The following is a 72,089-nucleotide window of genomic DNA, read 5'->3' as shown; positions in this document are numbered from 1 at the left end:
TGAAGAACTAATGCTAAGGCACATACATTTAGAGTAGTTACTAAAGAACTAATGAAGACCTAATGACAAAGGTATATACAATTAGAGTAATTCCTGAGGAACTAATGAAGAACTAATGACTAAGGCACATACATTTAGAGTAGTTACTGAGGAACTAATGAAGAACCAGTGCAGAACTAATGACTAAATCATATACATTATGAGAAGTTACCGGGGAACTCATGAAGAACCAATGAGGAACTAAAGGCTAAGGCACACACATTTAGAGTAGTTACTAAGGAACTAATGAAGACCCAATGACCAAGGTACATACATTTAGAGTAGTTACTGGGGAACTAATGAAGAACCAATGAGGAACTAATGACTAAGGCACATACATTTAGAGTAGTTACTGTGGAAGCAATGAAGAACTAATGCTAAGGCACATACATTTAGAGTAGTTACTAAAGAACTAATGAAGACCTAATGACAAAGGTACATACAATTAGAGTAGTTCCTGAGGAACTAATGAAGAACTAATGAGGAACTAATGACTAAGGCACATACATTTAGAGTAGTTACTGAGGAACTAATGAAGAACCAGTGCAGAACTAATGACTAAATCATATACATTATGAGAAGTTACCGGGGAACTCATGAAGAACCAATGAGGAACTAAAGGCTAAGGCACATACATTTAGAGTAGTTACTAAGGAACTAATAAAGACCTAATGACCAAGGTACATACATTCAGAGTAGTTACTGGGGAACTAATGAAGAACCAATGCGGAACTAATGGCTAAGGCACATACATTTAGAGTAGTTACTGTGGAAGTAATGAAGAACTAATGGCTAAGGCACATACATTTAGAGTAGTTACTGTGGAAGTAATGAAGAACTAATGGCTAAGGCACATACATTTAGAGTAGTTACTAAAGAACTAATGAAGACCTAATGACAAAGGTACATACAATTAGAGTAGTTCCTGAGGAACTAATGAAAAACTAATGAGGAACTAATGACTAAGGCACATACATTTAGAGTAGTTATTGAGGAACCAATGAAGACCTAATGACTAAGGCCCATATGTGTGGATTGGCGAAGGCTAAAACTGAACGCATCGTCTTTAGCCCACAGAAGCAAAGACTCTTTCCCTAAAAGCTAATCATCAGGTCAGAAAATGAAGGGTTAATCATGGACTCAGACGTGACCTTTGACCTTCAAGGGAATGGTGCCTCCATGTCTTTGTCTCCATGGCTAGACTACTGTAACGGCTCTTTAACCTCGGGCTCACGCTGAATTTGTTGCGGCTCCGGTCCTGATCCAGTCCGGCTTGTCGTAAAAAAAACGCTCACACTGACTAAGGTCCGCTCTGGCTGTGGAAACCATGTTCATGAGAGCAGTGTAGAGTACAGCATTTTAGTTTAGTTTGGAGCATTTAGAGTAGTTACCAAGGAACTAATGAAGAATGAATGAGGAACTAAGAACTAAGGCACATACATTTACAGTAGTTACTGAGGAACTAATGAAGAACCAGTGCAGAACTAATGACTAAGGCACATACATTTAGAGTAGTTACTGAGGAACTAATGAAGAACCAGTGCAGAACTAATGACTAAGGCACATACATTTAGAGTAGTTACTGAGGAACTAATGAAGAACCAGTGCAGAACTAATGACTAAGGCACATACATTTAGAGTAGTTACTGAGGAACTAATGAAGAACCAGTGCAGAACTAATGACTAAGGCACATATATTTAGAGTAGTTACTGAGGAACTAATGAAGAACCAGTGCAGAACTAATGACTAAGGCATATACATTTAGAGTAGTTACTGAGGAACTAATGAAGAACTAATGGCTAAGGCACATACATTTAGAGTAGTTATTAAGGAACCAATGAAGAGCTAATGACTAAGGCGCATACATTTAGAGTAGTTACTGGGGAACTAATGAAGAACTAATGGCTTAGGCACATGCATTTAGAGTAGTTACTAAGGAACCGATGATGACCTAATGACTAAGGCACATCCAATTAGAGTAGTTCCTGAGGAACTAATGAAGAACTAATGAGGAACTAATGGCTAAGGCACATACATTTAGAGTAGTTACTGGGGAACTAATGAAGAACTAATGGCTTAGGCACATGCATTTAGAATAGTTACTAAGGAACCAATGATGACCTAATGACTAAGGCACATCCAATTAGAGTAGTTCCTGAGGAACTAATGAAGAACTAATGAGGAACTAATGGCTAAGGCACATACATTTAGAGTAGTTACTGAGGAACTAATGAAGACCTAATGACTAAGGCACATACATTATGAGTAGTTACTGGGGAACTAATGAAGACCTAATGACTAAGGCACATACATTTAGAGTAGTTACAAAGCAACCAATGAGGAACTAATGACTAAGGCACATACATTTAGAGTAGTTACTGAGGAACCAATGAAGACCTAATGACTAAGGCACATACATTATGAGTAGTTTCCGGGGAACTAATGAAGAACCAACAAAGAACTAATGACTAAGGCACATACATTTAGAGTAGTTACTAAGGAACTAATGAAGAACTAATGGCTGAGGTGTATACATTTAGAGTAGTTACTGAGTAACTAATGGCTAAGGCACATACAATTAGAGTAGTTACTGGGGAACTAATGAAGAACTAATGGCTGAGGCGTATACATTTAGAGTAGTTACTGAGAACTACTGACTGAGGCACATACATTTAGAGTAGTTACTGGGGAACTAAAATTAGAGGAGTCATTGACGAACTAGTAGTGTAACATACTCTACTCAATGTAGAGTAGTTACTGAGGAACTAAATAGTAGCGGTTTGTTCCTAATGAACTCCTGTCATTTTGAGTATGTTATTATAAAGCGTTACCCTTTTTTGTTTTTGTTTTTTTCAGTTTTCTTGTTACTATGTTGTTACTTGTTACACGTGCCGCGGTCCACAAGTGGCCTCCGGACCACACTTTGGAGGACCCTCATAAAGCTCAATTGACAGCAAAATTGGTTAAGACATGGAGTCTTTTTCTGGAACACATCCATCTGTGTCTACCTGCTGCTATCTCACAGAGCTGCAAATGTGGACGCTGGTGCAACAGAGGGTACATACGCGGTCAACCAGGGTTCCGAGGCATGAGAGGCGTACCTGCACGGCGAGGAGCGAACGGGGGGGGGGGCGACGGAAAAGTCTTTCTGACCGCAAGAGAAGTTTTTCCAGCAAAGGGGTTACACGGCCTGTGATTAATACACGGCCCCTTGATTTCTTAGCTCGAAAATAAACCGCACAACCCCGTGAACATTATTAGAGCAAACTCCCAGAAGAATATTGTACACAATGCACCTTTCAGACGCTCTTTTTAAGCTCCCCCCCCCACACTTTTTAATGTTCCACTGCAGTGAAAAAGTGGGGGCAAAGCCAGCTTTGCCATACAATCCCCCTCGCTGTATACATTTGCAACTTTACACACACGGAAAAGTCAACGATGCAGGGATCACTGAAGTGTCCTGCTCCTTTTTCCTTGCATTCATGAGAAAATAAGAGAGGCTAATCACCTCCAAGCGGCATATTTGATGTTTTTTTTTTTTTTTTTTTTTTTTTCCCCTCTCCCGGGATTTGAGGCGTTGTGCCAAAAACACATTCTGACACATGCAGATGCTCTCGCTCCCTTCAAAGAAATCTGGTCTCAATTTCTGGAATAAACCTTCAGGGCGACTGTCACTGATTGCTGCATTCAAGCCGCATGACAGCAACACTTTGTAGCAACAAATACATAAATTTTTCATACACCAGCTTGAAAGTGGCGCACACGTTTTACGAAAATGACAGCTTCGTTTGTTTTTTTTGTTTTCATAATATGATGCATTTTTTTCTCAAATATTTCACCTTAATGCGACTGAAATGACCTTATTTTCCTCCTGATGCCAGAATTTTACTACCTTTTTTGTGACGGTTTATTTATTTTTATTGTGTTTTTTTCAATTATTTCAACTTCATTCTTAAATAATATTGATGAATTATTTTACAATATGATTAATATGATTTAATTGTGCAATATTTTGACTTTATTCCCATATTATACCTTTTCCTCTACCAAATTTTCCAAACTTTATTTGTTTCTCATATTCAATTTTTAAATGTATTTTTCTTCAATATTTAAACTCTATACTGCTAAAATGACATCATTTTTCCACATACATTTTTTCTTAATAATTCAACTTTATTGATGGAAAATGTTTTTGACATTTGACATAATTTGCCTTTAATGACCTTATTTTCCTCCTTATGCCAGAATTTTATTCCTGTAAAATACTCCCTTTTTTTGTGATGGTTTATTTATTTTTATCGTGTTTTTTCCAATTATTTCAACTTCCTTCTTAAATAATATTGATAAATTATTTTGCAATATGATGACTTTATTGGTGCAATATTTTGACTTTATTCCCATAATATTTTACCTTTTCCTTTACCAAATTTTCCAAACTTTATTTGTTTCTCATATTAAATTTTTTTATATATTTTTCTTCAATATTTAAACTTTATACTCCTAAAATGACATAATTTTTCCTTATAAATTTTTTTCTTAATAATTCAACTTTATTGATGGAAAATGTTTTTGACATTTGACATAATTTGCCTTTAATGACCTTATTTTCCTCCTTATGCCAGAATTTTATTCTTGTAAAATACTACTTTTTTTTGTGATGGTTTATTTATTTTTATCATGTTTTTTTTCCAATTATTTCAACTTCCTTCTTAAATAATATTGATAAATTATTTTGCAATATGATGACTTTATTGGTGCAATATTTTGACTTTATTCCCATAATATTTTACCTTTTCCCATACCAAATTTTCCAAACTTTATTTGTTTCTCATATTCAATTTTTAAATATATTTTTCTTCAATATTCAAACTTTATACTGCTAAAATGACATCATTTTTCCTCATAATTTTTTTTCTTAATAATTCAACTTTATTGATGGAAAATGTTTTTGACATTTGACATAATTTGCCTTTAATGACCTTATTTTCCTCCTTATGCCAGAATTTTATTCCTGTAAAATACTACTTTTTTTGTGATGGTTTATTTATTTTTATCGTATGTTTTCCAATTATTACAACTGCCTTCTTAAATAATATTGATAAATTATTTTGCAATATGATGACTTTATTCGTGCAATATTTTGACTTTATTCCTATCATATTATACATTTTCTTCTACCTAATTTTCCAAATTTTATTTGTTTCTCATATGACATTTTTTCAATGTATTTTTCTTCAATATTTAAACTCTATACTCCTAAAATGACATAATTTTTCCTCATAATATAATAGTAATAATTTTTTTTCTTAATAATTCAACTTTATTGATGGAAAATGTTTTTGACATTTGACATAATTTGCCTTTAATTACCTTATTTTCCTCCTTATGCCAGAATTTTAATCCTGTAAAATACTACTTTTTTTCTGTGACGGTTTCTTCATTTTTATCGTGTTGTTTTTCCAATTATTTCAACTTCCTTCTTAAATAATCGTGATGAATTATTTTGCAATATGATAACTTTAATTGTGCAATATTTTGACTTTATTCCCATAATATTATACATTTTCCCATACCAAATTTTCCAGACTTTATTTGTTTCTCATATTAAATTTTTAAATGTATTTTTCTTCAATATTTAAACTTTATACTCCTAAAATGACATAATGTTTCCTCATAATATAATAGTATTTTACATTTCTAATACATTTTTTTCTTAATGTTTCAACTTTATTGATGGAAAATGTTTTTGACCTTTGACATAATTTGCCTTTAACTTTCTTCTTGTAAATGTAATTATGACATTATTGTCATAATATTTGTAGTTTTTTCTAGTAAAATTACAGCATTTTTTTCTTTTTCCGCAATCAAATTTTCAAAAAATTACCACTTTATTTGTCGTTTTGGATGCTTTAAAATAAAAATAAAGAATTATTTTTTTCTTTAATACTTTAACTTTATGCTACTATAATGAATTCTTTTTAATAATAATCCAAGTTTATGCTTGGAAAAAAATTTCTTTTTTATTATTAAAATACAACTTTTTCTTTGTTGTGTTTCTTCATATTTTGCGAGCAATGTCTGTCATTTACTTCACAATAGGAGGCAAACTCAGCTTTAGCATTAGCAGCGTAGCTAAACACAAATCATTGGTGACAGAGTTTTGGATGTTAGTTAAAAAAAGATGTTAATCCTACTTTATTTCAGTGCAAAGGTGAATTTGTGTTTTTTGCCGACTTCTCGCATGACGCCAGGCTCTACATGATGGCGCTACATCAGGACTACGAGTGAAACTGGAAACGAGCCAAAGGCTAAACTTTTTTTTCCTCCACCGTACACACACCTGCGCCTCCTCGGGCCTCTTTTTTGGCCGCCGCGCTCGCCGAGGCCGCTGTTTGATCTGACAGAATCAGAGCTTTTCTCCACATTCACACCTGCACTAATGGTTAATGCCCTCATGCACTCACGTCCACCAGTACGTTCACGCGTCCGCGTGGTGGGCTTCCTGCCAGAGCAGATGGCATCTCCAGTCTTTCCACTGTAAATTTCACTTTAAAAGCCAGCATTTTGACACCTTCGGATGGAAAATCACTCAAAATGGAAAAAAAAAATATTGTACGCCATGACTTTCTACAGCCAGTGTAATGTCTTTAAGGCAAGCGTGGCGTCATTATTATTGCTAATCGGACAATAAAATACACAGAAATGTCACATGGGAGGAACCCGCAGTATTTGCTTCATCCTGTGGGTGATGGCGTGCTTATCACTGCCGTCCTTCCATAGAAAAAAAGAGACTATTAAGCAAAATATTTATAAAATTTTATCAAATCATAAGAAAAAAACAGCTGCAATTTTATGAGAATAAAGTAATAATAATATTATGAGGGAAAAAAAAAATATATATAATAATATATACGTGTATTATTTAATATATATTAAATATATCATTATTATATAATAATATATATATTATTTAATATATATTCAATATATTATTATTATATAATATATATAATATATATATTAAATATATCATTTAATTAATATATATGTTATATAATAAATATATTAAGCAAAATATTTATTAAATTTGATCAAATCATTAGAGAAAAACAGCTGCAATTTTATGAGAATAAAGTAATAATAATATTATGAGGAAAAAATATATATAGCTATATATATAATATTATATATATTAAATATATTATTATTATATTATATATACATAACATATATAATATATATTAAATACAATAATATTATTTAATTAATATTATATATAATATATTAATTAAATAATATATTTAATATAATATATAGAATGTAAATATATTATATATATATGAAATATATTAATTAAATAATATATTTATAATATATTATAAAAATAATATATTTTTATATATATATAATAGAATATATATATATATAATAGAATATATATATAATAAAAAATAATATTTTTCTTTTCTTTTTTTACATATTATTATATTATATATACATAACATATATAATCTATATTAAATCTATTATTTAATTAATATATTTAATATATATATAAAATATATTTATACTATACTGTAAAAAAACAAAAAGAAAAATATTATTTTTTATTATATATATATATTCCATTATATATATATATATATATATACACCATTATATATATATATATATATATATATATATATATATATACGTATATAATAGAAAAATAATATTTTTCTTTTCTTTTCCTTTTTTTACAGTATAGTTTTTCTGTATAGTTTTTTCCCCCCAACTGAATGACATTTTTCTGTGTTACATCCTCCCAGACCTCAGGAAAAGTAATCTTCAGACAACAGAAGCCCAGCCATGATCCAACTTTTCCAAAACATGCACAAGAAGCAACGGGCTGAGCCAGAACTGTTGTGTAATACGTGCCACTGCTATCATCATTCATACACCACACGTTGTTCGAACACAGAGGAGGTATGCGTACACCTGCACCCACGGCAAGGCTCTGCACGCTCATTTCATCACTCATTCAAAGCACCCTGCTGGCATGAAGTCCAGGTAAACTTTGGGCGCTAAGCAGACCAAAAGATGTGTGAAACCTCCACTCCTTCCCCTCCATTCCTGCGTTTATCACACACTCACTTTCCCGCTTCCCACCAGTCGGCTCAGATGGGCCGGGTTGAAATTACAGCGGCGCAGGCTCCAAATCTCTCCCCAATTCTCCACACATGCCAGACAGCGAGGAGGAAAGAATAACAGGCCTTTACTTTACAGCCTTTGGCTCGGCCTTAGGCTCGACGGCACCGATAGATAATCCTTACAGCACATTCAGCCGTGGAGGAGCAAATACAAGAACCGATATGCCAATGAGGCTGAAGGCTTGCAAAGAGAAGGAAATGTGGGCACAAAGAGATGATGACTACTTCCTGGCTCACAGACGACAACGTAAGACGACAGAGAGGACAAAATCAGAAAGTGAAAACAATCACCATATTTGTTTTTTTGGTAGTTAGCTACTTTTTGGATTACGGAGGATGATGTCAGATGTAAGGGCTGTACCATTTTCAATTGAAAGACTGGGGAGCTCCATGGAAAATGGTCTTTCACCGGTACAACGCTTTTCCACCTTCAAGGAAGTAGGAGAAACTGGGGGTTCAGTAGGATACCTTTGCATGTTCGCAGGGAATTGAACCTGCAACCTTCAGGAGGCGACCTCTCTACCGCCTGAACCATGCCGCCTCCTCCATCATAACTAAAGCAACAAATTCAGAAAGTGAAAACAATAATGTTTGTGTGTTTATTGGTCAGTTAGCAGGCTACTTCCTGGATTACGGAAGATGATATAAGACGACCGGGTCGTACCATTTTCTTCATTGCAAAACAGTGGAGGCTTGATCATGGCTAAAACAACAAATTCAGAAAGTGAAAACAATAATGTTTGTGTGTTTGTTGGTCAGTTAGCAGGCTACTTCCTGGATTACGGAGGATGATATAAGACGACCGGGTCGTACCACTTTTTTTATTTTTCTTTAGGGGATGCTCCATCATGACTAAAACAACAAAAACAGAAAGTGAAAACAACGTAGACAGCCATATTTTTGTTGGTGTGTTTGTTGGTCAGTTAGCAGGCTACTTCGTGGATTACAGAGGATGATATAAGACGACCGGGTCGAACCATTTTCTTCATTGCAAACAGCAATGGCTAAAACAACAAAAACAGAAAGTGAAAACAACGTAGACAGCCATATTTTTGTTTGTGTGTTTGTTGGTCCGTTAGCAGGCTACTTCCTGGATTACAAAGGATGATATAAGACGACCAGGTCGTACCATTTTCTTCATGACTAAAACAACAAAAACAGAAAGTGAAAACAACATAGACAGACATTGTTTGTGTGTTTGTTGGTCCGTTTGCAGGCTGCTTCCTGGATTACAAAGGATGATATAAGACGACCGGATCGTACCACTTTCTTTATTTTTCTTTCGGGGATGCTCCATCATGACTAAAACAACAAAAACAGAAAGTGAAAACAATGTAGACAGCCATATTTTTGTTTGTGTGTTTGTTGGTCAGTTAGCAGGCTACTTCCTGGATTACGAAGGATGATATAAGACGAGTGGGTCGTACCATTTTTTTATTGCAAACAGCAATGACTAAAACAACAAAAACAGAAAGTGAAAACAACGTAGACAGCCATATTTTTGTTTGTGTTTGTTGGTCAGTTAGAATGCTACTTCCTGGATTACAAAGGATGATATAAGACGACCGGGTCGAACCATTTTCTTCATTGCAAACAGCAATGACTAAAACAACAAAAACAGAAAGTGAAAACAACGTAGACAGCCATATTTTTGTTTGTGTGTTTGTTGGTCCGTTAGCAGGCTACTTCCTGGATTACAGAGGATGATATAAGACAACCGGGTCGTACCATTTTCTTCATTGCAAAACAGTGGAGGCTTCATCATGACTAAAACAACAAAAACAGAAAGTAAAAACAATGTAGACAACCATAATTTTGTTTATGAGTTTGTTGGTCAGTTAGCAGGCTACTTCCTGGATTACAAAGGATGATATAAGACGACCGGGTCATACCATTTTCTTCATTGCAAACAGCAATGACTAAAACAACAAAAACAGAAAATGAAAACAACATATTTGTGTTTGTTTGTTTGTTCCGTTCCGTTACTTCTGGATTATGGAAAAAATATAAGACGATACCATAGCTAGCATTTTATTCTCGAGTGGGGAGAAAAGTGGAATCGTGGCTAAAATGTCAAAAAGTGCAAAACTCCTGGCAACAGCAGGCTACTTCCTGGTTCATGGAGCGCAATGTTTTGGGGTGGAGGGCCGGACTGCGACTCAAGCGAACTGTATTTGTGTTTGTTCGTCTGGCTACTTCCTTCTTTACGGATGTAAGACGTACCATTTTTGTTTCCATTATGGACATGGAATAAACCATTCAGGAATGAAGGGAACATTTGGATTATTAGTACTGTTTCTAATAATAATAAGAGACAATAAAAACTTGTGTTGGGCTGTTAGTTAACAGGCTACTTCCTTGTTTTAGAGAGAATGATGTAAGTCGACAATGAATACCGTTTTTTTAACTCTGGGATGGGAAGTTCTGTAACTCAAAGGACAAAAAGAGTACGAAAAGTTGAAAGTTTGAACCCGACCAATAAACGCCAGTCAAATCTCGAACCTTCTCGCTTGGCGGAGGTGAAAAGAAGACCAAAATGACAACATAAGATGGTTCTGGGTCGTATCCCAAGCCGAATGGAAAGCACGCACACTGATCCAACGCACCCCGTCGTCTCTCGCTTTCATCTCCGAGCTGCAGCCGTCCCACGCACATGAAAATAATTCAGGTAATAAATGTGCGGAGGGGTGCTTCCCCTGAGTGGTCCTGAGCGTGCAGACAACGTGCGGACAGATGAAGACCTGATTGTTCTCATGTCATACCTGGATCCAAAGCTAATGCCGACAAGATGAAAGAGACGGGAAAATGTCTTTGAGGAATAACTCCAAGACCGAGAGACCACGTGTTTACATCACGTGACATCATCAACAGAGTGGAGATGTGGTTGGTAATGGTAATGGTTTGATTTCAATTGAACATGCATCAGATTACAATTGAATGCATAACATAATCAGTTCACAGTTCCATACGTCTAAAAGGAGTAGGAAGAAGCAAAGCTTATTAAATCCTACCCCTCCATCTGGTACTTTTACAATCAGTAACTGTTACATTTGTTCACTTCCTGCCTTTCTAATATCATTAAATTTTTTTATTTTAATTAATTTTATTAATTTTAATTTATACTCCATCTTGTACTTTTGCAATCAGTAACTGTTACATTTTATTTTATTTTATTTTATTTTATTTTATTTTATTTTATTTTATTTTATTTTATACTGCTTTTCCTCACAAGGGTCGTGGGGGCCCTGAAGACATCCCAGCTGTCTTCGGGCCTAGAGGCGGGGTACACCCTGGACTGGTTGTCAGCCAATCACAGGGCACATATAGACAAACAACCATTCACACTCACATTCATACCTATGGACAATTTAAAGTCGCCAATTAACCTAGCATGTTTTTGGAATGTGGGAGGAAACCGGAATACCCGGGGAGAACATGCAAACTCCACACAGAGATGGCCGAGGGTGGAATTGAACCCTGGTCTCCTAGCTGTGAGGTCTGCGTGCTAACCACTCGACCGCCTTTTTTATTTTATTTTATTTTATTTTATTTTATTTTATTTTATTTTATTTTATTTTATTTTATTTTATTTTATTTTATTTTATTTTATTTTAGTTTAGTTTAGTTTAGTTTAGTTTATTTTAGTTTATTTGTCACATACAGAAGTACGAGGTGATATGACCATCCAATGACATAATGGGTACCATAATAAGTGTCAATATAGTGATATATATAGCACATCATGTGCATTGTTTGAGTTCCTTACTCAATCCATTCCATAGTTTGATTCCACATACTGAAATGCTATGGCTTTTTAACGTAGTCCTAGCATATAAGTGTTTCAAATGTAGTTCTTCCCTGAGATCATATTTCTCCTCTCTTGTAGAGAAGTATTGGATGACATTTTTAGCTAATTGGTTATTTTTAGCCTTATGCATTATTTTAGCTGTTTGAAGATGAACTCTATCAGCAAGTTGAAGTATTTGTGATTTTAGAAATAAGGAGGTGCTTCAAGGATGTGGCGTGAGTCGGCACTCGTGTTTTGCTGATGTTATCGCCTGAGTGTTGTAAACAATTCTTACCTGAGAGCGCCGTGTGACATGATGGCTGTCAACAAACAAACACAAAAGATTCACTTGTCGTCTTTCGGGTCGCCTACAAATATTTGTTTTTGTTGCTGATAGTTTTCAACCCGAGTCATTCCATCCTTGTACATCCTCTGATGGGTCCAACCTCAGTTTATTATTTGCCGTTCGAGGCCGTTTTCTACTGTGATCCGATGCTATCACTCCGATCACATTCCCTTTTCTTCTTCTTCTTGTCTTTGTCCCGTTTAGCTTGTCTTTCTGTGGCGGTCACAGCTGACTGACGCTCCATCACACGCACTGCAGGACGACATGAATGACCCGGTTGGTACTGGGGTTGTTTCTCAATCTGGTGTCCTTAAGAATTTCGTTCTCATCGTTGGTCAATGGGTAATGAGCTGCCTAGTCCAGATGCCTTCCAGACGCCTCCCTAGTGAGGTGTTCCAGCCATGCCCAGCCGGGAAAAGGCCCCCGGGGCAGACCTAGGACACGCTGGAGGGACTATGTCTCACAGCTGGCCTGGGAACACCTTGGTGTCCTCCCGGTGGAGCTGGAGGAGGTGGCCGGGGACCGGGAAGTCTGGGCTTCCCTACATAGACTGCTGCCCCCGCAAGCCGGATAAGCGGAGTAAATTGGATGGATGGACTTTTTTTAGCTTGAAGACTTTGGTTTGATCCTGGGTGGAACACGGGGTTGGCTGGACCAGCCGGTTCCAGTACCTGATGCTGATAGTGAGGTTCAGGTTGGTGAGTATAAGGAGTACCAGCAGGTGCAACTCATTCCCTGACACTTTAAGAGTTGTACTAGACATGGAGTTGACCGTCTCAGGTTTTAGCTCGATGGTTAGGACTCTCAACTCCAATTCCAGACTGGCTGGTTGTCTTAGACATGGATACAGAGACTCCAATTGAAATCAAACCATGGACCTTCTTGCTGAAGGTTTGTTGATTTGTCCCATGGGTCCTGGGAGTTAAATACCAAACCCTGAACCTTAAAACCTGAATGAGAGACTCTGAGTTCCAATGTGAATAAACTGGACGTACCCAATGGGGAACAATAACGGATCACACATACTGAAAGACTGGTGATCCGTCCTACCACAAATATTTTTGGTTTTTGGGTTCCAGCCAACCCAAGAACCAACCGGTTCCAGTACCTGATGATGATAGTGAGGTTCAGGTTGGTGAGTATAAGAAGTACCAGCAGGTGCAACTCACTCCCTGACACTTTAAGAGTTGACCGTCTCAGGTTTTAGCTTGATGGTTAGGACTCTCAACTCCAATTCCAGACTGAGTGGTTGTCTTAGACGTGGATACTCAAATTCAAATCAAACCAGGGACCTTCTTGCTGAAGGTTTGTTGATTTGTCCCATGGGTCCTGGGAGTTAAATACCAAACCCTGAACCCTGAAAACTGAAAGAGTCTCTGAGTTCCAATGTGAATAAACTGGACGTACCCAATGGGGGACAATAACGGATCACACATACTGAAAGACCGATGATCCGTCCTACCACAAATATTTTTGGTTCTTTCGTGAAAAAGACTTTTTTAGGGCATGTGAATGAGGCAGCTGTGAATGGAAAATCAGACGAATGGGCCAAGAAATAGCGGTTTCTTCTTCTTCTTCTTCATAAGACACCATGATTCCATGAAAGGCTTGCAAAGTAACATAAAGGCAGCATGATGCAGTGAACTCTGCATTCTTCAGGATCTGGTCTGAGTAGTCCCGATGTGATTTGGACGTGATTTTGTTTTCTTTTTCCGCCTGAATAGAAATGGAAGTGAAAACGGTCAAAGGCTTCTCATCTTCGTCTGCAGCACATCCTCTGCAACCAGGAGGGGAATGCAACGACGGAGTCTCAGCCAAAACCATACCGCAAAGTTTGGTGGTGTGAGTGTGTGTGTGTTTTGGATAGCATCTGTTTCTAAAAAGCCACGTGTTTAATGTAATATGAGTGGAATCGTCACCAGTGTTTAATTTGTATTTATCACCAACGTTTTTTGTTTTTTTTTAAAAAGGGTTTGGTTCTGTCTTCTTTTCGAATGGTCTCAAAAGGGACGACACCTTTCTTCTATTAGCTCAGCCCTGGGCAATGTTTATGTCTGTCAGCAGAAGGCTCAAGCAACAACACGTCTGCGCTAGTCTGCCATCTGAAATCAATCAGCCATTCAGACACAATTAATATCTGCAGCCGATTTATCAAAAGCTCATCTGTACTGTATCTGTGCACTTGCAAGTGACTAATATCTTGGAGCAGGTTCCATGCTAACTTATGACATTCCTCCGCGTGTCTGCTCTCCGCCTGTGTCTTACACAGAAGGTCAGCAGGGTGCTTGTCAGAATCCCTTCAGCCCTTCCCTTCCCTTCTTTTCAAAGCGAAGGGAAAAGAATTTATCCTTGCAATGCTGTGGGACAGCTATCCTAATATCCGGGCTATTGAGTGCACTTCAATATAAATTTAATGTGAAAGAAAGTTTGTACATGCATTATTCAATGCCCAACAATGCGTGTAATACGACTAGTTAAAGAAAAGTGATGGAATTGAACAGGCTCATAATTTCTTCATAACACACCTTGTCAGCCTCTCTTTCTTTGTCATTGTTAAATTTGTCATTTTCATCTCGAAAATGACTAGTTAAAGAAAAGTAATTAATCACTTCATGTCTTCTTCATTAATGGAATTGAACAGTCTCATAATTCCTTCATCACACACCTTGTCAGCCTCTCTTTCTTTGTCATTGTCAGTGTAATTTTCATCTTTAGGCAAATTCGCCCTTAAGTCCAACTTTTCCACACCTGTTTCAGAAACTGCTCCCACCATCAAGATTTTAAGACTTCAGCAAAGGTTGCTAGATTGATTTCCTGTAACCGGACATTTCTTTGTTCTGAGATTTCCACGTCGTAGCATGGGTTATCCAATACCCAACAGTGCATGTAATACGACTAGTTAAAGAAAAGTTATTCATCACTTCATGTCTTCTTCATTGATAGAATTGAACAGTCTCATAATTCCTTCATCACACACCTTGTCAGCCTCTCTTTCTTTGTCATTGTCAGTGTCATTTTCATCTTGAGGCTGATTAGCCCTTGAGCTTAAGTCCAACTTTTCCAAACCTGTTTCGGAAACTGCTTCCCCCATCAAGATTTTAAGACTTCAGCAAAGGTTGCTAGATTGATTTCCTGTAACCTGACATTTCTTTGTGTGTTTTCTATGATGAGTGTGTGCGCAAAATGACTGTGAACGTGACCCACCACTTTTTCCACCATGCACCATGTTTGTTTCGATTTGACTGGGGGAGAACATTAATGCGAGAGTTTGACCTTTTCCAAAGTGTTTCTATCAACTGTTTCCCATCTGGTGTGTCAGGTTGAAAAGCTATTCAACAAAAGGTGCAACAGGAGGCGGATGAAAACTGGAGAAAACACCGGCTGCGGTGCAATGTGTTTTTTTGACTATAGCGATGTCTCAATAAGCATAACGCATGGAAATAAACGGAGAACCAGCCAGACAACATGGAACAAGGGGGGAGTTAGGGGCCGGATCATGTAATGTGACTGTTAAAATGATAAAGGATGTTGGTGTGAGAGGAAGCGGGGGCGCGTCTATGGTCGTTCTGCCTGTGGTAATGTTATACCCCCTCTGTGTTTTGACGTTTGAGGACTAATGGAAGCGCTTCAAGGCCAGACACTTATTAGGCCTCTTTGCGAGACATAAATAAAAGGGCACAAAAGCATCACTTTCCCATGATGCCCCCCATTCTTCCCCCCCACCACTACCACCACCCTCCATTGCCTTTTGTATCTCCATCAGGAATACTTTCACTGTTTGCTGTGGGAAGAGATGTGAGGTTACGTGTTTGGGAAGATGACAAGCAGACAGAAGTTGTTTTGTTGGGGAAATGCTGTCTGCATAATTTGGATGGGGGCAGGTGGGTTGGAACAAGAGGCGAGGGAAGGGGCTGTGGAATGTAACAAAAAAAGCAACCTCCGTAGAGATGACTGTGTGTGACCTCAAGCAACTGCAGTTGGTGAAAGTCACGTCAAAAATCAGGCAGTATTTGTCTTATGGTAATGGTAATATTTCATTTGAACATGCATCAGATTACAATTGAATGCATCCCATAATCAGTTCACAGTTCCACATGTCCAAAAGGAGTAGGAAGAAGCAAAGCTTATTAAATCCTACCCCTCCATCTGGTACTTTTACAATCAGTAACTGTTACATTTGTTCACTTCCTGCTTTCATAATATAGTTTAAGGTTTTTTTAAATATATATATATATTTTTAATATTTTTAATTTTAATTTTTTTATATATTTTTATTAATTAAATTATGAAACGAGATGAAATATATGACCAGTCTATACACTATGAGATCTTGCTAGTGAGTTAATATGACCAAAGATATATAATAATATAATAAAAATAATATAATAATGTAATATGGGCGGCATGGTGGTCGAGTGGTTAGCACGCAGACCTCATAGCTAGGAGACCAATTCCACCCTCGGCTATCTCTGTGTGGAGTTTGCATGTTTTCTCCGGGTATTCCGGTTTCCTCCCACATTCCAAAATCATGCTAGGTTAATTGGCGACTCCAAATTGTCCATAGGTATGAATGTGAGTGTGAATGGTTGTTTGTCTATATGTGCCCTGTGATTGGCTGGCCACCAGTCCAGGGTGTACCCCGCCTCTCGCCCGAAGACAGCTGGGATAGGCTCCAGCACCCCCGCGACCCTTGTGACAAAAAGTGGCAGAAAATGAATGAATGAATAATAATAATAAAAAGAAAACTTGAACTATATTATGGAAAGCAGGAAGTGAACAAATGTAACAGGTAGGATTTAATAAGCTTTGCTTCTTCCTACTCCTTTTGAACATGTGGAACTGTGAACTGATTGTTTGTCCATAGGTATGAATGTGAGTGTGAATGGTTGTTTGTCTATATGCCTGTGCCCTGTGAGTGGCTGGCCACCAGTCCGCCTCTCGCCCGAAGACAGCTGGGATAGGCTCCAGCACGCCCGCGACCCTCATGAGGAAAAGCGGTAGAAAATGAATGAATGAATAATAATATAAACCAAAATATATAATATAGACCAAAAGGGATGGTAATAAATTACCCAATTTAAGGACTACCAATGGATCTTGATGTCTTTTAAGACTTAGCTGTTAGCATAATTCCACCTTTAGCGTCCTTTAAATATCCCCCGGTCCCTTTTACCGCACACAAAGATGTTCGCTCTTCCAAAAAAAACCGCCAGCGACGCCCTGACACTTTCCACAAGTTGTGCACCTCTAATCTCTCTCGTCAAGTGTGATTATCGCTCATCTCGAGCCGATAATGTCATCGTTCAGGTACGGCCGCACAACTCTTGTTGTGGTTGCGGCTGCAGAGATAAAGCGGGGTAGTATCGTGTTTGTGTAGTCTGCGGGATAGGTGAGTTCACGGCCGAGTTGTCTTGTTATTCGATTCTCGGGTCACGTTACGGCAACTTTCCATATGAATTCCCAATTCTAACACCTTGGCCGCTTCCCTGGCTCTTGTCAGCAACTTAATCTATAAAATCCAGACTATCCTTCTTCAGCTCTACCTCTCAATTAACCTCCACACTTTCCAGTCTTTTCCCCCTTCTTTCCGTGTGACCTCCTCACCCTTTGGTCTGTTTTTATATCCCTACCCCCCCCTCTTTCCCTCTCTTGCAAACACAGGAAAAAGGCTGGAAAAGGCAGCTTGTGTGTCACTCCACTTTAAAGTGAGAGTATCAAGCAGGAAAATAAATACGGGAGAGAGAAAGTAGCAGCAGAACAAAGTGCAACAGAATTGGCGTGGCCGCAGCGCCGACTTTCTGGCTGATGTCCATGTTGATACAACGGCTTAGGCCGAGACGCTTCGGATGCTGGCGTTTCAAGAGAGCCGCCTATGATGTTATCACACGCCATTGGGGTGTTATTGGACTTCCAGCCTTGTGTGATTGTTGCTTTGATTGTGCTGCGCAAGGGTGTAAAGCAGTCCTCCTGAATTTCCTATCTCTCGCCGGGGAAATCCGAAAGGATTAGTGTGTGCCCACCCACTTACCGATTTTTAGCTAGGTGTTTCTTGTCTAAAAAACTTGTGCACACCCAATGCTGATCTGACTGAGTAATTCTCCATCGCTGACAGAATATTTTAACCTTGTGAAGCTTGTGTATCCATATTCGGGTTTGGGATGACATCCTGCCCCAAGTGGAGGAATTTAAGTACCTAGGGGAAGACCCAAGACACATTGGCTGTGTTTGAAAGTACTCATACTAACTCTTTGAGTATGCAGTATGTCTGCACTAGCGGTATGCGATTTTTGAGTATGCAAGAAGTTCCCGGATGCATACTGCTTTCATCAGAAATGTTGAGTGTGTCTTACTACTCACACTCAAATTACCCAGGATGCAACGCAACATGATGTCACCGCAAAAAAAAAAAACGTTGAACACTGAACACTGAGCAAAATGTGTCAAGCAGGATATGTGGCGAGTTGGTTCGCTTCTTGTTTTCAAAGTAAAAGCAGTGATTTATCACTGTGGTTTTTTTTTGTATGAGTAAAGTAAGGGGGTGTTTTATTTTGTGTGATAAATAAATAACCGGAGGGCTACATGGCGTTCGAGTGGTTAGCACACAGACCTCACAGCTAGGAGACCCGAGTTCAATCCCACCCTTTTGCATGTCCTCCCCGTGCATGCGTGGGTTTTCTCCGGGTACTCCGGTTTCCTCCCATATTCCAAAAACATGCTAGGTTAATTAGCGACTCCAAATTGTCCATAGGTATGAATGTGAGTGTGAATGGTTGTTTGTCTATGTGTGCCCTGTGATTGGCTGGCCACCAGTCCAGGGTGTACCCCGCCTCTCTCCCGAAGAGAGTTGGGATAGGCTCCAGCACCCCCCGCGACCCTCGTGAGGATAAGCGGTAGAAAATGAATGAATGAATGAAACATTGTGAGAGTGAGAGAAAGGGATTTTCTGTCCAGTTGAAGTGTATACAAGATGCCATGTTGCCATGACAATGATGTGTCTTTGATGCGATGATAAAAGCGTTGATGGAGATCTTGAAGCAATGAACTCCCAAACCCTTGACAAGCTGTATCCCATAATACAACACTTAGCATAGCTTTGAAACAACATCACCGTGCCTTTAGAGCCTTTTTGATCATCCCCGGATGATGATCTATGTAGGGGTGTTACTTTATGTGTGGAGGTCTTTAATGTTAGAAAGTCTCTAATATTTAGAAAGTTGTAAACAGGTTTTCTATACTCTAACTATGAAAATTAATTAATTCATTTTCTACCACTTTTCCTCACGAGGGTCGCGGGGGGTGCTGGAGCCTATTCCAACTCTCTTCGGGAGAGAGGCAGGGTACACCCTGGATTGGTCGCCAGCCAATCACAGGGCACATATAGACAAACTTCCTTCGTCACGCACCTTGTCAGCCTCTCTGTCTTTGTCAGTGTCAGTGTCAGTGTCATTTTCATCTTCATTCATTCATTTTCTACCGCTTTTCCTCAAGAGGGTCGCGGGGGTGCTGGAGCCTATCCCAACTCTCTTCGGGAGAGAGGCGGGGTACACCCTGGACTGGTCGCCAACCAATCACAGGGCACATATAGACAAACAACCATTCACACTCACATTCATACCTATGGACAATTTGGAGTGGCCAATTAACCTAGCATGTTTTTGGAATGTGGGAGGAAACCGGAGTACCCGGAGAAAACCCACGCATGCACGGGGAGAACATGCAAACTCCACACAGAGATGGCCAAGGGTGGGATTTGAACCCTGGTCTCCTAGCTGTGAGGTCTGTGCGCTAACCACTTTCCAGCCATGCAGCCCCACAGCCCCATCTGTAATTATCCAGCCTGTCCATTACAGAGGACAGATAAGTTTAGGTGGTTGTGGTGCTGGGGGGGGTGGGCATGTTAGACATTCCTCTAAAGTTGCTGTAGGGACAGGCGGCGAGGGCTGTGTTCCACGACCGTGTCCACATGTTGACAGTTTTATGCCTGCAGTCCTCTACTTGGACAAGCGGCCTCGGATTAACCCAATAAGCTTCACGCCACTCCACTCGGAGAAAAGAGTTCTGATGAGCGTTTGAGCAAATTTCACACACTTGTGCTTGAGTGGTATCAAATGTCTAACGGCTCTTCCTCAACAGGTGCTCCGTGCCGAATCGCAACAAGAGCCTCCGTCAGCAGCAGCTCGCACGGTCACGCCGGTTGTGTTCGGCGACCTGTGAACCTGGCCGCTAAAAACATACAGCTTGTCTTTCCTCGACCCGCCTCGCCGCTCTCTTAATAACCAAGGAGGAAGCGCCGTCGCTTTGGGGGTTCACGCAGAAATGTTTCAGGCTGTTTACAAGGTGAAAGGGTCACTTCACCTAAATTACAAAGGAACACATTATCCCACTTGCTCCTGTTTTACCAAGCTGTCACATTTTTGTGTGTTTTTTTTTTCTTTTCCCTCCCTCCTCTCCCAGGGTTGCATAGCTAGGGTGTGACGGAATGTTGAAGCGGTAACAAGGATCAAAGAGAAAGGTTTTTTACTAATTAAATCTATCAATCGACAACCACAACAATAATAAATTTTAATAAATAAAACACACCATCGTAGAAATACGGTGTCCAATAATAACAATAAGTGATAAGTGAATTGAATATTTGGGTAATTATAGCATAGAAAATCTGTTTACAACCTTTTCAACATTATTAGAGCCCTCTAGATATGAAATAACACCCCTATAGTCACCTTTAAACTTGTGTTACTCAATATAGTACACATGATAATAAAAAAATAAGACATAATATTTTTTGTTTGTCGTAAATGTGTTCTGGTGCTAAGGGAGCTGAGTCGGAGTGAACAGGAAGTGATGTCATGGTTTTAGAGTTGAGTTTTTGTTAAAAGTAGCCTGTGTTCGGGATTATTTTGCCTGTTTGGAGATGAATAAAACCTGCAATAGAAGCCTGTTGTTCCGGCAAACAAGTGTTTGGTGCTTGTGTGTCATTTTTTTAATCATAAATTGTAAATTATTGACAAATTACTTGCGCAATGCTAGCTTGATTTTACCTTTGTACAACACTTTGGTCAACTGGGGTGCTACATTAATAGAGTTTAAATGGAATTGAATTGAGTCTTATAGTTAGCTTTTAAAAATTTTCATTGAGGCTTTGAACGCATCATTTTATCTCGCTGGAAATATTTGTTGTCGCCGTACAAATTGTCCTTTGCACTTTTTAATGACCGTTCCTGACAATAAAGGAGAGCTACAAAGGTGTGACTTCATGGTGATCTTTATATGAAGGACATAATTCTCAATGTTCTCTAGCTGGATGTTTTCTTCTCACTTACCTTCTTCTTGGAAACCCTTCCTTTGACCCGCCATTAAATTTTATGATAATGGGACATTATTTCCCAGATGTGATTGGTTCCACATCCAAAGTACGAATAGCTTTGGACAGCTCTTCCATTGCCTGAATCTGTAACAAATGAGATTCCAGTGTTAGTAACTGTATGTGGTGTACTTTTGCAACAAAGCTTCTATGAAGTCCCTATAAGGTGGCATTAGGACAGGAAGGATTTGTCACTCATCTTCCTGATATCAATGCTGCATGCAGATATTTGAGTCCAAATAGCGTAAAAATAGAAGAGTCGTGCGAGACAGGAATGTCCATTTCAAGGGCGTCTGCTGGATACTGCTTGGTATCACTGTGATGACTACAACAATGTGTTTCTGGACAGCGGCCAAAAAGCCGAAACAGACACAAAAGAGAGAGGTCGTGGGTGCAAATAGAAGCAAAATTCCTCTTGTCTAACACTGTGCTTCCCTCTTCTCTGTTTTATTTATGAGAGACAGGAAGGGAAAGACAAGAGAATGACAGATCTATGAGGCGGCGGGTCATTGCAGGAATGACTTAAAAGAGAGGGCGAGATGACAAATGGCAGGTGAGTGAGACAAAAGAGAGAAGACTGTAAGTCTGTCAGAGATTATGAGGGAGGAAACAAGAAGAGGGGATATCAGATTGTCTGCAGGCGAGAAGAAAGACGGAGGGTTCTTGCTTGCATGACACTGGGGCGTTTTTTTTAAAACATCACCCCCAATGTCATTCTTGTGAAAACTGGAACTTGTGTATGGTTGAGCATGGGTATGGTATGGTTTGGATCGGTGCGATCACTCAGTTCACTCCAGTTCCACCCAGCAGATCCTGGGTCAACGGGCCAACGGGTCATGGGTCTTCTAGCCACCTCACAGTCAGATAAAACCCTGAACACCAACCCAGAGAGGAGTCCCCGAAGGAGTCACTAAGGAAGAACCCAGACACCCTACGGAGAAAATGCATTTGGGCGGTTTGTATCTTGTCTTTTCGGTCACTACCCAAAACTCATGACTATAGGTAAGGATAGGAACGTAGATAAATTGAGAACTTTGTCTTTTGTCTGAGCTCCATCTTCAGCAAAACGAACCAATGTAGACGCTGCCGCAGTAATCTCAAAGTCGATCAGTGAGATTATTGTGGTAAACAGTGGAGTGTGTCGTCTTCATTAACATATCCGAGTTAAGGTCGCAGGGGCAGCAGACTTCCCTCTACACAGCTACTTCATTCAGTTCCACCTGGCAGATCCTGGGGTGTTCCCAGGCCAATAGAGAGGCTTTGTCCTGCAAACGTGTATTGGGTTTTCTAGCCTTCTTGCAGTCAGATAAAACCCTGAACACCAACCCAGAGAAGAGTCCACAAAGGAGTCACTAAGGAAGAACCCAGACACCCTACGGAGAAAATGCATTTGGGCGGTTTGTATCTTGTCTTTACAGTCACTACCCAAAACTCATGACTATAGGTAAGGGTAGGAACGTAGGCTGACCGAAAGCAAAAACAGACCGATGCAAAGTCCTCAACACTGCAGACGCTGCCGCATTAATCTCGAAATCAATCAGTGAGATTATTGTGGTAAACAGTGGAGTGCGTCGTCTTCATCAACTTATCCGAGTTAAGGTCGCAGGGGCAGCAGACTTACCTCTACTGAACATCCAGTTCCACCCAGCAGATCCTGGGACAACGGGACACTACCCAAAACTCATGACTATAGGTGATGGTAGGAACGTAGATTAACGATAAATTGATAACTTTGTCTTTTGTCTGAGCTCCGTCTTCAGCAAAACGGACCAATGTAGACGCTGCCGCAATAATCTCGAAGTCGATCAGTGTGATTACTGGGGTAAACAGTGGAGTGTGTCGTCTTCATTAACGTATCCGGGTTAAGGTTGCAGGAGCAGCAGACTTCCCTCTACGCAGCTACTTCATCCAGTTCCACCCGGCAGATCCTGGAGTGTTCCCAAGCCAGTGGAGAGGTCTCCTGGCCTCCTTACAGTCAGACAAACCCTGAAGACCTCCCCAGAGAGGAGTCCACAAAGGAGTCACTAAGGAAGAACCCAGACACCCTACGGAGAAAATGCATTTGGGCGGTTTGTATCTTGTCTTTTCGGTCACTACCCAAAACTCATGACTATAGGTAAGGATAGGAACGTAAAATCCGAAAATTGAGAGCTTTGTCTTTTGTCTGAGCTTTGTCTTCAGCAAAACGGACCGATGCAAAGTCCTCAACACTGCAGACGCTGCCGCACTAATCTGTAGTCGATGTCATCAAAATGCATGTTTTGCCGTAGGAGACTTGGATAAAGGTACTTACTCACTGATGCAAAACTTATTCTTGTCATCCAAAAAATTACTTTGGAAAAGTGTTTGTGAAGTGGGTCATGTTGACTCCAATCTCGACTCCTGTTGCACAAAATCCTTGAAATGTCCAGAAATTAGCCAAGGAGGAAGGAGAGCATAAACTGGGGCAATGATTATTGCGTAAACACATGGCAATGACATTCACAAGTCACGTTGTTTTGGTAAAAAAAAGATCGGATTTTAAGAACAACAACGGTCATCATTCATAGCAGGGTGGAGGTAGCTTTATTTTCAAGGTCTATAGCAATGGTCACCAACTTTTTGGAACTCAAGATCCTCTAGTCTCATGAACATGACATGAACCAAGACGATGTCCAGTTCATTGCGCTTGACTTTGAAGCTATCATCTCCAGACAAAAGCATCACTCAGCAGGAGATGCGAGGAAAATGACCTCATAGAGGATTTGCACGAGCGTTCAACAGCTGACGACCAAACCCTTGCACAGATGTGTCGCACTGCAATTGTTGTTGTTGCCGTGTTTGTAGCAACAATGAGTCATTACTTGTCACACGGGGTCAGAGGTGACTGGTCATCAAAGTGGGATATGGGATTAAAAACAATGGCTTATAACCCAGGGACAGTTTAAAGATTGTTGATTTGTTTGTTTTTTAATACTTTTTTAAGTATTTTTAAGCAAACAACAGTTATAAGTCATTAGGTTGCTGACAGAGGAGAGTGTCATTGGCCACCTCAGTGAAAATCTGACCACAAAGCCGCAGTCGTACGTACATTCCAGTGCAACGGGATATGAATCACAATGCTGACGCTGCAGAGACGCCCCGTAAGTCCAAACGGCGCAAACAGGAAGTTGCCGCCTGTAATTTTAAACAAAACATTATTAGTTTCTAACATCCTCTCTATCAGTAGTAACGGCTAGTTATTAGCTTAGCCAGTGTGACCAAATGTCCGGTATTTCCAGGACATATCCTGTTTTGTCCTTTTTGTCTCCTGGTTGTCCTCGGGTTTGTTTTTTTTATGTGACGTAATCCCTGAGAGGCTGCCGTGTGGGGGCAGCTTTTTGAATCGGTCTCGCCAAAAAGACGAAAAAAACCAAAACATATATTAAGTTAATCCTTCGAGACTTGCCGAGTTGAAGTCTGGTCAAATTGGCTCAAATTCCCAAGGTCTTGCGACCTTTGAGGGCACATTTTTCCTGAAAATATTGGTTACATTCCAAAGCCTAACAAGCATTTGACCTCAGGTTCCTTTGTCGTTCTGTTTTGGAATGTTCTTCATTTGGAATTAGTGTCTTTGTTTATATATAGTGCTTTATAAAAGACAATTATATGTACATGTATACTTATATGTACACTGTAGTACTTCAGTTAGCATACGCCCCAGTTAATGTGTTTTCCGAGTATCATTTCCTTATTGGCGGGGCAAATGTCCTGGAATTCCCAATCAAATACGGTCACCCTAACGAGATTATATGTAAAGTCTTGTATGTAAAGTACGAGTTTACCAAGTAATAGAAAAATGTAGTTTTAGCAGTTAGCTTTTCTGGACTAGTTAGCCAGCAGTTAGCTTTCTGGTGTAGTCAACGTCATTTCCAAATGTTAAATTTTTCCCTGAATGGTATGACAAAAAAAAACATAAATAAGACAAAGATGTGCCCTCTTGTGCTATTAGTAACACAGTAGGTTTTTTAAGCTGTTTTTAAAAGGCATGCGTACAACAATGCTTGCCCTGCAACACAAACAGGTGTTCAACAACATTACCTGACAACAACGTCTCTGCCGCCCCTAAACGGTTGACCCTTTTACCCTTAAAGTCTCCATCTGTCATCTCCTAATCCTCCATTGGCCTCTTCCTGACGTCACTTTGGTCTCCACAAGGCAGAGGTCAACATACAGATAAAAATATCAGTGCTTGATGCTAATGTTGACTCCGTGAGGCAAAACCATGTGGAATATAAACATGGTAACACTAAGGGGTAAAAGAAGTTGTCCGACGGCCCACAAGTCCGAGAGGGGCATATTTTGGAAAAAAAAGGGGAAACGATATTGTGAACAAAACACAAAAAATATTATGTGTCAACAAGCTAGCCCGCTAACCCTGATTACATTTGCTTAAATTGTTGTCAATCAAGTTCATAATGTCATTCATATTGGTGGTTTGTCGGACGAGTGTGTTGTCGAACTACGGACCCCTGTTCTGTCCAAGTAATGAGTTGTCGGTCTTCCGTTTGTCAAATTAGTGATCTGTGAGATTAGTTGGCCGTCGGACTAGAGGCTGTCGGACTAGGGGGTTGTCAGACTAGTGGGTTGTCGGACTATAGAGAGAATTCCAACACTAATGCTGCTTTTTTGCTGCATAGTACTAGCGCCTTAAAATATGATAATAAAAACACGATAACACAAATATCACTTTTGAATTTTGAATCACAATTGAATTGGTAACTGCTCTGGCGTGGAGAAGGGGTAGGGTTTAATAAGCTTTGCTTCTTCCTGCTCGTTTTCAGACATGTGTAGTAATGAGGTGTGGGTGTATATATATATATATATATATATATATATATATATATATATATATATATGTATATACATGTGTTTGTATATGTATGAATATGTGTGTGTGTGTGTGTACATCTAAGTTTATATGTTTACAATATAACGCTAACTTTTGTTACTTACAAACTAGCCAAAATGCTAACCACTTTTGCTAGTTTCTAAATTGCCCCAGAACACCAACTGCTAGCTTTTAGTAGCCTGCTAATCCTTACCATGAGAGAGAAATCATCCAAATCCAGCCACTAGAAAGTACCTGATTTTGACAATGGAAATACGTCAAAGCTCTGACAAAGGGTACTGGTACCCTTTACTACTTGCCAAGTACCCCAGAAAGCTAACTAATAAATTTAAGTACCACTTAACAACCCGAAAACCCTATTTGCTTTTTTTAGTTATAGCAAATAACTACATGCTAACTAAATTATAATCTTAAAAGCTTTCCCGTATGAATCAAGTCAGTATGGTATGGTAATATGTTGATATGTTTACAATATAACGCTAACTACTAGCCTTTGTTACTTACACACTAGCCAAAATGCTAATATGTAAGTATATGAATAGATATTGTAAGTGTATTGTATACATGTGAGAAATATGTGAGAAACATCAATGTAACATAGTATGCATGTCTGAAATGAATTAAGAAGAAAGAAAATAACAACAATACAACAACAATAACAACAATACAACAACAATACAGCAAAACAAGGGTCTTGTTTTACTTACTGAAATGTAGCTGGAGGAACAATGACTTCCAGTTCTAAATAATGTATGCTAACAGGCTCCTAACAGGCTCCTAAGGGACGGCAGCCATTTTGTATGCTAACGAGGTTAAGGCTAAAGTATATAACATTTTACCATACATTTTCAACGTAAACAGAAAACTACGGGGTAAGCTGATACTAGCATGTGTTCTTTCTCCATTTCTAGCTGAAAATGAGCTCACTATTTCAGCTCTGAAATATGATATTATACTGCATGACTTGTCTACACGTTGTAGCACAACATAGCATTTCAGAAAGGCGTGTGCCACCCATACTTTGTCTTCATACCCACAACCCCCCTGTTCTCTGATGAGACCTCTTGTCAGAAGGAGAACAAAAGATGATGAAAAGAAGCCAAAGTAAGAATGAATGAAAGAACAGAATGTTACCTCCGTCGCCAGTAATTCTATGATTCAGCATCTTTGTGTCTTATCAGACTTGGCGGCCATTGAGCAAGGGAGCGAGCACAGTGCGGGTTTGGCTATCACGTTTCTCCATCAACTCCACTTCGAGTCACCCTACAACACAAAGCTAAACCTTCCAACACACTTTTTGGATGATTTCTCCCTCATGGTAAGGATTAGCAGGCTACTAAAAGCTAGCAGTTGGTGTTCTGGGGCAATTTAGAAGCTAGCAAAAGTGGTTAGCATTTTGGCTAGTGTGTAAGTAACAAAGGCTAGTAGTTAGCGTTATATTGTAAACATCAACATATTACCATACCAGACTAACTTGATTCATATGGGAAAGCTTATAAGCTTATAATTTAGTTAGCAAGTAGTTATTTGCTAACAAGTGGTCAACGCAAATAGGGTTTTCGGGTTGTTAACTGGTACTTAAATTTATTAGTTAGCTTTCTGGGGTACTTGGCAAGTAGTAAAGGGTTTCAGTACCCTTTGTCAGAGCTTTGACGTATTTCCGTTGTCAAAACCAGGTACTTTCTAGTGGCTGGATTTGGATGATTTCTCTCTCATGGTAAGGATTAGCAGGCTGCTAAAAGCTAGCAGTGGGTGTTCTGGGGCAATTTAGAAACTAGCAAAAGTGGTTAGCATTTTGGCTAGTTTGTAAGTAACAAACGTTAGTGTGATATTGTAAATATATCAACATATTACCATACCATACTGACTTGATTCATACGGGAAAGCTTTTAAGATTATAATTAAGTTAGCATGTAGTTATTTGCTAACAAGTGGTCCACACAAATAGGGTTTTCGGGTTGTTAACTGGTACTTAAAGTTATTACTTAGCTTTCTGGGGCACTTGGCAAGTAGTAAAGGGTTTCAGTACCCTTTGTCACAGCTGTAGTTGCCTTTTGACGTATTTTCATTGTCAAAATGGTCGGTTGTGGTTCCAAGTGTGTCATCGGTCTTGCATATGTACGGCATCAAAACACAACAACTGTATAAAGTAGAATAGTTTAAATAAATGGTAAAAAATGGTAAATAATCTGTTACTGTGTTTCAGAAGAGGAGTGGTGTTTTTCACTTGGGGTTGCTATATCTTCAAATAAACACAGTTGTCATGAGATTAGGTAATCGGTAAAAATAAGTCCTAAATTGGGAGCATGTTGTGTTATTCTTGGTGTAATCAAAGGCGCGCCACTACAAAGACAACCCCTGTTGGAGTAACCTCCACCGCTTGTTTATTTTACTCCAACTTCCTGTTTTCCTATCACACATCATCCAAAAGCCCTTTTCCCACTTCCCGGCCGCATGACTTTCAGGTAAAGCAAAATATTACGTCAGCGGGGAGCTAGCGTCTGTCTGCTCGAAACCCTGGAGGAGTTTTCCTTTGGACTGGCCGTGAGAGAGGGAGTTAATTACTCGACTTGAATCACCCGCTAATGACTGTTTCACTTCTGTGGGGCGTTTTTAATGGGATTCAGAAGTCAGACTGAAAGCGAGCCCAATCTGTTTTTAATGGCACCGTGTGAGCGCTTTAAGTCGATGCCGTAGCGCACATAGGCGAAGGCGTCTGTTATTACTTGCGCCGCACGGTGATCTCATTTGAGGCGAGGTAATAAAATCATAATGAAGCGATTAGCTGGAAGAGAACACGTACAGTAGAGGAAGAGAAAAAAGGAGGACATTATCGTAGTGTTTCGCCCCAAGCACTTCTCTCATCAGGGTCACACTTGCTTTTATTGCGCTTATAAACTGTCATTGCCACGCTGATTAAACTTGATGAAAAGAAAAATTTTTGCTTGCGTTTGCACCTAATTACAGTTCAGTAGTTTTACTGGAAAGTGCAAGCCTTTTTTTTTTAAGACTGAAAATGTTAATAAGCACATTAGAGGGAGTTTTTTTCTATATATAATTGAAAAAATAATTTAAAAAATTAAATAGACAAACCAAAAAATCTTAAAATAAAACACTGTCGTGTAAACAGCATAATTTTTTTTATTTTAGATTTTTTTATTTAACAAATGAATTAAAAAGATTTGAATAAGACCACACAGGGAACTTCCAAAATAATAAATTATTACAAATTAAATTTTTTATATAAAAATAATAAATAAAAAATATATATAATATATAATATATAATAATATATAATATAATAAATATAAAACAAAAATTAAACTTTGTTTTAATCATAAAGACCAAAAAGAAGAAAATAATATTCTGCATGTATATTTTATATACATTTTTAAATTTAGAAATGAACCTGATGATTTAAAAAAGCCCACTCAAGCACCTTACCGAAATAAAATACACAAAAAAATGCAATCTGAGCTGAAATTAAGATTTTTTAATATTAAAAAAACAATATACAAATGAATTAAAAAGATTTGAAAAAGACCACACAGGGAACTTCCAAAATAATAAATACACAAATGTAATTATTTTTTTAATATAAAACGTAAATTAAAATTTGTTTTAATCATAAAGACCAAAACGAAGAAAAAAATATTCTGCATGTATTTTTATATACATTTTTAAATGTAGAAATGAACCTGATTTTAAAAAGCCCACTCAAGCACCTTACAGAAAAAATACACCAAAAAATACAATCTGAAAGTCATTAGTTTTGTAGAGATTTTTTAATATTAAAAAACAATGTTGCAGGACAAAAATACTAAAACAATGTGGCAGTAACATTTTTAACATGTTGTTTTAATTTATTTCTAATATGCAGGACAAACAATAAGAACAACTGAAGCAACCAAAACAATATAACTGAAGCGCTAATGCTGAAGAAAATAATTTTTACTTATTTTTTTTATATCAAAAAGACAAAATCATCTTGCTAAAGACAAAATCATCATCTACCAATAATGTCAGGAAAATAAGTTTTCAAATAGTAGTAAATGGCTCCTGATGTGCCTGATTAGTTTCACCTGGACTTCCCACCTAGCCCCGCCTTCATCCTCCTCCTCCACCAATCATCTCCTTGCTAGCTCTGCAGGTGTCCACAGCTGTGTGTGATTGTCTCATCAGCCAGCTCACCATCCATGTAAGTTCCTCCAATTCTCTTCCTTCTCCTTACCTCATTTGTTTTCTGTTCTTGTGTGGTCCTCATTCCGCCGACCGCTGCGTCTTCCTGTGTGTGGTTTTTAAACCGTCAGTGATTGTTAGCAGCCTGTTTTAGCTTTAGCATATATATCGTCCCACGTGCTGTTCACAAACACCCCTGAAGTCATTCACCGTATCAAAACCAGCTTGTTAGACTCTGTGAGTCACCACCAAGCATGGCATGTACAACACTGTTGTCTGACAGAAGCTGTCACTAAGCTAGCGGTTAGCTTTTAGAGAAAGTCGCCCTTTTGCAAAGAACCCCGGGAGGCTTGTGGAAAATATGGTCTTTCTTGCTTCTCTGGCGCTGAAAGATGTGTTAGATCTGTGCCCTTGGGTGTTGAAATAATTGTCTCCTGACCTGACAGAAGTGTGTTGACGTGTGGCACGCTATGTACGACCCAGGTTTGTTAGCATTTTGGCCGCAACTTAACAGCTATAAAAATAAAGAAATAAATAGAAAAGAATGTGTCGATATTTACAGGGAACTTTTTTTCTTGTGCCTACTACATGAATCAGAGCATTAATGTGACTATAGGGGTGTTATTTCATGCCTAGAGGGCTCTAATAATAATCATTCATTTTCTACCGCTTATCCTCACGAGGGTTGCGGGGGATGCTGGAGCCTATCGCAGCTGTCTTCGGGCGAGAGGAGGGGTACACCCTGGACTGGTGGCCAGCCAATCACAGAGCACATATAGACAAACAACCATTCACACTCACATTCATACCTATGGACAATTTGGAGTTGCTAATTAACCTAGCATGTTTTTGGAATGTGGGAGGAAACCGGAGTACCCGGAGAAAACCCACGCATGCACGGGAAGCACATGCAAACTCCACACAGAGGGTGGAATTGAACTCAGGTCTCCTAGCTGTGAGGCCTGCCCGCTAACCACTTTTTCCACCATGCAGTAATAATATTAAAGCCCGTAATTAGAAGGCTAACAGGTATTATATTGATTCATTCATTTTCTACCGCTTTTTCCTCACGATGGTCGCGGGGGAGCTGGAGCCTATCCCAGCTGTCTTCGGGCGAGAGGCGGGGTACACCCTGGACTGGTGGCCAGCCAATCACAGGGCACATATAGACAAACAACCATTCACACTCACATTCATACCTATGGACAATTTGGAGTCGCTAATTAACCTAGCATGTTTTTGGAATGGGGGAGGAAACCCGGGAGAACATGCAAACTCCACACAGAGATGGCAGAGGGTGGAATTGAACTCGGGTCTCCAAGCTGTGAGGCATGCGCGCTAACCACTTTCCCACCGTGCAGCAATAATATTAAAGCCCATATTTAGAAAGCTAACAGGTATTATATGTTATGCTCAAATTATGAACATATTCAATTTATTAATAAGGAATCCCACATTGTGGAAAATCACCAATTAAAACTGATTAATCAGCTGGTTAATTATTGCTGCCAAACACTGATAAGAGTGTGTGTGTGTGTGTATCGGGTCAAGTTTAAATAGGGAAGGAGGAGTGAAAGGAATTCCTGGACGCTGAGCACATGTTCTGTTTCGCCCTCCTTTTGGGCCGGAGGTGTCAGTCATTCGACGTGGTGTTCGTGCGCGGGCGCCTCACGCAGTGGCCCACAATGATTTACACAAGTCCCGACAATAAGTATGTCATTTAAAATAGCAGGTGTTCACACGCCTCTTAGCTCATGGAAAGCAAGTTGTATTGAGTGTGTGTGTGTGTGTGTGTGTGTGTAAACCTGAATCAAAGTCATGCAGTCAAACTGGCATGCAGGTCACCGAGTTTCCTCACTGCGACTGCGCCTGTTTCTCATCCGACGACAATAACTTTGCCAGGCAACTTCCAAGAGGCGCTGGAAGCAGTTATCCCGCCGCTCTTATTAACTTTGGTGAAAGTCATGTCGGAGATATTCAGGTCAGACTGAAAACCACCGAATTTGAAAGCACTCGGGTTCGAGGGGAACTGTGCACGTGTGGACTGACATCATCTGAAAAGTGAGGGGGGGGGGGGGGGTAATTGCGAGATTCAGTACAGAAATGTGAAGTGAAACTTCCGAGATTTCTTCATTATGAGGAAAGTAAGAAAAAGACTACTTAGCACATAGTTTCATTTTGGACATTTTGAAGACTTTACCCAATGCTCTGATGTGAGGTGTACAAATGTTGACATTTCAAGCACGAACAAGTCAAAAATTTACTCAAAAATGAAAGAAAAACTACGCTTCTCTGTTGAAGCGCCGAGGAACTGAGGCAGGGTGTCGAACTTGGGAGAAAACTTTATTCTTCTCACAAACATTAATTTGCACTCCTCGCTACGTGAGACATAACCGTACGCTTCGCAACCACAACGGGAAGAGAGAACTCTTCTCCCTCACGCCCACCCCTCCGAGTGGCAACCACTCCCCGATCGATCGTTCCGGGGTGAATTACGTATCGGTAACCTAGCACTACAATGTATGTTTCTCCCCACCTTCTATTTACATGTGCCCAGGGCCTTCAGTGTTAGGAGTGCTGGCCCATGTTACAAACCAGTCAGCTTTTGGATTTGCCTTACAGCGCCAGCAAGCAGGCGTACGGTAACACCGTAATATGGTAATGGTAATGTTTTTTTTTTTCATTTGAACATGCATCAGATTACAATTGAATGCATCCCATAATCAGTTCACAGTTCCACATGTCCAAAAGGAGTAGGAAGAAGCAAAGCTTATTAAATCCTACCCCTCCATCTGGTACTTTTACAATCAGTAACTGTTACATTTGTTCACTTCCTGCTTTCCATAATACAGTTTAAGGTTTGTTTGTTTTGCTTTTTTAAATAATGTACCTCATACCAAAGTACGAGGTGATACGACCATACAATGACATAATGGGTACCATAGTAACTGTCAATATAGTGATATATATAGCACATCATGACTGGTTCAAGACCATTAGCCTTTTTCTCTCCTCCGATTGGTTGATCAGAGCAAGACCAAGCAATGTTTGACAAGTGAAAATGCAATTAGAGATAGTAGTTGGTGACAAAAAGGAGCTGGAAATGTTGCATAATAACATTCTAGAAACAAAAGTGCACACTTGAGAGAGAGTTGCTGTTTGGCGAGAGGCAACAAAGAGAACAAATGCGCTGCTGTGCAGGTCTGAACTCCCCAACTGAAGGAGTTCAGACCTCCACTTCTGCCTTTTTAGCTTCATCTGGCATCAAAGACACTGGTGTGTGCGCGGGAGGGCGTATCATGGAAAACATCTTGTCAGTAACACACCACCACCTTTTTAAACATAATTAACAGGAAGCCTTATGCAGGAGTGTTTCTCTGCAGCTTTCCTTGCAATTATTAGAAGTGTCATTTATTTGATTCAAGCCAGGAACACTTGGGCAACGCCGGTGGACACATTTTGTATGTTCCAGTTTATTTCTTGGCCTTTTAATCCCTCTAATGCCATTTTCTTGAAACAATATCCAGCTGGTGAGATGTATAGGGCTGTTCCACCGTTGTCTTCTTTCAGCCTGCGATGCTTTGACTTTTCTCTGTTAACAACAAAACTAGTGGCGGCACGGCAGTCGAGTGGTTAGCATGCAGACCTCACAGCTAGGAGACCAGGGTTCAATTCCATCTCTGTGTGGAGTTTGCATGTTCTCCCCGTGCATGCGTGGGTTTTCCTCCCACATTCCAAAAACATGCTAGGTTAACTGACGACTCCAAACTGTCCATAGGTATGAATGTGAGTGTGAATGGTTGTTTGTCTGTATGTGCCCTGTGATTGGCTGGCGACCAGTCCAGGGTGTACCCCGCCTCCCGAAGACAGCTGGGATAGGCCCCAACACCCCCCGCGACCCTCGTGAAGAAAAACCGGTAGAAAATGAATTAATATTATTAGAGCCCTCTAGGCATGAAATAACACCCCTATAGTCAGATTTATGTCCAATGACTCCCATTTGAATTGAGAATGGTTGGATGTCGTAAGAAAACAATGATTGGATGATTTCTTGAGTGATTTCTAATGGCTAACGTCGTTAGCATCAATAGCTACGTTTACATGGACCCAAATATTCCAATTCCATTCGGGTTATTTGCTCAAACGGAAAGAATGTAACCTTTGTATACACCTCATTCCGAAAGAAAAGTGCCGTTCCGAATGAATATATAATCGGATTCACAGGGGTGGAATATTCCTTTCCGCAATCCGATTGAGGTATCTTGTAGCCGCTCAATGGGAAAGTTGTCAAGGTGCGTTTTTTCAGCGCATGCTTAGCTGTGACGTAACACGCAGACGTCTCTCGGGTTTTGAAAATGGCGGCGAGCAGTCATCACTGGACTACAGCGGAAAGTTCGTTTTTGATACAAACTTTTTAAAAGAACTGAACGTTCAAGTTGCTGCTTTAAAAAAATCATAGCAACTGTGGTAATCGCACTCTCGTCCGCCATCTTTGATGAATCACGTGATGTTGTTTACTGCGCATGCCCCATTGACTCTTCCGTTTGATTATAGCGGTGCATGTAGACAGGAGATTGGAATATTCCTTTCCATGTATACACTGTTTTCTAGTATGTCATTCGGAAAGATTACATTCGAAAAGCGGAAAATCTTCTTATGTAAACATAGCTACTGATTATCGTTCCATTGCCTGAAACCATGGTCCTAAGGCTATAGGGAACGTGTGACTTTTAAACCAGCTCATATGATAACTGGTGAGGTGTAGTACCAGAACCCCAACCGTAGTCGCCCCCATATCAGTTTGGAGTGTTTTCCCCCCATCTGGTTTCAGCCTCTAACCCCAACAAAGGACTAAGCAACCACTGTAGTAGACTGGTGAATCCCTCTGTTAGGTTCTAGCCATATCCCTAGGTTTTTTACCCCTAGGTTGGTGTTGTAGACTGATTTGGGCGTGGATAATTATTGGCTCCTGTCTTGGTTGGTTGGATAATAAAGACCGCCACACAGAAAGATCCATACAATGACTTTGAATTGAAAAGCTGCTGCTTTTGTATTTTGTTCAGTTGTACATACTCATTGTTCAAGAACCGGATGAGGTCATCATGTACCAATGAAGAACCCCACCCAGGCTGGTATATTGTTTCTGCCATGGTAAACAGATCCGATCCAAAATGTAATGGCTTGACTCAAGTGACACCCCACACCCCCCCTCCGCCCCCCTTCCTCACCAAGTCAAAAGGCTGGAATCCGTCCCAGTCATCTTGCAGTCAAACAAACAAACCAACTGATGCAGGTGGAAAAAATGACCATTCCCACTGAAAACCACATGACTTTCAAGGGGTGTGAAGTGGAAAACGCCTCCAACCCACCGACCAAGTGGGCACGGGGGCCATCGGCCGCCAAATCCTTGGTGAGCTGAATCATTCTCAGTATTTACTACAGCATCTTGTGTCGATACTTTGCCTGACCAACCCAACAAAGTCATTTCAGCAAACCATTCAGATTTGGGATCGATTCTCCGAAAAAACACATAAAAATGATCTCAGCTAAGCAGAGCTGTAGTGTGGTTGGATGCACAGATTGTCACAAATCAGAGGAAAATTAACTTATTGATGGACAAGGTGGGGCAAAAGTTTTTTTGTCACTTTTTAATAAAATTCTGATTTGTATCTCAGTCATTCAGAGCACATTCTCTGATTTTCAAATCAACATTGACAATAAAAATGATGATTGTGACCATGAATTAGTCTCAGCAATGCACGATGCTAAGGTTGCTCAGTGATGTGACTTTCTAGAAAAAACAAACCCGGTTTTACGACACTCAATCCCATCATAGAACTTGCATGAGAAAGGACAGCGCCCCAAAACCAAGGCTGTTAAGTGTAAGTGCGATTATTCCGTAGGGTGGTCGGATGACCTGGATAAGCGGGAGAATTTGGATGGATGGATGATACCTAATACCCCGTACAAACTCCAGATGTGTCAGCTGATGTAAAAACAGTATGAGGTCCACTCCAAATGTACTCATCATACGCGCATGAGTCAGACGGGGTGTGTGTGGTCGTGTTCTACCTCTACCACACTCCACAACAAAACATCTGTATCATCCATCCATCCGGTCCAGTTCACCCAACATGGTCTCCGCCACTCCATCAAAGTAGGTTTCGCCGTCAGTAAGGTCTTTCGAGTCCACTACTCCTCTCACGGCGGCAGGATCAAAGTCAACAGTGATAATAGTTCCGCCACAGTTAATAATACTGCTGCACAAGAATGTTTGGCCAGGCAGGCTACTCCCGACCACACACACACACACACACACACACTCCTCATTCCTCCGCAGCAGTGACACATTGCAAAGCTTTCTTCCCCACAAACCAAACACTTCATCGTAATTGTAACGCTTGTGATTTATTTGATGTGTAAAGGAAAACTGGCTTTGCTAGCTGTGCTCCCCACTGGAAAACACTAACACAGACTTTGTAATTGCAACACATACAGCCCATTAAATTATGTCCTTGCACTGACAAACACTCTCAGTAGTTCCCACCCTCCCATCTATATTTATATCTGACCTGTCAGCCTCCCATCAGCTAGACTATATGGACCAAACATGGAATTAATCCTAATTAGCCAATTAGGAGTTGGGCTTCCCACTGAATCTTAAATCTTGTTCTTACCAGGACATTTTGGATAATGGTTGTGGGAACACTCTGTTCCAGCATAGGAGCAAGCCATGGAGGGGTCATGGAGCTATTCTTGTGGGATGACGTGCTGAGCTAAACCCAAACAAATACTGTACTTGTTGGATAAACTAGAACTGATGCGGAACTGATTGTGTTGTTATACCGTTGACCGTTGACCATTGACTCGCGGGCCACATTGCTTTAACATAATTGATGGGGGGCAAGACTATGTATTTTACATGTAACAGTCCACCGAGAATTATTGTATCTGTAAAAGTGTCATTGAATCTGTTATATGTGCTTGTGTCCCTGTTTTCAGGAGCACTTAGTAAACAGGAGACCACAGCAAATAACGAAATTGATCAAATGGCTACTTAAACCATCAAAATGTTGGCTCAAGCCATGATGCCAGGTTGTATGTTAAGTTTAAATGAAATACTTTGGAAAGAACGGACGGGTGGTGTCAGACTACAGAGGTCCAATTTTCAGTTCATGGTAATATAGTAACCAGGATCTTTTTAGCATCACAATGCAGTAGAAGATCCCTGGGAGTATTCTCATTCATCCAGTTCATTGTATTCTCATCGAAACTGGACCGTTCAGGTCTTACCTTTACGATCAAACAAGTCATGTAACAGCGGTTACCGACCTAGTCTTCGACGTTTCGCCTCTTATCCGAGCAGGCTTCATTAGTTAAGTCGGACAACTGAGCTCTCCTACCTAGTCAGTATAACGTGGACCTTAGCAGGTTCTGTGTCCACGTTGTCTTAGACTGGAAGTCGGCAACCTTTACTATCAAACGAGTCATGTAACAGCGGTTACCGACCCAGTCTTCGATGTTTCGCCTCTTATCCGAGCAGGCTTCATTAGTTAAGTCGGACAACTGAGCTCTCCTACCTAGTTAGTCACGTGTGGACCTTAGTGGGTTCTGTGTTCACGTTGTCTTAGACCAGAAGTCGGCAACCTTTACTAACAAACGAGTCATGTAACAGCGGTTACCGCCCCGGTCTTGGACGTTTCGCCTCTCATCCGAGCAGGCTTCATTAGTTAAGTCGGACAACTGAGCTGTCCTACCTAGTCAGTCACTTGTGGACCTTACCGGTTCTGATACAGTGTCGCCAACCGGGCGATCTGTCCTACCCAGTCACCGAGCATCAGCTGGTGAAGCCTCCTTCAATGACAGTGGCGGAACGTCTTCTCAGACAACCTGAACAGTCCGGTTGGAATCGATTCAATTCCCAGAGAATCCCAACATCACAGCAAATGAGTATTAAAGTAGGGTTATAGATGCGTAACTTGTTGCATTGCTAAGAAAATCTGTAGCATCCAACCATCAGTGATGATTGCAACTGTGAGATGTTTACTTCCTGGCGAGTTCACACAAGTTCTGACACCGCTTGATATCCTTTGGTGGTTTCATCATAGTCTTCTCTCTTTCATCTTTGTCCTCGTCTCCTTGTGAGATGTATGGCCATTGTTTTCTTTGTGTATTTTTTTTTGTTGCAGAAAGCTTAAAGTACACGTTGTTGCTAGTAAGCATTCCTATCCAATTCTTGGTGAGTTTCCTTTTGATGAACCGCCGCACCCTGAGCATTGCATCCACTCAAATGTCTCGTATCTCCACTTTGCATCTCTTCAAGAAGTTGATTGGTCCATTCACGTTTGAAGCTTGGCAAGATGGAGCTACCAGATAGCATACAATTTGAGTCGTATCCCGCCTGGTTTACATTTAAATCATTACCTGTCCCTGCGTCGGACGTGTGCATGCCTGCGTAGGACATAACCTTTCTGAGGGATTGCCACCCACGGGTGAAACTGGAGACCCCGGGAGCATAGGCGACCCGAGTCCTGTGCCAAGCCCACCATCACCACCGCCACCGCCTTCTCCTCAATCAACCTCCGCTGCCTTAATCTAGTGTTTACACAAAACGCCGGGCAGTAATGATAACCATGAGACCACCGTGGACCACCCCACATCCCCACCCCATCACCTTCCCCGAACCCAAAGCTGTTTTCACGGGAGCCAAATACCTTAAATACATAATTAGCGGGGTCATTTGTGTGATGGGGGGGGGGCATGAGAGCGAGTCGGCGAAGGACATGAGAGAAGCGGACAAAGAGATGCATTCATGACCGCCGCCCGGGACCAAGTTGGCTGTCGCCATCTTCAAAGGCCACCTCTGCCTTTCCTCAAACGCCAGGGGCCACAGGTTAGGGGGAAAAAAGGAGAAAGGGGGTGTAAGTCATGAAGGAAAGGTTACAAGATCTGTAATCTGGGACGGAAGCTCCATTCGGGGGGGGTGGGACGAGGTTGGCGGCCTGATTAGTCGACTCGGATTGGGGTGTAAAAAGGTGACACCTTGGCCAGCTGTTGCATTGGCAGTTTGTGTTTACAGTAAACACAGAAATGGAGTGAGAGAATTGAACAACATCCGACACTTTACACCGCCACCGCACCCCTCGCCGTTTGCCCCCCCCTCCCCCGAGCCCTGAACCCTGACCTCCGTGCATTATGGGTGGAAGCCAAATCATTTCAGTCAAGTTGCTGTTTGCCCTTTGCGGCCCAAATTCCAGTGGTCCATGTTTCACGCCAGGAGACCTCCTTTGTACTTTGAAACGTGTACATACACACACACTTACACGCACACACACACACACTTACACACACACAGCAGCCATTCAGTCACCCTCTTTACACCTCGTCTGCCTCTCAGTCCCCCTCTGGCATTGTTTATGAAAGCATGTCCACTTAGTGCAGCCCTGGATGCCCCCCCCCACCCCCCGGCCCTCTTATTACACACATCCTGAGTCCACTTTCACCCGTCTCCTCGCTTTCCCAGCAGATTCCCCACCAAGCTAATAATCCGGGGTGTACTGCTGGAAAGCTCCAGTCAGTCAGAAGTCGGACTTTCTCATCCATCCCTTTAGCTCAAGATTAGCGTGAGGCGTACAGGAAACCTACTGTGGTAGGCCCACTCCCTGATAAATCCCTGTTCCTGGTGGGAGATCAGATATCCTGCACGTATTGCATCTTCAGGGTCAATACCGAATGAACGTTGGACTCGGTCATCAGTTCATTAGTTTCATTGACAGAATTGCGAGGTCCAGTCTGGTGGTCTTAGGATTTGGTGTCTATTTGCAATGAGGTGATGTTGAATGGGATGGTTTGCAGCCAAATGTGAAGCCACCAGGATGAGAAAGAGGTGGATTAGGTGGAACAGTTCAAGTATCTCACGGTCTTGTTCACAAATCGTTGTAAAACCCACAAACACAGATCCGCGTTTGCAGTCACAGTTCCCGGTTCCTGGTGAAGAGAGAGTTGAACCAGAAGCCAAAGCTCTGCCCTCACCGTTATTGACCGAACCATCAAACGAGCTTCTGGACTCGGCCTTGGATGGAAGTGGTTGTGGGATCAAGTTAGGGTAGACCTCGAAACACACTGGGAGGGGGACGATGTCTAACACTTAGCCTGGGAAGACCTAGGTACCCCACCCCCTGGTGGAAGTGAAACAGGGAAGTTTAGATACCCTACTGAGACCCTGGACCCGGGTACGTGGAAGACAATGGGTTGATGGATGAATCCCTACAGCGGGTTTGATGCACACGTGACGGTGCGTTACTGCTAATGTTGCTAACAACATTTCAGGGAGTACAGAACATAGTAATCTTTTCCAAATAAAATATTACGGTGATACCTCAGTTAATGACCGTCCCAGTTAGCGTGCTCTTCATTTGATGTAAAATGAATATCACTATATATAGTACAATATCACTATAGTATTGTATAAATATCACTATATAGACAGTTACTATGGTACCCATTATGTCACTGTATGGTCATATCACCTCGTACTTCGGTACGTGACAACAAATAAAAAAAAAAAAATAATAATAATAGGGCGGTCGAGTGGTTAGCGCGCAGACCTTACAGGTAGGAGACCAGGGTTCAATTCCACCCTTGGCCATCTCTGTGTGGAGTTTGCATGTTCTCCCCGTGCATGCGTGGGTTTTTTCCGGGTACTCCGGTTTCCTCCCACATTCCAAAAACATGCTAGGTTAATTGTCGACTCCAAATTGTCCATAGGTATGAATGTGAGTGTGAATGGTTGTTTGTCTATATGTGCTCTGTGATTGGCTGGCCACCAGTCCAGGGTGTACCCCGTGTCTCTCCCGAAGACAGCTGGGATAGGCTCCAGCACCCCCCGCGACCCTTGTGACAAAAAGTGGTAGAAAATGAATGAATGAATAATAATAATAAAAAGAAAACTTAAACTATATTATGGAAAGCAGGAAGTGAACAAATGTAACAGTTACTGATTGTAAAAGTAGGATTTAATAAGCTTTGCTTCTTGCTACTCCTTTTGGACATGTGGAACTGTGAACTGATTATGTGATGCATTCAATTGTAATCTGGTGCATGTTCAAATAAATAAAACCATTACCAAAACCCTAATGGGTGTATCCTGAGTCCCATCCAAACAACAAATGATCACATCAATATTCTTTGAACGTTTCATGAGCAGAAATATGTTTATTGTTGAACATAAATATATAAATTATGATTATTGCTGTCTTCATCCAAATTAGAAAAGGTTTTTTGTTTTCTTAAAAAAAAATTCTTAAGGCATTTTTTTTTTTTACATTTTTATCTGATGTGATTGCGAAAGAAAAGCAAACAGTGCTGAGACAACATAAATAAAGCACCATTGAAATGATGGTTGATTCCCAGGTGGACTTTGTCTTCTCTCCGGCTGATACAGTCCCATGCTCTCTTGTTGTTGTTGTTGTTGTTGTGTTTACAGTCACTCGCTCATGCTTGCCAGTGTAGAACTAGCTTGTTTGTACTCACGGTGGAAGAGCGCCATTGTTGTTTTTACAAAATATCAGTTAGTTCCATCAGATTTGGGCTCTTTTTGAAAAGGGAAGGCTTTGTGAGGAGGAAACAAGGAGCCCATTCATGCACTTGTCGATTTGCTCTGCTTATTCATTCACTCTTTAAGGTGGACTTTGTTCTCGTTCTGTGTGTGTGTGTGTGTTGTCGCTACAGCAGACTGGGTGGGCATCATCCTTATCAGCGTTACAGTGATAAAGTATATTGTGTATGTGAAATGCATTAAGGAGCACTTATTATGCACAACAATCATTGCCTTTTTTTTTTTTTTTTTTTTTGCATCTTTTCCAAATGGATTAAATAGAGACATTCAATAACCAACGACAACAAAAAAACATTCCTGCTTGAATAAAAGGAAGTATAATATATTTCATAACAAAAATAAAGCATCTTCCTGCACGTCTCCTCCTTGGCGCACAAATATCCAAACCATACACATAACTTGATACACTGTAATAATAATAATAATAATTATAATAATAATAATAGGACAACAAGTATGACAAAACAGGGATCTCCACATGTCCTTTCAGTTCATTCACTTTTAAGAAAGCGTATAAATAGTTTGTAGTTTGCAAAACTGTACATGGACAAGAGAGAGGGGGTGGGGGGGTGGGGGTGTTCTCCTTCCTGCAAGAGTCATTTCTTTCGAGGGCACACCCAGCTGGAGGTCATCCGCTTCTTTTCATCGTATTCTTGTGTGTCTTGTTCAAATAAATGTCCCACACAGAAAAAAAAATCGCTTTTGGCCTCCATGGTGTCATCATCCCCCCCCTCCTCTTCCTCTTATCAGTCAATGGATAGTTTTTTTTAAGCACCTTTGGCATCATTTGTCTTGTTTATTTTCATCAGTCTTGTCTTTAGGGAAAAGTTCTTTGAAGCAAAGAAGTGTGGCGATGAATGGAGGAAGTCCCGCCCACGCTGACGTCCTTTTTTTTTTTTTTTTTTTCGGATCAGTCTCACCTCACGTCCACTAGGAGGGAAAACAGAGAAGGGTTAGATATTAGCACACCAGAACAATGCATTCTATGTGGACACCAGGAGTACAGTAATCCCTCGTAATGCTGCTTCATGTTATCGCGGGTGTGGTTTATTAGTCCTAAAATATCTATCTTTATGCATTTTTTTTTGTCTAAATGATTTTCCATTCAAGGATGTAATGGTGATATGTAGCATTCTACACTAGGTGTCAGTAGCCACGTTTACATGAGGAGTTTTTCTATTTCCGAATGTAATCATTCCGAATGACCTTTCCGAAAGCAATGGTATACATGGAAAGGAATATTCCAATCGCGTGTCTACATGCGCCGCTATAATCAACCAGAATAGTCAATGGGGCATGCGCAGTAAAGCGTAAACATCAACATCACGTGATACCGACTTCCTCCAGTTTTTCTTTCACTTGTTGGAATAACTCCGTATTGCCAGTTTTTCCTTCGTCCAGTCTTGAAATTTAGTTTGAATCAAAAACAAATTTTCTGCAGCAGTCCAGTGCCGATTTCTCACCTCCATTTTTTAAAATCGAAGAACGTTTAATAAAACTGGACTTGTGAATGTCTTATAGAAGGGTTTAGATTCTGTTGATGGCGCTAATGCACATGAAAGCTGCTTGCCAACCGGCAATAAACAACAGAAGAAGAAAAACACCATGAAGAAGAACGCACCCTGACAACTTTCCGATTGAGTGGTTACAAGATACCTCAATCGGATTGGGGAAAGGAATATTCCACCCCTGTGAATCCGATTATATAGTATTCATTCGGATTGGCACTTTTCTTTCGGAATGAGGTGTATACAAAGGTTACATTCTTTCCGTTTGAGCAAATAACCCGAATGGAATTGGAATATTTGGGTCCATGTAAACATGGCTGTGTCAGTGATGTTACAGTAATGAGGCAATAGCTACAGTAAAGGAAGTGAACTTTTCCTATATTAGTCTATATTATGTCTTATTTCTCTTCGACTACATTGGGTAATAAGAGTGTAAAGTTGACTATAGGGGTGTTATTTCATGTCTAGAGGGCTCTAATCATGTTAAAAACTGTGCTTTTTCTGTAAACGAGGGATTACCGTACTTGTAATTGTTCACATTCATTTGTGCATGCATCTTAACGAATGATGGAACAGTGCACCCTCGGAGTTTTGAGAAAGTCCAATTTTTCGAGAGAGATCCAAGGGTCCACTGTATGTCTTATATTTGTATCATTTATGCAAATTTGTGTAAAATTGACAGAAAAAGGTGGCAATCATGTGACATGACGGAGGTGTTTTTTGTCCTAAAAAGACAACAATTAGGCATAGTGACACAAAGCGTGCACGCATGCCTCGCAAATCACAGCATGCAGCAGCAGCAGCTCTCCTAGGCCTGACGTGATTGGTGGCTTTTACAGCAGTGATTTGGGCGGCGCACGCTGGCGCCCCCTGTTTGGCGAGGCGGAACGACGCCTACCTTTTCCCCTTCCCAGCTTTGAGAGGGAGGAGGAGGACGAGGAGGATGTGTGGGGAGGGGGAGGGGACGTAACAGGTTCGACTTTATTATGTCGCCAATAAATCCTTGTGTAGCTTTTTAGGTTTCCTTTTTTTACCTTTAGACCTACGCTGGCCTGAAAACACAAAGTCAAGGGAGGGTTCAGTAAGGGGGGTAAAAAAAAAAAAAAAAAAAAAAAGAAAGAAAGAGCCCTGGGACAGAAGCAGAGACTAATAAATACTTGACATGCCTTATCAGCACACATTATATCTGCTCCAAGGGAGAGAAGCGCTGCTTGGCTGTCATGCCAGGCAGCCTTTGGACATCCTCTCCCTTAACACACATCTTTAAGCAGCTCTTTACACTTTGGAAATACGTTTGCCACCTGACAGGTGTGTCAGTCTGCTCGGGAGCAGTTAGAGGACAAAAGTTCAGCAGGTGCAAAAGTGTGAGAAAGACAGACAAGGACGAGGATGGATGAGGATGGCGGGGGGAAGAGGGTATGACTTTGTGATGTTTTTTTTTTAAATCTGGAGACTCAGTTAGGGCGCTTTCAGTCCAGGAGTCCCCTCCTGGATTTTATTTTCTTTATTTAGAATTGATCGCAATCCACTACTATAATTTTTATTTTGTTACACTCTGTGTGTATGCTAGCAGCCCCGCCTCCACCCACCGAGACAAAGACTGTATTCATTCATTCATTTTCTACCGCTTATCCTCACGAGGGTCGCGGGGGGGGGGGTGCTGGAGCCTATCCCAGCTGTCTTCAGGGCGAGAGGCGGGGTACACCCTGGACTGGTCGCCAGCCAATCACAGGGCACATATTGACAAACAACCATTCACACTCACATTCATACCTATGAACAATTTGGAGTCGCTAATTAACCTAGCATGTTTTTGGAATGTGGGAGGAAACCGGAGTACCCGGACAAAACCCAGAGATGGCCGAGGGTGGAATTGAACTCAGGTCTCCTAGCTGTGAGGCCTGCGTACTAACCACTCGCCCTGTGCTGAAACCATTCATTCATTTTCTTCCACTTATTCTCACGAGGGTTGCGGGGGTGCTGGAGCCTATCCCAGCTGTCTTGGGGCGAGAGGCGGGGTACACCCTGGACTGGTTGCCAGCCAATCACAGGGCACATATAGACAAACAACCATTCACACTCACATTCATACCTATGGACAATTTGGAGTCGGCGATTAACCTAGCATGTTTTTGGAATGTGGGAGTTAATTTACATGTGTGATTAATCGATCATCCCAGGCCTCGTCCCCCACCAGAATCTGGCGCTAAGTCAAAGCTCTTACTGCAGTGACGTCATTTCCAGTCAAATAGTACCGCAATTCACTAGAAAGCACATCCAGACATTCCCGTATCCGCACCAATGGGGAAAGCGAACTGGTTTTCGGTTCAAGCGGACCAAAGAAATCGGCCAAATTAAGGTCGGTCGACACCCAGACGTACCGGTTTCTGCATCGGAGTGCTCCACGACGTGATGCTGCGACGTGCACACGCACTCCAGGTGGTCTTCTAACCGTACAAAGACCTCTTTGAGCTTGGGCCTCCTCTTGACGTACTCCACCTTGGCCACCTGCAGGAAGGAGCAGAGAGAGACGAGGTTAGCAGGCACTAACGTTAACATTGTTCTCAGCATCTACAAGCGCAACACGGATGAGCTTAGCATCAAAGTCAAGGGAAGACTGTGATTACTTGTTACTCTCGATATGGAAATGTACAAAAATGTAAGCTTCGCATCCACTTCCGGGTCATTCCGGTCATTAATGCTGGAGGTCAATTGGAACTCCATGACTGGAGGAATCTGCGGTACATTCATTTGAGAACCGTGGTCACCGTTGGACCGCAGGGCCTGCTTCTGATTGGACTGAGGTTCACTAGCCACGTTTACATGGACCCAAATATTCCAATTCCATTCGGGTTATTTGCTCAAACGGAAAGAATGTAACCTTTGTATACACCTCATTCCGAAAAAGTGCCAATCCGAATGAATATATAATCGGATTCCCAGGGGTGGAATATTCCTTTCCCCAATCCGATTGAGGTATCTTGTAACCGCTCAATCGGAAAGTTGTCAGACTGCATTCTTCTTCATGGTGTTTTTCTTCTTCTGCTGTTTATTGGCGGTTGGCAAGCAGCTTTCGTGTGCATTAGCGCCATCTGTGGAACAGAATCTAAACCCTTCTAAGTTAAGTTTTATTAAAAAAGAAAATACATATCTATATAAAATGTGCTGAGCTTAATTATAAAATATTAGCAAGATTGAACTTTATCTTTTCCTGTTCCCGGGTGCGTTCTTTCAGCGAATGCTGAGATATGACGTCACACGCAGCTCGAGACTTTCTTCGATTAAAAAAAAATGGAGGCGAGCAATCGGCACTGGACTGCTGCGGAAAGTTTGTTTTTGATTCAAACTAAATTCCAAAACTGGACAAAGGAAAAACTGGCAATACGGAGTTATTCCAACAAGTGAAAGAAAAACTGGAGGAAGTCGGTATCACATGATGTTGGTGTTTACGCTTTACTACATATGCCCCATTGACTATTCTGGTTGATTATAGCGGCGCATGTAGACACGCGATTGGAATATTCCTTTCCATGTATACCATTCGGATATAACAAGATTCCATTCGGAAAGAGAAAAACTCCTCATGTGAACGTGGCTATTGACCCATCATTTACTACAGGAATCTGAATCAAAAGGACAGTCAATCCAATCCGTCAAACGGAAAATCATTAGGAATTCTAAGCAATAATTCAATGAATGCAACCTTAGCTTCCCGATATGAGATCAAGGTTATGTTGGTACCGTCAGAGCAAGGTGGCTACATGCTTTTCTGCTCTCTGTCTGATCTTGAGCACTAAAGGCAGCTACTGTAGTGTCCTGGGGTTTATAGTGTGGGGGGGGGGGGGGTCACTGCACGGGAGAGGATATGAGCCAGCCATTGGTCTCTGGTGATACAGTTGTTGAGACATGAGACATTTGTGTATCCTGTGATGGCCCAGAGCCCGGTGGTGAATTAGTCATGCAGACAATTGAACATACCGAGCCTGTCTGCCAAAACAAAGCGCAGTGTTGACGCTCACGCAGCACCGTGTCCCTCACGCCAGGGATGCAAAACAAAAAGGCTGCCGTGGCTACAATAGAAAGTTCAACCTTTCCGGCTGTGTAGTTCCATGAAAGGAGGAGGAAGAAGAGGGGTGAGCAAGCAAGCGGAGGAGGTATGCGGCGAGCAAATAGAGCACAATGGCGACTGGGTCGGCAATGGTGTTTTACCATTGTGGGACCCTGACATGGCCAGGGTGGAAGGGGGTCCCTGATCGTACGAGAAGCGAGTGTGCGAAGGCAGGAAGGGGATTATTTTAAGAAACGGGTGTCAGCACTTGGCTGTTATGTACATCATCGCAAATATGGACTGATAGAGATGCTACCAAGAACGAGACATGAGGACGCTATCGCCTCGTTTACACGCCACAGACCGCCGTATGAACGCAAACGTGTTCACTGCAGGAATTCCTCTAGTTGAGGTCTGTGCTCCTGAATAAAAGAACCAAGTGGAACTCTTGTGAACGCTGACCTGGATTCAGTCATTCATTAGTTTTCTATGCCGCTTGTCCCCATTGGGGTCACGGGTGTGCTGGAGCTTATCCCAGCGAGGTTACACCCTGGACTGGCATATTGACTGCTACGTTTTGGGATCGACATAGGACAGCAAAGTCAACCATCGGCTAGTAGTTCAGCGCAAACTCAACCGAACTGTACTAAACCCCCCTCCGCTTGTCCCCATTGGGGTCACGGGTACGCGGGTCACGGGTCCAGGTACACCCTGGACTGGCATATTGACTGCTACGTTTCGGGATCGACATACGACAGCAAAGTCAACCATCTCGGCTAGTAGTTCAGCGCAAACTCAACCGAACTGTACTAAACCCCCATCCGCTTGTCCCCATTGGGGTCACGGGTCCGCGGGTCACCGGTCCAGGTACACCCTGGACTGGCATATTGACTGCTACGTTTCGGGATCGACATAAGACAGCAAAGTCAACCATCGGCTAGTAGTTCAGCGCAAACTCAACCGAACTGTACTAAACCTCCCCCCCTCCGTCCGCCCCCATTGAGAGGCCCCTCATATCGTTGTCCTTCCCACTCTAAGGTGAAAAACACTTCAAGAGGCCCCCATTCATATTAGTGTGCACAACAATACTGCTCAAACAACCTCTGGCTCTGCCTACTTTGTCAACACTCTCCCATAGTGTGTGTGTGTGTGTGTGTGTTAGAAAGGTGTTAACAGGGAAGCTGCCTACTTTCCGAAGCAGATTTATTTTCAACCTCACCGCCAACCACTTCGTCACCCGCGTACAAAGGCTTCTTATCCGGCGAGGAGTCAATGACTTCCCACATAAAACATACATCAGAGAGAGACCCCCATGCTACGCCGAGGGGGCCCCTACACTCTTTCTTTTTGTATAAATCAAACCGCTCCCAAGAAAGTCGGGGCCCTGAGAAAGAGTCCCTTGAGTGGCTTGTGGGGTGATATCCGATCCACTGGGTTGGGGGGCGAGGGGGGCTCTGGGAAGTACACTACCTTTTATATTTTATAAAGCAACGCATGGAGATATGCTAAGATGTTTACATCCATTGGCGGTAAACACGTATGTTATTGATACAATTTAATGACATAAAGTGTTTATTTTCATAATTGAACTTCCCATAATATTTTGACTTTATTCCCATAATATTGTAATTTTTTCCACAACCCAATTTTTCAAAAATGACACCTTTTTGTTCCTTGTATTATTACTTTTTTATTTAAAATTTGATAAAATTGTGACTTTTTCCATTATAATATGACTTTTTTCGCTTTATTCCTCTAAAAATGTTTTTCTACAGTTTTTTTAAATATTTTAAAATATAATAATAAAATATAAAAATTATTAATAATAAAAATATTAAATTATTTATGATAATAATAAAATATAAATATATAATAAATATAAAATAAATATAAATATAAAATATATAAATAAATATAAAATAAAATAAAAAATATAATAATATATAAAATATATATTATATATATAATATATTTTATATATTATATTTTTATTTTATATTATTATATATAAAAATATATATATATATATATACACATTTTTTGACTACATTCTTTTGTGTATCAATCAAAGCGCTCCCAAAAAAGCCGGGGCCCTGAGAAAGAGTCCCTTGAGTGGCTTGAGGGATGATATCCGATCCACGGGGTTGGGGTGATGCAAGGGGCTCTGGGAAGTGCACCCCCATTGGTTTATCCCAGGCCGCCCCCCGCCCCCCCAACCTCTCCCACCAAAGAACCCTCTGTGTGAAGCTGATTGTCTTGGTCGGCTTTAATTGGGAATTCCCTGAGCGCTGATGAGAGCATGACGGAGGGGAAAGTTTTACTCCCGCCTTCCAAGGAAAACACACAACGAGGATGTGGATGTGCTCCGCCGGCCATGATGACTTGGAATAGGGACAAAAAAAAAAAAAAAACAGAGCGCAAATAAATAAAAGTGTGTGTTTGTTTGGAGAATGGAGGGATGGAAAGCGGCGAGGGCGGGGCGGCGACTCATCCGTCGGGGAGGAAATTAGGCCAGCGAGACAATAAGAGCTTGTCCCCCCGCGAGAAGAAAAACTCCTAAGTGGCGGGAGAAGCCAAAACTTCCTCAACACAAAGGAGCTCTCTCTCAACTTTGGGGATTGAACAAGGAAGAAATGCGAGATGATCTAGCGAGGATTGGGGGGGGGGTGCAACCTGCTGCTGCTGCCCTTGTCGTCAACCCGTCATGACGTGTACACTTCACCACTACTACAATGACGTTATTTTTCCTCATATGAAAACAACTTTTTTTGACTTCATTCTTGTCAAATGACTGCTGTGCTATTTTTTAGTTTTCTAAAAAGAGATTGACTTTATTCCCATAATATTTCCCCAAAGAAAAAGTTGAATATTTTTCATTGCTCATGAAAAAAAAGAATATTTCAACTCTGCCACAAAGATTACATTTAATATTATGACTTCAGTCTCATAAAATTGACTTTTTGGCTTTGTATTGGCTGCACTGTGGTTGAGTGGTTAGTGAGCATGCCACACAGCTAAGAGACCCAAGTTCAATTCCATCCTTGGCCATTTCTGTGTGGAGTTTGCATGTTCTCCCCGCCGTGCATGCATGGGTTTTCTCTGGAAAATGAATGAATGAATGAATGTAACCTTATATTTTTGGCTTTGTATTGGCTGCACTGTGGTTGAGTGGTTTGCGCGCAGGCCTCACAGCTAGGAGACCGAGTTCAATTCCACCCTTGGCCATTTCTGGGTTTTCGACTCCAAATTGTCCATATTGTATGAATGTGAGTGTGAATGGTTGTTTGTCTATATGTGCCCTGTGATTGGCTGGCCACCAGTCCAGGGTGTACCCCACCTCTTGCCCTGAAGACAGCTGGGATAGGCTCCAGCACCCCCGACCATGGTGAGGATAAGCGGTAGAAAATGAATGAATGAATTTAGTGGTTAAGTGGTAACAAGCTAACAAGTTGTTACCAACTTGTGCTAACAAGTGGTTAGCACGCAGGCCTCACAGCTAGGAGTCCCGAGTTCAATTCCACCCTCGGCCATCTCTGGGTTTTCTCCGGGTACTCCGGTTTCCTCCCACATTCCAAAAACATGCTAGGTTAATTAGCGACTCCAAATTGTCCACAGGTATGAATGTGAGTGTGAATGGTTGTTTGTCTATATGTGCCCTGTTATTGGCTGGCCACCAGTCCAGGGTGGGATAGGCTCCATCACCCTCCGTGAACCTCATGAGGATAAGCGGTAGAAAGATCCCGAAAGATGAGCATTTATCACCTCTGCCATGCCTTGCGTGGCATCGCCCTCCTCCATATATCATGGATGGCCAGATGTGGAACATCTAAGGGCAGCAGAAGGTGTGATATCAAATATCAAAGAAGACCTGAATCACGTCTTTAAAGGCTCCTTCATGATCCTCCACAGAACAATGCCATTACATTACAAAGAGAAGGTCGCGGAGGTGAGGCCAAAAGACTTGTGGAAAGGGTGAGGAAGGAGGGAGTGATTTCATATAACAGACAATCAGACTCCAGTAGTGGAGGAGGGAGGGGAGGATGAAGTCAGAGGGGAAGAGTGAAAGGCAGGACAGAGAAGAAGTGTGTGTGTGGGGGGGGTATAAAAAAAAAAAAACGATAAAAATGCTACTTTTTCCCGTGACGTGGTCCAGCCGGTGTGCAAGTAGCCAAACGCTCCGACTTCTGACCCGGTCGAGATGCTCCCATGACCCGCCCGGCCTCCATGCTCCTTTTCAAACGGGAGTAGCAAACAATCACGTGATGCTTCATAAATCATCACTTTTTTACCACCGGGCTCAACATCTGACCCGCTGTCGCCGAGGTAACAGTCAGTGTGTTAGGATGGGGGGGGTGGAGGGGGTTAGCAACGTGACTACATCCGCCCTTCGCTTTGATCCGGCAGCCATCAACACTTCATTACTCTGCGGCCCGTCTTCCTTCGCGCACAAACGACCTTGTCGCTACGCTGTGGTGGGGGAGTTTATGTAGCCTAGCATGAAGCGGCGCACCGTGTCTCTCTCTCTCTCTCTCACACACACACACACACACACACGGAAACAATCTCCTTCTTTGGTTTACACAGATGTGAGCCGATGACCCCTTCCAACCTCTGGCAAATACTTGAAGACGGGGGCCAACCAAAGTGACTTGTTGCCAAAATATACCATCATGATTTGATGGAGCTTCCTTATACGGTTAAAGGTTGAGCCCACTCGCATCATTCAGTGTGGAAATCAGTAGGAAATACATTCATTCATTCATTTTCTACCGCTTTTCCTCACGAGGGTCGCGGGGGTGCAGGAGCCTATCCCAGCTGTCTTTGGGCGAGAGGACTCGCCAGCCAATCACAGGGCACATATAGACAAACAACCATTCACACTCACATTCATACCTATGGACAATTTGGAGTCGCCAATTAACCTAGCATGTTTTTGGAATGTGGGAGGAAACCGGAATACCCGGAGAGAACCCAGAGATGGCCGAGGGTGGAATTGAACTCGGGACTCCTAGCTGTGAGGCCTGCGTGCTAACCCGCTTGCCCGCTGTGCAGCCTGGTTTAAGTTAAATTCATTCATTCATTTTCTACCGCTTATCCTCACCATGGTCGGGGGTGCTGGAGCCTATCCCAGCTGTCTTCAGGGCAAGAGGTTGCCAGCCAATCACAGGGCACATATAGACAAACAACCATTCACACTCACATTCATACCTATGGACAATTTGGAGTCGCCAATTAACCTAGCATGTTTTTGGAATGTGGGAGGAAACCGGAGTACCCGGAGAAAACCCACGCATGAACGGCGGGTAGAACATGCAAACTCCACACAGAGATGGCCGAGGGTGGAATTGAACTCTGGTCTCCTAGCTGTGAGGTCTCCGTGCTAACCACTAGACTGCCGTGCCGCCGTAGGAAATACATAAGTACTATAATACTAAGACTCATTTTGATGCATTACGGTTCATTCAAGGAGCAGAATTATTTTTACACGAATCCCAATTTATGAGGCAATTCATCCTGTCCAAAACATGTTGGTCCGTTTATCCAGGTCGGAACAGGTGGAACAATCTCGCCAGGACGAGATGCCCGAACCACTTCACATCTCACAATTCGAGATTTTAGCATGTCCACCCATGAATTGTAATTGCTTCATTGCTCAGCGTACACGGTAAACAAACGCTGAATGGCTTCAGAGGCGTGCGTATAGGATGAGTGACACCCATTCTTCCACCCGTGTCGTGGCGTGTTTACCCGTCGGGAGAGCAAAGAGAGGCGTTGTGATTCATACGTGCACACACAAGCACACAATGCGTGAAAGAATGTCGACACACACACACACAAATACACACACTCATACTTGACTCGGTCCTTCCTGTCCTGAAAGCACCTGTTTGGGGCCAGAAGAGCATCCATGATGCTGGTCGTATTTTAGCTAGATGTATTAGCTATAAATGAGGCACATTTGGGGAAATGTAAATGAATGAAGTCAATCTATTGGGGCCCAAACGCTGAGAGGAGAGACAGGAAATGAATAGAAAAGACAATGGCTGTGTTCGAAACCGCACACTTACCTACTACTCATACTAACTCTTTGTGTGTCTACACTGGTAGTATGCGAGAAGTTCCCGGATGCATACTGCATTCGCTAGAAATGTTGAGTATGTATCATCAGCTTACTACTCACACTCAAATTACCCAGGATGCAATGCGACGTGATGTCACCGCGGAAACAAAAAACAAAAAACGTTGGCTGAACACTGAGCAGCAGGATAGACCAAACCGCGGTGTCAATCAGGATATATTGCGAGTTGGTTCGTTTCTTGTTTTCAAAGTAAAAGCAGTGATTTATCACTATGGTTTTTTTGTATGAGGGTGTTTTATTTTGTGTAATAAATAAATAACCGGAGGGCTGCACGGCGGTCGAGTGGTTAGCGCGCAGACCTCACAGCGAGGAGACCCGAGTTCAATCCGGGTACTCCGGTTTCCTCCCACATTCCAAAAACATGTTAGGTTACTTAACGACTCCAAATTATCCATAGGTATGAATGTGAGTGTGAATGGTTGTTTGACTATATGTGCCCTGTGATTGGCTGGCCACCAGTCCAGGGTGTACCCCGCCTCTCGCCCAAAGAATGCATGAATGAATGTAACTTAAACCGGGCTGCACGTTGTACAAGTGGTTAGCATGCAGGCCTCACAGCTAGGAGACCCGAGTTCAATTCCACCCTTGGCCATCTCTGGGTTTTCTCTGGGTACTCCGGTTTCCTCCCACATTCCAAAAACATGCTAGGTTAATTAACGACTCCAAATTGTCCATAGGTATGAATGTGAGTGTGAATGGTTGTTTGACTATATGTGCCCTGTTATTGGCTGGCCACCAGTCCAGGGTGTACTCCGCTTCTCGTCCGAAGACAACTGAGATAGGCTCCAGCACACCCTGCGACAATCGTGAGGATAAGCGGTAGAAATTGCGTTGCTCACTTTGGCTAGCTTAAATTTAGCCGAATTCGTCCGAACTAAATTGTAAAGAGTTGGTATTTGGATAAATAAATGGCATACTCGGGATCTAAATGGCAATTTCTCGCTTGATTTAAAAAAAAAATTCAATAAAGTGATGTATTTAAAGAGTTTTCGATTTCGGCTCGGGTAGGATCGCAATGCATTGTGGGTTATCATGTAGTACGCTGTTGTGTAAATACTGCATACTGTCTGATGGATTGGGTATGCAGTATGGACTGTGGCTAGTATGGGCATGGAAGTACTATGTAGTAGTAAGTATGCGGTTTCGAACACAGTCACTGTCTCCTGTGGATGGACCCCGTCGGCCCATCCTGGAGTGTGCTAGTTTTTCCCAAGAATCGCGGCATTCCGGTCTGAGTCGAGTCTCGGTCCTTGTCTCGGTGGCGGCAGACAGAGGTCCCATTGACCACACGCTCACTCCCAGAGAGACAGACGGGTTTGGACGCAGACAGCTGGTCTTGCTTCAATGTGACTCAGCATTTCTGCCCATAAAAAAAAACCTGATGAGACCGGATCAGGTCGCGTCTAGGTCGCGCCCAGTGAACCCATGCACAGACTCGAGGACAGAGTTGTCTCTTTCCAACTCAGACGAGACAATCGAGTGTAGACTCTTCCCCGTCGGTCCTGTTTATCCCACAGTTGTCTCCCAAAAACAGAGCCCATAGCTGCCATACCTCCACCAAGAGGGATGTGTAAATAGAACAGGCTTTTGACTTCCTGATGCTGAGCAGGAGGACGTGTTTGTAGCGACCAAAAGAAACTTCTGGGAACTGCAACCCCCCCTTTCGGAGTCCCTCCCTCTTTTATCACAGGGCCTTCCAACAAGAACTGGACATACTCAAGAACATGGATGGGCATTTGGAATACATGTTGACATTTTAGATCGTAGGTAGGAACGTAGATCCGCTAAATTGAAAGCTTCGCCACATTCGATGCAGTGATCAAAAGGACAAGATGGCGAGTACAAGCGAGTGACCAAGGCTAGGAGTCCACTGGGCCGGTGCCAGTTGGTACCAGTTCACGCCAAAGATTATGTGATTGGCACATAGTGGCGCCGAATTAATGTTCGCTAGGCATTTATTCATTTTCTACCGCTTTTCTTCACAAGGGTCGCGGGGGTGCTGGAGCCTATCCCAGCTGTCTATAGGCGAGAGGCGGGGTACACCCTGGACTGGTGGCCAGCCAATCACAGGGCACATATAGACAAACAACCATTCACACTCACATTCATACCTATGGACAATTTGGAGTCGCCAATTAACCTAGCATGCATGTTGTTTGAATAATTTTACTTTATTTTAGTTTTATTGTGTGCGAGACTCATTGTTGTACTTTGGTGTACTGGGCACCGACCCAGTGGACTCGAAGCGAATTACATTCCGGCGGATTGTTTGTTTACATTTTGTTTTCCACTTAGTCAACACTTCGCGCTGATTGCTTGATGCAAGTGGCGTGACGAAAATTTTAAACATTTTAGAATTTTCTTGCTGCCAAACTCAATTTTTGCCGCTGTAACGGGCCACCACGAGCCACTTTGAGCAACTGCATGCCACTAGGCACCTTATTGGCGACACTAGGCGCCACAGCAAATAGCATTGGTGCGACCTGGCACCGGCCCAATGGACTCCGAGCATCAGGAACCCACCGGGAGGAGCTGGATGAAGGGGCCGGGGAGTCTGGGAAGTCTGGGCTTGCCTGCTTAAGCTGCTGCCCCCATGACCCTACCTCAGATAAGCGGTAGATGATGGATGGAAACAGGAGTTCAGAACATGTTGTTGCAAAAACATTCATTTTCTCCCAGACAACTCCCTGGTGGGGTGTTGTGGGCAGAACCGAGGTATCATATCTCTGAGGTGGAACTGGAAGAGGTGGTCGGGAAGTCTGGGCTTCCCTACTGAGAATGCCGCCCCCATGACCTGGACCCCGAGTGAGTGAGAGAACATGGATGGATGGATGGACAGTTCATTTTCCCCATTGTGTACCAAAGAAACCGGGTCAAACGGCAGACATTTTTCACACGGGTGGTCTTGTATCTATTTGGAGCACCCCTACGGGGCCGCCCACCCCGCCCTGACTGACAAGTGCCGACAACCCCCACCCCCTTTGCTACGGCCCTAGCTTTGGCACACTGGCCCGTGTCCAAGCACAGGACTGAGTGATGAAGTAGTGAAAGCGGCTGTAATGGAAGACGTATGAGGACCGGGGGAGGGGCGGTGGGGTGTTACTGCCGTCGACGCCGCCGACGCCACTGACCACTCGGTATGTGGTCATTTACTTACCTCCTGAGAGCGAAATTGTTGCGGCATATACAATGACAAGGACAACAGGAAGTGGATGAATGTGTGTTTACCTTAACGGTGCGGTGGTGCTTGCGGGACGGCTGGCAGCGCATGTTGCTGGTGTTGCAGCAACCCGTGCAGCGCTTCACCTCCACACAGGGCGGCCATATCAGGAAGTTTGCCGACGTGGGATCCACCTGGCTCCTGGGGATCTCGTAGATCACCGTTCGCGTCTTGCACACCGCCGGGACCGCCTCCTCGACTGCGGGGAAGGGGAGAGGGCGGAGCTAATTGAGTCAATTGAGCCTTGGCTATGAAATAGTTCCAGTGTATGCTGATATTGTGCTGATATCGTGCTGATATCGTGCTGTAATGTGCGCATTCACTCCCAGCTGCTTGTTGCATTCCTTTGCTGCAGCTATTATTCCCTGACTCACTCGCTCACCTCCGATCACGCCCAACATCGCTATTCACAAAACACCTCTAATGCTTATCAGGTACACCTTATGGACTAAAATCGCAATATTATGAGGATTAATAATATCATTTTAGTAGCATACAGTTGAAATACTGAAGAAAGATGCTATTTAAAACTGTAATATTATACAAAACAATGAATTTGGGGGAAAATTTAGGGCATGGAAAAAGTTATATTACAAAAGTCAAAATATAAATTATAAAATTATAAAATTATAAAATTATAAAATTATAAAATTATAAAATTATAAAATTATAAAATTATAAAATTATACAATTATAAAATTATACAATTATACAATTATACAATTATAAAATTATAAAATTATAAAATTATAAAATTATAAAATTATAAAATTATAAAATTATAAAATTATAAAATGATGAATAAAAAATATATAAATATATATGAAAATATAAAATATAAATAAAATAGTTGAAATTTAAAAAAAAAACCTGAGCAGAAATGGAAAAATAAGTCAAACTATTAAAAGAAAAAAGCCATATTTAAAACATTGCAATTTTATGATCATAAATTTGTAACAGTATGAACATGTGAGACATGAACACACGTCCCGAATGTTCTAAAGATACAAAAACAGCTAAAAAAAGCAGCTAAAAATGCACATAATGGGGGCGCACCCATAAAGCCTCCAAAAAGCAGCAACAAGGCTCCATTTCCATTATGCAAGCTACATATTAGCCAAGCTACAGCAACATTTTTACACCCAAGAACTACGTTACTGGTGTAGTGACACCTTGACACATCACAGTGGCTAGCTACTAGCCGGTTAGCGACTAATTCCGCTCACAATGCCTCAGGCCGCTAATGGAAATAGCTGCCGCCACTGCTGCTGTCTTTTTGTTATTGATGCTAGGTGCATTAATTAGCTGTGTCTTTTTAGCTGTTTTTATATCTTTAGAATGCACAAAAACAAGATGTGTGAGTTTGTGACGCACATTGTGGACGATGGAAAAATTGTCACGATGTGCTGCAAAAAAGTCCGACCTTCCCTGGAAGGCAACAGAAAATCTTTTTGAGGAACGATAAGACAGTGAACAGAAAAGTGTAAAAAAAAAATTTTTTTTTAAAGATAAAAAGCTGGGAAGCCCCAGCTATACTCTGTCTTCCAATCAGGCGAGGCTCACGCTGCTACACTTTGAAAACCCCCGTGCTCAAGTGAAGGAAAGACATCTGAAGATCTATTTGGACTACTTCCAACATATACTCCATGCACTTATAAAGCATGTCAATGAAATATGACCTAACGCTATATTCCTTTCAAGTACTGTGCCGTCAGGAATACACACACACACACACTCCATGGCACTCTCCGCACCACGATCAGATATCATAGAGCATGGCATTTTATGAAGAAATCTGACAGAACACCAGGCGAGTTGCAACTTGAAGCCTGAATGTCTGGAATTTCCACACTCAAGGACATATTCCTCTCCTGACGCGTGTCTCGAATCTTGGAAGCCCTCCGGACAATCCAAAAGTGCATCCTCACGCACCAGCACATGAAAGCATAAATACTACGTGTACTGCTTCATTAAGGCGGCGTGGAAAAGCCACTAAATATTAGCTTAGTTGGAAATGAGTGCTAAGTTTCACCTGCTTCTGTTATTAACACGCTTATGAAGATTAAGTGTATGGCGTCACTGAATTCGGTCCAAAAAAATAAAAAATAAAAATTCATAAAAACAAGTAACATCAATGTAAAACAATATTTAATATGTATTTGCAGTTTATACTAAAAATAATAAACATTTCAATTAAAAAAAATAGATGTTGTAAATAATAATATTATAAAAGATTAAATTAATAATAAATGATAACATAATAATAATAAAATAAAGATAATTTACATAATAATAAAATAAATAATAATAAAGTATTAAATAAATAATAATAAAACAAATAATAAATTTTAAATAAATCAAATTTAAATAAAATAAATTAATATACATACATATATAATAATAGTAATAAATAATAAAATAATATACCCACAATTAAAATAAAATAAAATTTAAATAAAATATATTAAATATACATACATATATAATAATAATAATAATAAATTATAAAATAATATAACCACAATTTAAATAAAATAGCATTTAAAAAATATGTATATAATTATTATAATTATAATATTTCAAATTTTATTGTATTAAGATATACAATATGAATAGAATTGAATCCAAATCTACAAAATGAAAAAAACAAACAATCAATAACCTGATCGTATTATTATTTGTGACATATTCAATACATTTGATTTCCCTTTTACATGCATGTAAAAGACCCCATTTGGATCCAATGCGGATGAAAGGATCTATTTCTATACCATTAGAAATGTGGATTCTAACCAAATGAAGAATGCTTAACCATCCTAAAAGTTGTACACATTGGAGGAATACTATTAGCTACTACTACTACTACTAGTAGTAATACTAAGCAGCCTTACCGATGCTCCTCTTGCGGCGACTGTGTAGCTGCGAGCTCTTCAGGTCGCTGTAGTGACCAGGGTGATGGGAGTAGTTCTTGGGATGGTGATGGTTGTTGTTGTTGTGGTGTTTGTGATGCTTGGGCCTCTCGATAACATCGTTTCCCGTACCTCGTCAAAACAGAAGGCAGTCACGTTAATAGCGGCTCACTGCTGACCCTCAATCCCAGTTGTTCAGGTTCTTCTTTTTGGGCCAGTGTATCATGCATGGCAAAGAAAAACTGTTATTTGTACCAAATTGTCAGAATGGGAATTTTATGCTGCATTCAAGACTGCTGGGAAGTAGAGACTTTTATACTCACAATGATCAACATACTGTACACTTTAAGGGGGGTTCAGCCGAATCACCACCAAATTGGGTACGCATCATTAGGGGACACACAACTACATGTGTGGACAATTTGAGCAAAACCGGTTACAAAACATGGCCGCCATCCCAGCTGTCTTGGGGCAAGAGGCGGGGTACACCCTGGACTGGTGGCCAGCCAATCACAGGGCACATATAGACAAACAACCATTCACAATCACATTCATACCTATGGACAATTTGGAGTCGACAATTAACCAGGCATGTTTTTGGAATATGGGAGGAAACCGGAGTCCCAGGAGGGTGGAATTGAACTCGGGTCTCTAGCCTAGCTGTGAGGCCTGGATGCTAACCATTCATGCACCGTGCAGCTATTTTTTTTTTTATTAATATTATTATTTATTAATATTATTTTTTAATTGCAGATTTTTTTTATGTTTATGGAATGTGAGAGGAAACCGGAGTCCCAGGAGGGTGGAATTGAACTCGGGTCTCCTAGCTGTGAGGCCTGCTTCCTAACCACTCAACTACCGTGCATCCCTCTTAATAGTATTATTTTTGTAAAATTGCTGATTTAAAAAAAAATGTTTTTGGAATGTGGGAGGAAACCAGAGTACCCGGAGGGTGGAATTGAACTCGGGTCTCCTAGCTGTGAGGCCTGCGTGTTAACCACAATTAACCTAGCATGTTTTTGGAATGTGGGAGGAAATCGGAATTCCCGGAGAAAAACCATGCATGCACGGGGAGAACATGCAAACTCCACACAGAGATGGCCGAGGGTGGAATTGAACCCTGGTCTCCACGCTAACCACTCGACCACCGTGCATCCCGTTATTTGTCTTAATAAGCAGAAAATTATTGGTATCAGCTTGAAAAAAAGCTACTAAAAATGATTAATCAAATACCAAAATCGTTAACTAATTGGATATTCAATCAATAATCGATTAATCAATGAATTGTTGCGGCCTGGGAGTCTCTTTATGAGCACTAAATTTGGGGGGGGGGGATTATTTCACTTGTTTGCAGGTTTTTCATGCATGAAAAAATATCCTTCTTACTTGTGGACATGATACCGCCTCTAAAAAACCAAAACCAAAAAGGCTTCCCTACACGTCTTAAAAATAAAAGCTCTGCCATCTATCCATCAAGTGAGCATGGTGTTAGCATCATAGCTCCTTTTTCATCCACATGGAAAAATACCTGGTATTTTTTCAACACTTGTCGCTTGAGCGTAGACAAGCTAACCGCTACTTCCTGAAAGGGTTCGTTGAAGTGAACACTTTGTCGTCGTTTGGCTGAACCTTCCTAGCGACTCAGCAAAACGAGCAGGCGGGTACTCGGTCACCATTATCCGTGCGCTTAATTAACGCCGTCGTGTCTCTCATTTCGCCCTAAATGTTTACCTTTGTGATGACTTCAGGCTACTATGAACGACGTGTTTTTCTCGGCTCAGCTATTTCTCTCTCTCTCTCGCTCGCTCTCATCTGATAAAGCTTGTTTTGGTCTCCACCCTCAATATTACAGCAGACTGGTAATAAAATAATAAAGTCAACCCCGGCCTTTCCCGAAAAGAGCAGAGTCTGAATGTTTGCGCAGTGGGTGGAGTCCGGCGCTCACACCTGCTGGCTTCATGTAAACTCCCGGCACTACATAAACTCCTCATGCGTGTTCCGACCTATAGCGTACACCCGCACAACAAAAGCATCGCCACAGGCCAGATATGTGGCTCTCATCCGACGCCTTGTGTGCTCTCACCACCAAATCCCACTTGAAGGGATTTCCTGCGTTAATACACCACATTCATTGTCTGTGGAAAGTGACGCCGATGCACAGAGAGGAAAGCGTCTTATACTCGGCGTATGCGCTCACAAGCTCACACGCTCTGCTTGTCATTTAGCCGCATGATTTTCCTTCCTAACAACCTTTTAAACACCACGGGTCACCGGCCAAAAGCTCCCAGGGTGCCTCCGCTCGCTCGCCTCCTGTCAGGAGGAGGGACACTTTGTGTCAGAGCCACGGCACCAGCGGAGGGAGAACATAAAGACGTCCTTTTATAAACCGTGTAGTCCATTTTTCAGCAGCGCAGAAAGAGATCTCTGTTGGCTTTTCTTTTTTTTTTTTTTTTTTTTTTCCAAGGGAGAATATTTGTCCATCAGATTGTCAGCAGGCTTGCAGGGGAAACAGTCGATGGCGGAGTGGAAGTAGCGGAAACATGTTAGCAAACGCCGAGACAGAAAAGACTTTTTACGACTTGTTAATCACTCTGTTAACTAGAGGGGGGTAATGCTAGCTTAGCGATGTGAGCTATGATGCTAACACCATGCTCACTGATGGATAGATAGATGGATAGAATTTTTATTTTTATTTTTATTTTTATTTTTATTTTTATTTTTATTTTTATTTTTATTTTTATTTTTATTTTTATTTTTATTTTTATTTTTATTTTTATTTTTATTTTTATTTTTAGACATGACATGTAGCAAAGCCTTTTTGTTTTTGTTTTTTAAGAGGCGGTATCATGTCCACAAGTAAGAAAGATATTTTTTCATCCACGAAAAACCTGCAAACAAGTGAAATAATTTTTGTCCCCCCAAATTTAGTGCTCATTAAGAGACTCCTAGGCTGCAACAATTCATTGATTAATCCATTATTGATTGAATATCTAATTAATTAACTATTTTGGTATTTGATTAATCATTTTTAGTAGCTTTTTTTCAAACTGATACCAATAATTTTCTGCTTATCAAGACAAATACCGAAGTACGAGGTACATTATAAAAAAAACTTAAACTATATTATGGAAAGCAGGAAGTGAACAAATGAAACAGTTACTGATTGTAAAAGTAAACTGTGTTATGGAAAGCAGGAAGTGAACAAATGTAACAGTTACTGATTGTAAAAGTACCAGATGGAGGGGTAGGATTTAATAAGCTTTGCTTCTTCCTACTCCTTTTGGACATGTGGAACTGTGAACTGATTATGGGATGCATTCAATTGTAATCTGATGCATGTTCAAATGAAATAAAACCATTACTATTGCCATTACCAAGACAGCTGGGATAGGCTCCAGCACCCCCCACGATTTCGGCAATTTCAGGCAAAACTGTGATGATGCCCCGTAGCCCCTTTGACGCCCCCTGGTCCAGGGTCTGACTGATTACTCGATGAATGGACACAAGATCAATTGAAAAGTCTATTTTGCAAAAAAAAGGGGGACTTTGAGCCACCATAATGTTCCATTTCTGTGGATTTATTTGGCTATGCCGCCACACCTCTGATTAAAATGTGGGTGGATCAATACGCCTTGAAGCAATTCAGACCTCCTCACTTGATGATGCAGTTTTACCGTGGATTATTCGTCTTTGTTTGTTTATATTATGTGAAAGGTGACAATGATTCAATAACAGGCGGGGTAACTTCATTGCAGTAATTATAGGACACATCTACATTGCATGCATGTGCGTGTCGTGGTTAGTTTAATTTGTTATTTTAAGCGCTGCTTGGAACTGTTATTAAAGCTTGTATCTGACAGAGGTGACGATGTACGGAAATGTAGTTTTCATGTCTTTCCAGGGTCAGAAAGGTTGGTTGCACAACAATAACTAGCTCATTTTTTAGCAGGAATACCAAGTCCCATCTCTACCAACAACCGATCCCTTGTCTTTCCGTGTCCTCTACGGAAGCCAAAAACCAAAAATCCAGCCAGCATCCATGAGTGCCCCCCCTCCTACTTTTGGAGGCCTTTGCCAATAATCCAAACATCTTTAAGAGGCTGATTCATGGAAGTCATTCTACCAGCGACAGTTCCCACATTATTTCTGTCACACTTTTTGTCACATCTCCCACATCCCCAAAATAGATTGCAGCTCCGGCCTGCTTCGCATGTACAGTCCGACCAACGAGCAGCTTTGAAAAGTCTCGGACATTTGCAACAAAAGCTCTGAAAATACCCCTCAGGCTGGCGTCAAAAATCTTTTAATGGGCTTGCCAGGGCTGCCGAGCTGGCCCTCAGACAGATTTATGTCCTCGTAATAATAATCAGCCTACTACTGTTACCCTGAGAGACATTCCTCCGTTTGAAGCCAGACATGTTAATTCAATTATAAACACTTCTTCTCATGCTAGAGCCCCCTTTAGGGGGTCTATTCCGGGTTCTCCATGCATACATTAGAACGCCGCGGCCACCGTTGTGGGGTGCAGGCGTGAAATGAATCATTTGGATTCTTTCTCCCTGTTTACGGAATATGAATCAAAGTTAGCGCAGTAACAGCAGCTAACATGATATTCCTGAAGGAAACCCCCCCAAACATACATAGTCGTGTTGATGGTGATTGTTTCATCACGCATGACACGGCTGTGTGCCGTCTCCAAGAGTTCCCTGGGTGCACAGTTATTTCCTGTCCAGTGGCGTTACCGTGGAGATGCCCTGTGCACTTGATTCCAGGAGAGCATGAAGGGTGTGTGTGTGTGTGTGTGTGTGTGTGCCAAAGCAACAACACCGCTTCACTACGCTGCCTCACAACTATGCAATGTTCAAGTCCGGTGGGAATGCTGAGAGACAAACATTCACACTAACACCAAGAATACAGTAATTACAGTGCCGATGCTCATCTTTTAGCATGCCAAAAATAAATATTGTATGAATGTTAGTACTAAAAATATTGGTATGCATGTTAAGGATATGATGTGCATGCTAAATATTTATTGTGTGAATTCTGCAAAGATTAGCATTCACACTAACGCTATGTGGTGCATTCAAAATATTTGCGTGCATGCTGAGAGACTATCATTCATACTAGCACTAGTTTGTGCACTGAACATATTTGTTGTGTGACTGCTGAGAGACTATCATTCATACTAGCGCTAGTTTGTGCACTGAACATATTTGTTGTGTGACTGCTGAGAGACTATCATTCATACTAGCGCTAGTTTGTGCACTGAACATATTTGTTGTGCGAATGCTGAGAGACCACCATTCATACTAGCGCTAGTTTGTGCACTGAACATATTTGTTGCGTGAATGCTGAGAGACCACCATTCACAATAGCACTAGTTTGTGCACTGAACATATTTGTTGTGTGAATGCTGAGAGACCACCATTCATACTAGTGCTAGTTTGTGCACTGAACATATTTGTTGCGTGAATGCTGAGAGACCACCATTCATACTAGTGCTAGTTTGTGCACTTAACATATTTGTTGCGTGAATGCTGAGAGACCACCATTCATACTAGTGCTAGTTTGTGCACTGAACATATTTGTTGCGTGAATGCTGAGAGACCACCATTCACAATAGCACTAGTTTGTGCACTGAACATATTTGTTATGTGAATGCTGAGAGACCACCATTCACATTAGCGCTAGTTTGTGCACTGAACATATTTGTTGTGTGAATGCTGAGAGATCACCATTCACATTAGCGCTAGTCTATGCGCTGAACATATTTGTTGTGTGAATGGTAGTTTGTGCACTGAACATATTTGTTGCGTGAATGCTGAGAGACCACCATTCATACTAGCGCTAGTTTGTTGGCAAGCGTCGACTTTAACATGAAAAATTATCATCACATTTATTGTCAAATTATAATTCTGATGCTGAGAATCCAACACCAGTACTTGAACACCACTTAATGGATTTTTTTTAATCGCATATCTGAAGGAACAATGGTGATCATGCTCATTTATTCGGCATCCTAACGATTTTTAAGAATTGAAACGTAATATCAAAGTGAATGACGGCGATGCCATAATGTATGCTGCTCATAGTAGCCACTAGGGGGCATATGTGTATGGGATGGCATAAGGGAACCTGCTATGATATGCTTACAAGGAAATGCTGTGAATTTTGCACTGCATTGTTATATATTGTGGCACGAAATTTCATTAGTTGGACATTTTTTTTAACCCTTGTATTATGTTACGGGTCAATTTGACCCATTTCAGTTTTTGTGTTGACAAAAGTACTGGTTATCCTTTATTTTTTTTCATGAAATTTTGTGACTTTTCCTCATCTAGGGTCATGAACTGGTGTGTAAAATTTGGACACTCTGAGGTGTCGTGGTATGTCTGTGCTGAGTTTGTATACAAAGATGATGTTGCGGGTCATTTTGACCCAGACACTTTAATGTGGGTATATAGCTGTTCAGATCCAGAAAAAAACATCTCTTTGATGTACTTTGCCTTTGAAGAGCCATTCGGACCCAGAGACCCAGGTGTGTGTAGAGGAGGAACTTTCTCTCCCTTGTCCTTTTCACTGTTCTCTTGTCATCTCTTTGAGATGCACACCAAAAATGAGCTCCAGAAGGTTTACAGCGGAAGAAACTTCACAGATATTGAATAGTGATAGTGATGCAGAGGAAGATATTTCAGAGACAGAGGATCTTTCAGAGGCTGAGGACAATGTTATTGATGATCCAGATTATCAATTTTCCTGTGATGAGGAGGATTCAGAGGACGAGTCTGCTCCATCAGATGAAAACCAAGGAATGCAGCAATCATCATCCACAGAGGAGACATGGGCATCTAAAGATGGTAATGTAAAATGGTCAACATCACCACACCACAGCCAAGGCAGACTGTCATCTTCCAATATCATCAAAATGACTCCTGGTCCTACAAGATTTGCTGTCACACGAGTTGATGACATTCAATCAGCATTTCAGCTCTTCATATCCCCACCAATAGAGAGGATTATACTGGACATGACCAACTTGGAGGGGAGGCGTGTATGTCAAGAGAAATGGAAGCCACTGGATCAGACTGACTTGCATGCTTACATTGGAATTCTGGTATTAGCTGGAGTGTACAGGTCAAAGGGAGAAGCAACTGCAAGTCTATGGAATGAAGAAAATGGGAGGCCAATCTTTCGAGCAACAATGTCTCTGGAGACATTTCACATGATATCTCGTGTGATCCGATTTGACAACCGCGACACCAGAGCTGGTCGACGTGAAAGAGACAAATTAGCTGCAATCAGAGATGTATGGGATAAATGGGTTGAAATTCTACCTTTGTTGTACAATCCTGGTCCGCATGTTACTGTAGATGAGCGCCTTGTTTCATTCAGGGGGCGCTGTCCTTTCCGACAGTACATGCCCAACAAGCCTGCCAAGTATGGCATCAAAATTTGGGCAGCCTGTGATGCAAAATCTAGCTACGCATGGAATATGCAAGTATACACAGGAAAGCTACGTGGAGGAGCGTCTGAGAAGAATCAGGGGATGCGTGTGGTGCTGGAGATGAGTGAAGGCCTGCAAGGTCATAACATCACATGTGACAACTTCTTTACATCCTACCGCCTCGGAGATGAACTTCTAAAGAGAAAGCTGACTATGTTGGGAACGGTCAGAAGAAATAAGCCAGAACTTCCCAGTGAAATTCTGAAGATGAAGGGCAGACCTCGGCACTCCTCAATATTTGCTTTCACTGAGAAAGCAGCAGTTGTTTCATACTGCCCAAAGAGAAACAAGAATGTTCTTGTCATGAGCACAATGCATGCAGATGCATCTCTGAGCACAAGAGAAGACATGAAGCCACAAATGATCCTGGACTACAACTCCACCAAAGGAGGAGTTGACAATCTGGACAAAGTCACAGCAACATACAGTTGCCAGCGCAGGACTGCTCGTTGGCCCTTGGTGATTTTCTACAACATTGTGGACGTGTCTGCTTACAATGCCTATGTCCTGTGGACTGAAATCAACCAGCAGTGGAATGCCGGCAAATTGTATCGACGTCGACTTTTCCTGGAAGAACTCGGCAAAGCACTCGTCACTCCCAAGATCCAGAGGCGAGCCAGGCCACCTCAATCCCCAGCAGCTGCAGCTGTCATTGAAAAGGTCAAGCTCAGGTCATCTGACCAATCTGCAATGGATCCAGTGGATACAGGTGTAAAGAAACGGAAAAGATGCCAGGTCTGTCCCTCCCGAGAAGACAGTAAAACAAGTACCTCTTGTGTGAAATGCAAGAATTACATCTGCAGAAAGCATACAGTTACATTCTGTCCATCATGTGGAGAACACTGAAACTGTTAACATTGAAAATCTGAGAAAATTGGGCAAGTTAAATGGAAAAAAAGTGTTTGTGAAGAGGGAAATACGTTAACTAAATAGTTCTTAAACATAGTGTTTGTATTAAAAATGTTTTGTATGTCTCTTTTCTAAATGTTTATATAATCTAAAATAAAGTTGTGATTGGTTAACCTGATTTTTTGACTGTTTTGAGTGGATTTACACAGTATGGGTCAAAATGACCCGCAACATAATCAATGTAGTTTTTTTCCAACATAATACAAGGGTTAAAGCAAATTTCCCTTCTTGATCTGACTTGGTAAAATTACCCATACAGCGAGTTATAAATAAATACAATATATATATAAATACTTGAAAAAGGAGGTATCTTGAGGCAGAATTTACCTACGGACTCAATATCCAGTAGCCGCTGGAGGTCGCTGATGCTGTGGATTTCACTGTGGGCCAGTCTGTCTATCAGCTCCTGTGGAAACTGCACTTCCTTCACGATGAAGATGAGGATGAGGAGAAGGGGGATGAGGAGGGGTGCAAAAAAAAAGAGAGAGAGAGGGGGGGGGGCGGTTAGTGATGTTTTAGTGCAAATGTTGTTGGCTGCTAATAAACTCTTGTTTCAACAAGCACGGAGGCGCGTTGCAACTATTTTTACAGCAACTGCGCCAACTGCGCCAAACACATTGCGCACAATGTCTTCAATTAAGCGCAAAGACGTGTTTATTGAAAGCGTGCAAAAGCGCCTTATGCGCCAGTAACTGAGGAGTTTATGACAGTTTAAGGGCTACGCAGCCGCAGCGGCGCGCAACATGTGCGCACTTTGCTGATGTACTTTTTGCACTTGTTGCGCTCCTGCACATGCTGGTGCCTCTCCACTGTGGGCTGTGCGGGGGCTACAGGGGGGGGGGGCTATTTTTACCGGTTCCCATGAAGGCGTTGGGCCCAACCAACGCAAACGTTTGCCCGCTTGGCTCAGGCTACAAACAAATTAGGCAACAAAAGCCAAAAATAACCCAGCGTGTTGTTAGCTTGCCAATGCACCCCCAAATTCTGCTTTTGGACCCCCTCCCACTTCCACAGGAATAAATCACAAGTGTGACTTTGCAATAAAGTTCAGATAATTCACTTTTTTTTTACCTCAGCGGTGGCCAGAAGCATGTAGGACGTCCACAGCAGGAAGTAACAAATTGTGGCTCTCATCTCCCTTTTAATTTGGTTTGAACCCCAAACGAGACGAAGCAGTCGTGGAGGAGCCCCAAAGTCGCTCCTGGCCCCCGAGGACCCTCAACCATCCCCTCAGGGAGAGAAACCAGTAACTGGTGGTGGTTCTGCTTCCAGTTTAAGCTTGCAAAAACTCCTGTTACTCCTCTGCAGGGAAGCGGCTCAGCATAACTCCTCAAAGTGGGACAATCCCAGCAAGGCAGACGGGAAGTGCACTTGTCACACAAACCCACGTACACGCAAAAAAATATATAATTTTTTTTTGTAAATGTGTCTCTAAAAAGTTATAATCCAGTGGAGAAGATCCTCAGAAAAGAAGTGAAAAAGTTGTCCATGCATGGAGGCATCCAGAGCTTGCTGAGTGTCCGTGGAGTGGAGTGGAAGAGGAGAGGTTGGAGTGAGAGAGAAGAGTGGAGTGGGAGAGAGTCTGAGCTGCTGGTTATAGAGAGGCGGCGTGCAGCTCCGTGCAGTTTGCGCCTCCCACTCGCGTCTCCGTGATGGTGCGTCTTCTTCCACCAGGGGAGCTGGTTGGCTGACTTGAGACTCGAGAGCATACCCCCCCCCACCACCACCACCCCCCCCCACTCAACTAAAACCACCCCTTTTGTATGCATGAGTGAGAGGATGAAGCCCTTAAGGGTTCCACTGAATCCACTCTGTCAGCCACACCTGCACAAATGGAATAATCCATGCAGGATATATGAACCTACATGCATACTCTACTCTATATGATGTATATCTATACACAAAGTCATATCATCACATTGACAGTTTAGTTAAATATCCCCAGTGAGGATAAGCGGCATAGAAAATACCCAAATATCAGACAACCAGTCTTGTTCAGACCTTGTTTGTCATTGAGTGTATGTGACGGGAAGAAAAGCTCTGACTCACTTAGAGATTAAGTGTTGCTTTGTAAAAAAAAAACAAAAAAAAACCTCTAAAGCAGGGGTGGGCAAACTACGGCCCGGGGGCCACATGTTGCCCACCAGGTGTTTGAATCCGACTCGCCAGTTGGTTTCTAAGTATTTTGTCATTCATTCATTTTCTACCGCTTATCCTCACGAGGGTCGCGGTGTGTGCTGGAGCCTATCCCAGCTGTCTTCAAGCGACCCTGGACTGGTAGCCAGCCAATCACAGGGCACATATAGACAAACAACCATTCACACTCACATTCATACCTATGGACAATTTGGAGTCGCTAATTAACCTAGCATGTTTTTGGAATGTGAGAGGAAACCGGAGTACCCGGAGAAAACCCACACATGCACGGGGGTTCAATTCTGAGAGTGGAATTGAATCCTGGTCTTCTAGCTGTGAGGTCTGAGCGCTAAACCAAATAACCCAAATAAACTCAAATATAAGACGACCAGTCTTGTTCAGACCTTGTTTGTCATTGGGTGTATGTGACGGGAAGAAAAGCTCTGACTCACTTCGGGATTATGTCTTGCTTTGTAAAAACCTTTAAATCAGGGGTGGGCAAACTACGGCCCGGGGTCAACATGCGGCCCACCAATTGTTTGAATCCTGCCCGGCAGTTGATTTCAACTTTTATCATTCATGCATTTTTTACCGCTTATCCTTATGGGGGTGAGGGGTGCTGGAGCCTATCCCAGCTGACCCTGGACTGGTGGCCAGCCAATCACAGGGCACATATAGACAAACAACCATTCACACTCACATTCATAGCTATGGACAATTTGGAGTTGCTAATTAACCTAGCATGTTTTTGGAATGTGGGAGGAAACCGGAGTACCCGGAGAAAACCCACGCATGCACGGGGGTTCAATTCTGAGGGTGGAATTGAACCCTGGTCTCCTAGCTGTGAGGTCTGAGTGCTAACCCTAATAAACCTAAATATAAGACGACCAGTCTTGTTCAGACCTCGTTTGTCATTGGGTGTATGTGACGGGAAGAAAAGCTCTGACTCACTTAGGGATTATGTCTTGCTTTGTAAAAACCTCGAAAGCAGGGGTGGGTAAACTACGGCTCGGGGGCCACATGTGGCCCACCAAGTGTTTGAATCTTGCCCGCCAATTGCTTTCTAAGTATTTTATCATTCATTCATTTTCTACCGCTTATCCTCACGAGGGTCACGGGGGGTGATGGAGCCTATCCCAGCTGTCTTTGGGCGACAGGCGGGGTACACCCTGGACTGGTGGCCAGCCAATCACAGGGCACATATAGACAAACAACCATTCACACTCACATTCATACCTATGGACAATTTGGAGTTGCTAATTAACCTAGCATGTTTTTGGAATGTGGGAGGAAACCGGAGTACCCGGAGAAAACCCACGCA

At 41.8% G+C, this 72,089-nt stretch overlaps 1 protein-coding gene across 1 annotated transcript; it reads right to left on the bottom strand.

The window, feature by feature from the left end:
- Positions 1 to 41,961: 41,961 nt before the first annotated feature.
- pdgfab (platelet-derived growth factor alpha polypeptide b) lies at positions 41,962 to 70,228 on the bottom strand. The gene is made up of 6 exons (XM_058049783.2): positions 69,704 to 70,228; positions 68,960 to 69,056; positions 60,202 to 60,351; positions 57,319 to 57,509; positions 46,285 to 46,411; positions 41,962 to 43,325 (listed from the first exon to the last, which is right to left on the bottom strand). The coding sequence occupies exons 1-6, from the start codon at positions 69,764 to 69,766 to the stop codon at positions 43,312 to 43,314; spliced, it is 642 nt and encodes a 213-aa protein (XP_057905766.2). The 5' UTR covers positions 69,767 to 70,228; the 3' UTR covers positions 41,962 to 43,311.
- Between the last annotated feature and the right edge of the window lie 1,861 nt (positions 70,229 to 72,089).

This window comes from Doryrhamphus excisus, linkage group LG16, assembly GCF_037039965.1.
Source record: "Doryrhamphus excisus strain RoL-2023G ecotype Guam linkage group LG16, RoL_Dexc_Guam_v1.1, whole genome shotgun sequence".
Taxonomy (NCBI): domain Eukaryota; kingdom Metazoa; phylum Chordata; class Actinopteri; order Syngnathiformes; family Syngnathidae; genus Doryrhamphus; species Doryrhamphus excisus.
Note: the sequence above shows the minus strand (reverse complement) of the source record. Positions and strands in the feature narration are given on the sequence as shown.

What these genes read in the sequence shown, in the direction of transcription:
- pdgfab (XM_058049783.2), bottom strand. Translation starts at nt 69,766, where the DNA reads ATGAGAGCCACAATTTGTTACTTCCTGCTGTGGACGTCCTACATGCTT. An exon ending in TGCTTCTGGCCACCGCTGAG is followed by an intron (nt 69,057 to 69,703) that starts GTAAAAAAAAAG and finishes TTCATCGTGAAG; the next exon opens with GAAGTGCAGTTTCCACAGGA. An exon ending in TCGCCGCAAGAGGAGCATCG is followed by an intron (nt 57,510 to 60,201) that starts GTAAGGCTGCTT and finishes CCTTCCCCGCAG; the next exon opens with TCGAGGAGGCGGTCCCGGCG.